General features: G+C 41.9%; 2 protein-coding genes across 5 annotated transcripts; both read right to left on the bottom strand.

Annotated features, from left to right (window-relative positions):
- Positions 1–1,641: 1,641 nt before the first annotated feature.
- Positions 1,642–18,340, bottom strand: LOC129703997 (L-seryl-tRNA(Sec) kinase). Of its 3 annotated transcripts, none has more exons than XM_055646782.1 (6): positions 18,053–18,340; positions 13,374–13,662; positions 11,709–11,910; positions 10,417–10,492; positions 7,644–7,737; positions 1,642–4,508 (listed from the first exon to the last, which is right to left on the bottom strand). In XM_055646782.1, exons 1-6 carry the CDS (start codon positions 18,260–18,262, stop codon positions 4,297–4,299), a joined length of 1,083 nt encoding a protein of 360 aa, XP_055502757.1. In that variant the 5' UTR covers positions 18,263–18,340; the 3' UTR covers positions 1,642–4,296. The 3 variants fall into 3 exon arrangements, with proteins under 3 accessions (XP_055502757.1, XP_055502759.1, XP_055502760.1); XM_055646784.1 differs by lacking the exon at positions 1,642–4,508 and adding an exon at positions 4,521–5,440; XM_055646785.1 differs by lacking the exon at positions 1,642–4,508 and adding an exon at positions 5,449–6,153.
- A 10,308-nt stretch (positions 18,341–28,648) lies between these two features.
- Positions 28,649–43,857, bottom strand: LOC129703996 (zinc finger protein Pegasus-like). Of its 2 annotated transcripts, none has more exons than XM_055646781.1 (4): positions 43,480–43,857; positions 38,119–38,282; positions 31,408–31,590; positions 28,649–29,652 (listed from the first exon to the last, which is right to left on the bottom strand). In XM_055646781.1, the coding sequence occupies exons 2-4, from the start codon at positions 38,249–38,251 to the stop codon at positions 28,724–28,726; spliced, it is 1,245 nt and encodes a 414-aa protein (XP_055502756.1). In that variant the 5' UTR covers positions 38,252–38,282; positions 43,480–43,857; the 3' UTR covers positions 28,649–28,723. The 2 variants fall into 2 exon arrangements, with proteins under 2 accessions (XP_055502756.1, XP_055502755.1); XM_055646780.1 differs by having other exon boundaries at positions 43,500–43,856.
- Positions 43,858–52,222: the final 8,365 nt, after the last annotated feature.

Below are 52,222 nucleotides of genomic sequence, written 5' to 3'. Positions count from 1 at the left end.
AAAGCCATATTCAGTGTACAGATTAAATGCAAAATTCCCTCCAAATAACTAGTGTACTTCAAAATTTGGATTACACAATCCCATGTCTGAGCTGCATATGAAGTTGCTCGGGCAACCTACAGTCATCCACAACACCTTTCTGACATAAGACGGGGATACCACTGCTGATGTAGGACTGCAAAATTCAGTTCTAAATGGCCAGAATATGTCACACTTACTCCACCTATCTAAAATAGAGTGTGGAGTGTCCTAACCAGTGAACTTTATAAAGGTCAAGAAAAGTACAGGAATTTTTTGCTGTACATTTGTGGGACTAGCTAAACCTAAAGTTCCACTGTGGGCTCCTCAGAAATTCTGTGCCATTGCTGCTTATCTCACTCCTTGTCATTGCCTTTCAGCTAGTTCACCATCACATCCTACTTGTTTTCTGTCCTCTCCAAATGGGCTCCTATTGTTATCCTAAGGTCACAGACTGAAGTGGACTTAAGTAGACCACTGCTCTGTCACGCTTTGGCTCAGGGCAGCTGAATTGCTTGAGAGGTATAACCAATTTGTGGTTTTGCCTTTACTTATTTTGTATTTATTTACTTACTGCACATTAGACATTTTCGCATTTATGGTAGCCATTGATTTATTTGTCTAGATTTATCTTCTAATTACTGCTGTTCTAGTGTTACACAGACCTACAGCATGTATATTTTTAATACAGAATAATTTTTAATCCAAAGTGAAAAATAGTTGCTTACACGTGGGCATAATCAGTGACACCAAGATCTAAATTAATAGAGGGCTACATTATTGGGAAAGATGTAGTCAATTTGTTACCAACTGGTTTTCACTTTCTGGAAGAATAAAATCAAATTGGCTGAAAGGCTGGTCAATTTATAGTTACTTTAACACTGATTTAGCCTGAAATATTTTAAAGATGCTGTTACAAACTGATCCACAGAATTCTTGAGCTTCAATAGATCCACAGCTAAATTGCCTTAAGCCTTTTGTTTGAATTTATGAGAACAAAAATGAAAAATGAAATGTTAATACACTTAATATATCAAAACATCATTCCAATGAATTAAAAAAATATTAATGTTTACATTATTACAATAATTTTATTTGAGCTATTGAGCAAAGAGTTAAAAATATATCATTTGAATCTTATGGTGTGTCCATTTTCTACTATTCCAAATTTAAGTCTGCCACTGAGGGCAGATTACACAAAAAAGCTGGAGAAACTCAGCGGGTGCAGCAGCATCTATGGAGCGAAGGAAATAGGCAACGTTTCGGGCCGAACCCCTTCTTCAGACCGAAACGTTGCCTATTTCCTTCGCTCCATAGATGCTGCTGCACCCGCTGAGTTTCTCCAGCTTTTTTGTGTAACCTTCGATTCTCCAGCATCTGCAGTTCCCTCTTAAACACTGAGGGCAGATTAACTGTTTGGATATTGCATGTGATAGAGTAAAGTTTCCTACAATGGTATGAGTTCTTGACGGTAGATGTCCCTTTCCTGGATTTCCACTTATGGTGAATCAAACATCATACATCAATAAACTCCTGACTAACCATGTTTGGCTTTCACTAGTGTGGTTATTATTAAATTTGAGCAGACATAATGTAATTAAGAAAGTTGATAAATTAAGAGAAAAATAAAACCCTGTTTAAACTTATTCCTCACTCTAGATTTACTTGTGACTACTTTATGACAAAAATATCCACAACACAAAGTGCTTCGCTAAATAACAATATTATATTCTTAAATATAACTTTTTGGTGTTTGGAAAGTAAATTCCCACAGAATGTTTCTTTGACATCAACAAGAATGAACCCTACATTAAATACAGTGGCATTGTCTGAGATTAATTAGTAGGATTTGTTTCCTTGCCAATTACACACTTATTCTTTGAAAAGTGCAATTGAAATCATCCAATGAGGTTTGCAATAATGATGCAACCAGTAGTTGTATAAGGTTCTGAACTTTGCTCCAGATAGCCAACATTTTAATTTTAAACAGATTTAATTGATTTTGATTATAATATTTTGTGCTGTGTTGTGGTAAATTACAATGGGTTCAAAAAATTACTCTTCTTTAATAGAAAGGTGCTTCAATGAGATTACTGTACACTATTAGTGTATAATACTGGTTTATTGAATAGTTCTATTGATTAGTTTTTCTAAGAATCACCTGTATTTAATCCTTTGTATCAATTAATAGTTACATATGCAGGAAACCTATTTTTCACAAGAATGTTTCAAAAAAATGTTATTATCTTGTATATATTTTGGGGATGTGATGTTTATTTGTTTTTTTCCTCATGATCACTAAATGAAGGAAATGATCAAGAAGAGATTTATAGTTGTACAATGGAAGCAATTCCAGAAATCCTAAAATATTTTTAATAAAATATCACAAACAAATTGTGTTTCTTCATCTCTAAATTAAACTAATAGTTTAAGAAGTGTTAGGTACATCAGACATTTACTTAAACCTTTTTTGTCACCAGATATTTATTCCTACTAAATAAAAACTGAAGTTGAGAAGCCAATAATTCAAGCAAAGGGATCCAAACTAAAAAAATGAATTACTGCATGTGGGGTCATATATACTCAAAACCACACAAATAATCATTCTAACAGAAGCTCCAGATACAGGTAAAGTATATGTTTTGGGAAGACCTTCACTTGTATGTGTATGGAAGTGTATGGAACTTTAGTTTTCTCTTTATTTAAGAAGGACTCGTACTTGCCTACAGTAAAGGCACACCGTGCGTTCATAGAAACATAGACATTAGGTGCAGGAGTAGGCCATTCGGCCCTTCGAGCCTGCACCGCCATTCAATATGATCATGGCTGATCATCCAACTCAGTATCCTGTACCTGCCTTCTCTCCATACCCCCTGATCCCTTTAGCCACAAGGGCCACATCTAACTCCCTCTTAAATATAGTCAATGAACTGGCCTCAACTACCTTCTGCGGGAGAGAATTCCAGAGATTCACCAGAGTTCAAAGTTAAAGCATCGTAAAACAGAGTGGTACTGCATTTCCAATGAATGCTCTAAAATAATTCAGCTAAACGTAGCAACCCAATGTATAATTACATTGACAACTAATCATCTAATCAACTCACCTCCTCAGTCATTGTTTTATGCAGCATCCCAGTCCTTTGCTAAAACTGCTGATTTCACAAAATATTACTCGTAGGCGCCTTTGTAATTGTTCATGATCTGTCATAGTATTGTGATCCAGTTTACCCCCTGCAGTGAATCGCCTTGCCTTTAAAACTTTTTGCTGAGATGACAAAATTGCTTCAGAGAAAAATTATTACCATGGATGGGTTTTTTCTCTGAGAATCAAGGAGGAACAAATTAAAATTAAATACTTTTCAAATAACTACTCACACCATTCTTTCCTGAGGCCTTACAATCTCCAGCATCAAAGAATAGATAAACCAAAATAAATGCGGATCCTATTTATCTTTTAAATCCAAGCGGGGTCTGGCAGTGAAGTCTGAGCAGCAAGTCCAGCGCTTTTACATTCGTGCAGGTCCCAATATTTACTTGCTAACACCAAAATCCCAGCAATCTCCAGGCAAAAATGATAGAAAGCCAACATATCCCAATTTTAAACTATGAGCTGTATAGACTCTCAAAGATTTTGTAAAAACAAACTTGGGTTATTCATCATCTCTTGTAACATATTTACTTATCACAATCTCTGAACATATTTTCATAAAAAATCCAATATTTATAGTTGTAGCAGAATTTTCCCCAAACATACTCTCTGTGTTCTTAAAAAGGGCAAATGTTAAGCCCCGTCCATCATACAGACATTAAACCGTCCATTGAATTTAGTATCAGTTAATGATCATGCTCCTGTTATTTAGATGTGCTCTCAATTACTTGTTCAATTACCACACCCTTTCCATCATGCTTTTGTTACTTACTTTCTCGCATCCCACCTGCAGCAGCCTTTCTCTGCATCTTAACATTTATTCAAATCTCTACACCCTGAGAGCATTTCTAACTTGTTTTTATTTCAGCTTTCGATCATCTTCAGTACTTTACTCATATACATTTTATGAAACAAGTAAAACGTGTTTCAATCTTTTAACAGATATAATTATACATTGCACAACAATGATATATACTCTATATCGGTACACTTGATCTTTTCAATAGCAATTCTGCACAGTTCTCCAGCAAATAACCTGACTTTTCTAAGTCAAACTCTCATAACTAAGATAGAGTACTGAGACAGGTTAAACTACGGGCTGTAGACAAACTGGACAGCACCATGCATTGTTAACTTGAGGATTTTAGAAAATTCCTCAGAATTATTTCCTTCCTCTGATCAAATTCATGTGTAGCTTCTTTGACGATCACATCAACATCACCATAAAGTTTTATAGGATTGCTCTGGAAATTGAGATGTCGAAGGTCTTCCAAAATCTCAGCCTTAAGCTTGTTCAGTTCTTGAGACAGCAACTTCAAATTACACTTTGAAAGGTTCTTAGCTAGAGAATAAATAATTTAACAATTTTGGAAACATAGTGACAACAAAATATTAAAAGTATCAACATTTCAAAGGCAAATTTAAAAGGCTCCCAGATTCTTACTGGAACAAACTGTACAGTCAAATCTGAACTAATGCCTCATTTTCTCATGGTTTTATTTTCTGTTTGCTGTAGTAATCCAAAAGACAAATCGTATCTGACATATTTCATTCAAATTTTTCTTTTTTCACTAATCAATGTGTTTCCAAATAACATGTTAGAACATAACTGTTACACAAAAGCACCAGGTCAAACCGGTCCAACACAAAGGATTACATAGAAAAAAATGACAAAGATTCAGGCACCTCCTCCCAACCAGCCCACACGTATGCTCGTCTGAAGTCTTCTCTTTATTTATTTCAGTTTGTTAGTATTACCTTCTAACCATTGACCCTTTGTCCAGAATTCTTTAAAATGTATGTGTAGAATGTACACATTCTACTTAGAATAACTTCTCTTCTTCTCAATTCCCTGTGACAGCAAGTTCCACATTCTTCCCACTTATTGGGTGAAGAGATTTTTTACTAAAATACTTATTTAATTTCTAGGTGACTATTGTCTAGAGATAGCCTATAATTGTCCTTCCTCACATTTGGACACTTTCTCAGAAAATATAAATTACTGGAGGTCAGCGGGTCAGGCTGCGTAACAGGTGAGGAAATGGAAAAGTGATGTCTTGGACTGCAACGCTTTTTCTGTCTGAGTGCACCTAAGGCGATGATCAAACTCAGGTTTTTATTGTTGCAAGACGGTAGTTCTAACTGCTGCAGCATTGTGCAGCGAGGTGGGCCGTCGCAATCTCCTGGAGAATACCGTGGAGCCGTCCAATAGAGGACCCGGTGGTAGGTGGCTGAGGATGGGCCTGCGTAAATGCTGGTGGTCGGTTGGAGGGGCTGCCGAGAACAAAGAGGGGCCCAGTGTGGGAGGCGCAGCCGAGAACAAAGAGGGATAATTGGGACAACATTGAACACTTTGTAACGTTGTCGGCGCCCTATAGGTGGCGATTCTTTGCATACTTTGTGCATGGTACGCAAAACAAATAATTTCACTGTAACACGTCACATGTGATAATAAAGTATCAATCAGTCACTTTAGCCTGTTTGTGAAAGTACTTCCACTGTTCTGTTACTAAGGGATTAACAGGACTTTTAGCCAGCAAAAATGAAGAAAAGACAATACAAATCCAATATTTCCATACCATTTGCAAGCTTTTTTTTCTTTCTTGTTGGAAAGATATGGAAAATATTGAAAATAGGCAGCTGGTCAAGTGGTTTCAATGAAGGACAAATAAGAGTTGATGCTTTAGGTTAATGACTTGATGCATCTTTGTCCACAGTTGCTGTCTATCTGGTGAGTGTTTCCAGCAATTTTGTTTTTTTATTTAAGATTTATGGTACAGGTGCACAACCTTTTATCCAAAAGCCTTGGGACCAGACACTTTTCGTAATTCGTAATTTTTTGGCTTTCGGATTGGAAGATTTTTAGCGTAGATTTTAACGGCTGGCTCAGTGGTAGAGTGCTCGGCTCATATCCGCAAGGTCGTGAATTTGCGCCTCGATCCCGGCAGTTACTCGATCGCGAGTTTGAGTCTTCAATGTAGTTTTTTCTTGCAGAATAGGAGAGAATAGGGAGGGTTAGGCTGGGATCATTCTCTGCGAGATAATCTTAGTGCGGGAGACAAGTATAGGAGACAAGCACAGTCAGTACACTGTACCGCCCTTGCCCCCTCCCTCTGCAACTGCAAACAACCCCACTCCTGCTCACCTGCAAGGGCGGTACAGTTCCCAGTCTCAGCTCCTGTCCAGGGGGGTGGCCAGAGACGTCAGGACCAACAGGAACCCGCTCCCCGATGGGCCGCTACAGCGACAAGTGGCTGTTCGCCCTCAGCCCGAGCTGCGCCCCCTCATCCGCAACCCGGGTTCCTCTGGAGTTGGAACGGGGCTGGGCTAGAGTTGCTGGTGGCTGTGAGTCTCCGGGATCTCCGTGCTTGCAGTCGGTGTCCCGTTGGTCCTGATGTCTCCGGCCACCCCCATGGACAGGAGCTGAGACTGCGAACTGTACCGCCCTTGCCCCCTCCCTCTGCAACTGCAAATAACCCCACTCCTGCTCACCTGCAAGGGCGGTACAGTTCCCAGTCTCAGCTCCTGTACAGGGGGGGTGGCCGGAGACGTCACAGCCCGAGCTGCGCCCCCTCATCTGCAACCCCAAGAACAAGACGTACCTTGCACACCATCAGCTTCTGTCCCTACGGGAAGCGTGTTCCTCTGGAGTTGGAACGGGGCTGGGCTGCTGCTGGCTGTGGGTCTCTGGGATCTCCGTGCTTGCAGTGGGCCTGGGGGTTGGTGTCCCGTTGGTCCTGACGTCTCCGGTGACTGGCATTGTATGCAGGCATCGCCGACGTGAAGACAGTGCAAAGCCCCCGCGCCGGTGCAATGGGCGGGGAACTGGAGAGGGGAGGGAAGGGGTCACACACATGGCCGGGAAGCAGAGGGGTGTAGGTGGGGTGAAACTGAAGGGAGCGACAATCTGCTGCTGCCTGCCAGCTGAGTTCAAACGTTCCCACGCAAGACTTACGATACACTGTGTATCGTGAGTCTACCGTGGGAACTTTTTAACTCAGCGGGCAGGCAGCAGCAGATTGTCAATTATTAACCCTCCCGCGCAATATACCCTCACCTCTTTTATGAATGGGGATTTAGTTCCCCTTTCTTCGAGGACCGACCGGAGGTTCCGCTGTCACCTCTGCGGGCCGCCCTCGGTGAGCGTCTTTTACGACCTTTCTTCAAGGACTGAAAAAATGTCCGCTATTCGGAGCTTTTCGTTATTTGGATCTTCGGATAAAAGGTTGTGCACCTGTACCTGCAATTATTTTGCTTTATTTTGCTTTTATGAAGCTACTTTGAACCTTTCCTGGTACATCTATATTTTCTGCAAAATACAGAGAATGAACTGGGCAGTTTCCAAATGTGATTGAAACAAAATATTAACAAAGGTTTAACACAACTTCTCAGCTTTACAATTCTCTCTTTTAAAATGAACAATTGTGCTTGGTTTTCTTTTCATGATGAATTTGTTTTAATAATATATTAGTTGTACCTTTTGCAGTTTTCATAGACTGAGACACCAAGCGGCGGAAGGCTTGATCAGCTTGATGAAGAGCACTAGCAGCACACGTGGCACGATCTCTCTCCTGTGTTATAACCAAAGGCAAATAATTCAAATATTTATATAATTAAGCCAAATTATTAAATGTATTTTTGCAATCTTCAATTTAACCTTTACTCTGGCTCTGCCAAAATTGTCAATGTACTTGGTCAGTGCAGCAGGTAAGAGCGGCATTTATCCAAGCACATCTCCACATGTACAGGCTGCCTCCAGCAGTTCCCTGGCAAAGTTCTCCGGAAAAATGACCTGACCCTCACCTGCATATGGTAGGACCTCTTGGATGCATGGTGGAGCCAAAATTACCTTTGCCCTGACAATTGTTGAAAATAAGTTTGAGAGCTAACAATGCGAGTCTTCCTAGCTTAAACAGCGGACAAACACATAAAAATGCAGTAAATTATTCTGAATGGAAACCTTCACAGCATTTATCCAACTTAAAAATGGCACCGGGTGGCGCTACCAGCCTCGCCAACAGACTCTGTCCTTTCTTCTGTTTTTGTTATTTTAAGTACGTGTTAAAAATATCTTTTAGTGTTCTTTTAGTGTTCCTTTCGTGTCTCCGTCCCCACTGCGGCCTAACATCGTGGAGTTGGCGGCCTTTCCTGGAGACCGACCCAGCGCTCCAAGCCACGCGAGTCTGCGGGATTTTAACATCGTGGAGTTGTGATCCCTTTGCCGAGGATCGAAGCTCCAACCGCGGGGCCTGTGGACTTTAACATCGTGAAGCCTGCGGTCTCTGGTAAGAAGAGGCCGATTCGAGAGCTTCAAGCTGCGGAGAGAGTTTCAACCGCCTCGACGCGGGAGTTTCGATCACCCCAATGGGGGGGGGCTTCGATTGTCGGCTGCAGGGGCTTTGATCTCCCCGACTGCGGATGGTTTGACTGCCCTGACCGCGGAAGAACAAGAGGAAGAAGATGGAACTTTATTGCCTTCCATCACAGTGAGGAATGTGGAATCCACTGTGATGGATGTTTATGCTAACCTTTATTTTATGTGGCTGTGTGGCTTGTGGCTTGTGGCTTTTCACTTAGTATGGCAACTCAAATTTCACTACCTTGACTGGTACACGTGACAATAAACTGACCTTGAAACCTTGAATTTACGATTAAAAAAACCTAAAGAGTATTTAAGTAAATTGAAATCATTTTTAAAAATTGTGAATGATCCAACATCCAACTCTTGCAGTTTTTCCTCTCCATTCATTAAAATCGCAGCAAGCATCTAATGTAAAGTCAAGGCTTGCGTGTTTGTTCAAACTTAGTTTAGGTAGAGCATGGCAACAGACCTTTCGGCCCATTAAGTCCACGGCAACCTAATTTTATTTGTACTCTAGGGACAATTTATAGAAGCTAATTAATCTACAAACATTCACATCTTTAGAATGTGGGAGAAAGGTGGAGCATCTGGAGGAAACCCATGCGGTCACAGGGAGAAGGTACAAATTCTGTACAGATAGCGCCCATAAGCCTTAAACCCATGCAGGGAAAACTTCTTGAATTTCTTGGAACAATGCAAACCCTGAAGATTACTGGGTTTTCTACAATTAATATCACAACCAAAGTTGCAACCTTTCGAGGGAAATGCTTCCAAATGAACTACAGACACTCCCTGACTTCCACGACAGACAACTTACGTAAACTCACACTTATGTAAACAATTCTGCACTCAGTTCCTCATGTAATCAAGGTAATTTGTAAATTCAAGTTTACATCGGAAATGAGCCACAATGGCATCAGTGCTTACCCAGAAAGCCCCACATCACATAAAGTGCCCTGGACATAGCCAGACGCTGCTGAGACAGTTAATATTCTCAGTTAGTTATTTTGGGCATTGGATAGGGATGGTGATGAGACGTGATGAGTAAAATCTGATTTACATATGGGTTCACGAAAAAGTTGGATGGGGAGGAGTGCCTGTACTATATATGATGGCAAGCTAATATAAATAATGGTGGTCATTCACCTAAACAAACTAGATCTGTGATTCTTTAAGCAATGTGTAGATGCTGGGAAGGTTTGGCTGGGACAGATTCTGCCCCTGGTTTGAGGGCACCCATGGATGTCCACAGCTAATTTTAATAAAGCCTGAAAGCAAAGTGGACATCAGATTATGGGAGTATCTACTTTATGATTTCACAAGTGATTAGTTATGGAATGGAAACAAGCCTTTCGGCCCACCAAGTCCACACCGACCATTGCTGACCCATCTATCTATTGGCACAAGGTATATTACTAAAACTCTCATCTTGACCACTTCCTGTCTGCGGTGTAATTAAATTTGCACACACACCCCCTCCCGCATACAACCCCCCCCCCCACACACCCCTCCCCACACCCCGCCTCCCGCACACAACCCCCTCCCCCACACACCCCTCCCCACACCCCGCCTCCCGCACACAACCCCCTCCCCCCCACACACACACCCCCCCACCCCCCAGCAGGTCTTCAACCAATATTACAGAAATAAATGCTGCTTATGGACGTTCTGACTGAAAAACACTGGAGAACTTTTCCATTGGCAAACAATAAGTTCCATCTAGGTTGCAAAGCAAAATACTTCAAAAGTTTACAGTTGAAAAACAATTATATAATACATTTTCTTCTACTAAAAAGCTGATCTATGTACATCTAACATAACATAACTAAGCTAACATTTAAAAGTACATTTATTAAACATGGTAAATGGTGAAAACCATTACAATTACCTTTTGTTCATTGTTTTCTTCTAATGGCTTCTCTGGATTTTCTATTGAACTGTCAAGAAGCGCAAATACCGCTTGCCTGTAAAACAAATTAGGCTAAATGGATATGAAATTGAATAGTAAAATTAATGCATAATACCGTACAAACTATATATGAGAAAGAGATCTAATGTCTTTTACACATCATTATGAAGAAAAATATATTTCTTAGCCAGTGATGGCAAATAATAAATAAACATTATGAAAGTATACCAGGAGAATAGTATTTTCAAAATTCCCAGTTTACTTAATCAAATGCTTTTGTACTGTTTCCAGAAACCATACTGAAAACAAATGGCATAAATGGCCAAATTATTGGCTCATTTATGAACACACTATTGCCTATGCCATTCCCAGCTAGCATTGGTAACAACTTTTGGTATTGAACTGTGAAATGGCTATCTGCAGACATGTTGGAATATATCTGGAGCTGGCACCCTATCCAGTTCCACATTCTTTAAATCCTGTGTACACCAAAACAAATTACTGTGACAATTACTATGAGATCACTTATTTTAGAGTGGAATGGAAATTACATTGTTTTACACTGGGAAATTTGCGAGAATGAAATTGTCTTGAATTCTTCACAAAAAAAACATAATCCATGTGTACATGATATCAGTGCATTACTTCCATTATTAATCCAAAGTAAAACAATATGTTTTAAATGGCTACTTTCTTACTTACTTATCATGAGAGGAGACTGCCATTTGGCTCATCAGATCAAGTAGCCTTCCAACTTATTCCCCAGCATGCTCATCAACTCAAAATTAGTTGGTTAAATATTTACTGTATAGTGTTCCCAAGAAAGAAAAGCATATTTCCATTTGTCAAAAGAGATATAAAGTGATGGAGTAACTCAGTGGGTTAGGTAACATCTCTGGAGAACACGGATAGGTGATGTTTCGGGTCGGGTCACTTCTTCAGAATGCTCTCCAGGGATGCTGCCTGACCCACTGAGTCACTCCAGCACCTGCAGCTCCTTGTTTCCTAATTTCTCTGTTTTTCCATTTGTCATCTTGGGTTTTGATTACATAACAAATTTTATTTGGAAAGAAGGATAGGTTTGTCAAGGGTTTACTGTAAATATAAATCTATCATCTTATTAACTTCAAAAAAGTTCATGAACCAATGGAAGAGTTAATTTTTAAAAAACTGATGTGCAGCTTTCAAAGTAGAATATTTAATCATTTGTCCTACCAAGCATGCATAAGTGTGAGAAACAAATCATACCAATTAGAAAATGAAAAACTTACATCTCATCCTCCATAAAATTTTCTGAATTGTTTAGTATAATACTATTCTTTTCCCATGCATTTTTCACAGGGTCTGGAGGCTGGATTTTTGCTGACATCAGAATTATTGTTTCATCATCAACCAGACAACCCCGCTCATGATTTCTCTTCAGGCATAATTCTAGTGGGCAATCCAGAAACAGCTGCAAGAAGCCTATGGAATCTTTTAGAAAATATGCAGTTGTTGACTATTTTCTCATAGGCATAATTTCTGTAATCATTATTATGAAGTATAATTTTGATTTTGCTATAATTAATGGGTAGAAAATAATCACTGGCTGGTCAGCACAGAAGCAAATTCCTACAACATATCTGACATTGACATATATTTTAGTTAAAGGACAATGCAAGTAATGAACATTTTGTTGCATTAACACAATCAATCCCAGGTCAGATGCAGTGCAAAACACTGATTACACAGCCCAAATATGTACATTCCTGTATTACACTTTTCTGAATGTTATCTTTTGCACATCTTCTTTAAACGAGGCATCAAACACAGATTAATAGTCTAATGGGACCAGAAGTCCTCCACTCCCCAACAATCCATCACAGGTTTCCTCTTCCTTCCTGAACCCAAGTGGCCATTTTTATCTAGGAAGTCAGAAGACACAGCAAGTCTCAGTACAACTTTCTCCAATCCATTGTTGTCTCAACTACACAAAATATTTATTTGTTAAATTATTCAATGTAGTAGTCATCAATCCTGTCCATCCTGTTCCCACTCTCACACAGATTATTAAATATATATCAAATAGAAAAACTGGCAGATTTTTCCCCACATCAGTACAGTCAATTAAATCAGCCATACTTAATTACTGTCCCAGCTAAACAGAGCTAAGCTTGGATCCTTCCTACTTTGTACACTTCAGTAACACACCACAAGGATTATCCTAGTTTATTTATCATCCGTCATTTTGGAGGTCTGTTGGAATTGGTTTAAAGTTAAATTAAATAATTTTATCTGGACATTTATAATTATCCTAAAGCTCTGGCCATTATCTATAAGCATTAATGAGATGAGCAAATTGAAGCCAAGCCACAGTTAGGGACGCAACAAGATTACAGGGTTCTCACAATCCAAATTATCTCAATAGTACCACAAATCTTATTGGGACATTACAGTTTCAACTTTTAGATGACCAGTTTACAACTTCCCCATTAGTATTCAAGTTCATCAACACAGCCTTCATTTACAATTTGTGGTTCAATAATTGCTAAAGCATCAGTGCCTTAAAAAATATTATAGGCACTGATGCAGACTGGTCACGTTGTCCCGTCCTGAAGCACACCAGAGGCCAGAAATTATTCCTAGCAACTATGTTATTGTTGATTCTATATCACTATTTTAAGGCAGCTGTGTTGGCACCAAAATATTATTTGAATGTACCAGAAAAAATTACTGATGCTGTACCAGAAAATCCTTAAACATTGAATTTAGAACAAAATGCTACATGAATGGTTGCAAAACCTGCTAGGTTAAGCATGAATAAAGATGTTAAATTGTTACATCATCATTGCATTAATAGAAAATACAATCTTTTGATGCTAACAGTCTAACAAATAATGTTAATTTTCATTTACGTTGGTAGACAAACTAAATATAGATTGTTGCTGGGAACTTACTTCGCCTCACCATCTGGTAAACCTCATGTCTCATACTTTGATAGTAGAAGTTGTCATCCAAAATTATAACTAAGGGCTTTGAAAGTGTGATGCAAATTGAGTACTTCTGCACTCCATGCTGGGTTTCTCCAGAGATAATTTGCTGTTGTTTCAGTGACTCAATGAAGCATTCCCACAATGAGTCATTTTCATTGCCCGAAAGAGAAAGCTGGCCATTTTCATTAATAGCCTGAATTAAGCACTCAATATATACCAGCAGTTTATGCCTGTACAATTTCCAAAATGAATCCTGCAAGTCAAAATAAAACAAATTTAAAAGCAATAACTGAACGATGCTTCACATTCAGTGCAAAATAAACATATGCTTCCTTAAAAAGTGCTGAAGTAATCAGCATGTGCAGTTCCCTGTATCTACACACATTCTTCAACCTGGGGTTGAGTTAATGGAGTTAAAACATGAAATATCAAAGGCATAGTTAGATTTATGTACTACACCTTGGTGAAATTTTAAGTCTGCAGGATAACAGCTAATCTCATTCAGAATGGGTAATCACTATTCTCTTAATTTTATTATGTAGATCCAACATATAAGATAGCTCCAAAACGTATCCATCACACCTTCTTGAAATGTGTTCCATTGAAATAAAAATAGATATAATACAGGTTCATGTTCAACAAATGGAATGAAAGGAATAAACAGAAAGAAGAATGGTTGCCTCAATCTCCTTAAAAAAACTCAATATTGTCAGATGTCAGCCATGCTCTTATAGCATCAGAAAAATACTGTGGCCTGGCTTTTTTGTTTTAACAAAGAGGACATGAACATCAGGGCTCACATGTTAAGTAGTAAATTAAGCAGCAACTTAGCACAGAACTACTTCAACTTGGGCAGCACAATAGCAAAGCTAGTAAAGCCACTCTCTCACAGCGCCAGAATCCCATGTTCAATCCCAACCGCAGTCACAGTCTATGTGGACCTTGCATGTTCTCCCTGTGACCATGTGGGTTTATTCTGGATGCTCTGTTTTTCTCTGCATTCTGAAGACATTTGGGTTAGTAGGTTATGTGTAGCAAAGAACTGCAGATACTGGTTTAAATTCTGAAGAAGGGTCTCGACCCAAAACGTCACCCATTCCATCTCTCCAGAAATGCTGCCTGTCCCACTGAGTTACTCCAGCATTTTATGTCTACCTTGGGTTAGTAGGTTAAGCAGCCACTATTAATTGCCCCTAGTATTTCCCCTAGAATGCATGAGAATATGGGAGAATAATAATATGGGATTCATGTTGGATTAGTGTGAATGGGCATTGATAGACTCAATGGGCTGAAGTATCTATCTCCATGATGTATGTGTTAATGAGCATAAAGCACCTGAATCTGACTATGCGCCTCGTTAGCATTCTTCGGTTTGGATTTTCTTAGATGATTTTCTCTTAGATGATGCCTGGCCTGCTGAGTGCGAGCATGGGGACGCTGTCAGCTCCTTTATAACCCAACGAGCCACCACTCTGTACGTGTTTTTCTTTTTTTCCCTGAATTTGTTTCTATTAACCTGTTTCTTTCCAGATTCGAAAACAAAATCCATGGCCTGAGCTCCAATTCGTAATCTCTCCTAGATAGATGCGTCCTTATGGTTACGCTTAATCAAACAATTGATTCTCCTTCAGGTGTGCAGACAATAGATTTCCGTACATTTCTCAGCACCTTTTCCTGTCCTTGCACCTTTAATACTATCCTAAAACACATGTCTGTAAACAAGTCGTCTGTCGACTGATCCACTGCCCTCTTCCTACACAGCCGAGCCGAGGTAAATTTTGGAAGAAAAAGCAGAATGCTGATGGTGAAATCTAGAAAAAAACATAGGAAGGTTGCACGCAGTCGAGGTCACGACCCGTGACTCGTACTGTTGCCACGCAACGCCAACTGGAGTACACGCGATGAACTGCAGGTAAGCACTTACCATTGTTTCTAGCGTCGCGGACCTGTTAATAATCTCCGAAAGTCTATTTTTGAGCTGTAAATATTATGGAAATCATGGTAAGCGTGAAAAACATTTATTCTACTTCAGAATTCCAAAAGTGAGGAGAAATTATGGTAGAGAGACACGACAGCTGAAGGGACAACAATAGCTAAAGTGGTTGGCGAACATTGGCCGTGCGTATATCAAGATTGAAAATATTAGGAATTATCGCGTTTGCTCACTGCATTTCATCAACAGTAGGCAATATTTGTGTTTTTTGTTAACTCCTTTGGTATCTAAAAAGTTTCAGAAGTGATAAATCTGGCTGTAAAATTTTAAAATCGCCCATGGTTCTCAAGTGGGTTTTTACATGCAAAAGGAAAACGCTTCTGAAGCAACATTTATCATTACTCAGATGCAAGCCAAGGAATGGCATAATTGTTAGCTGTTAAGTGGACATAAACAACCTTAGCAAATTGACAATATCCTAGTGAAAGGGAGTGGGTGTTTAAGCGCGTTTGAATGTAGACATTTTTTTTTTAACTGGGTATTATTTGCTTTAATGGCCGCGTCGGGTCTCCGTTGTCGTTGGGGCCTACACTTACCATCACCCGCCGGGGGCTTTGACTCTGACATCGGGAGGAGAATGAGGAGTGTGGTGGCAGGGGCGAGAGGAGATTCGGAAGACTTTGCCTTCCATCACAGTGAGGAGGAGATTCACTGTGAAAATTACCTGGATGTTTGTGTAAATTTGTTAGTGTTGTGTCTTGGTTGGCTTTTGGCTTGTGTGTATGACTGCAGAAGACTTTGCCTTCCATCACAGTGAATTGATGGATGTTTTGTGTAAATTGTGTTGTGTCGTTTTTTTCTTGAACCAGAAAACAAATCAATGAGGTTCAAATGACACAAATAAATTGTATTGTATTGTAATCAAGAAAAGACACAAATAATGCCTTACTGTTGATGAAATGCAGTGAGCAAATGCGATAATTGCCAATATTTTCAATCTTGATATCTGCACGGTCAATGTTTGCCAACCACTTTAGCTGTTGTTGTCCCTTCAGCTGTCGCTTCTATCTACAGTAATTTCTCCTCACCTTTAGAATTCTGAAGTACGATAAATGTCTCTCACGGTTACCCCGATTTCCACAATTATTTACAACGAAAAATTGACCATTTCTGTAGTTTTAAAGGGTAAGAAAGTAAGCGTTTCGTGCATTCACAGTGTTGCCTGAAGCTGCCATGTACTCCACATGGATGGAGCTGCTCTGTGCGCCACGCCCTTTGACCCGATGACCTTACGTGAACCCCCTATATAACACATAACGCTGAAGCTCCCAGCATTCTCGTTTTGTTAAGGTCAACTAATGTTTGATATAGGAAGGTTTCACGAAAGGTCACTGGGTCATAGGGCTCGACGCACGGAGCTGCTAAATCCAACTGGAAGACATCCGTCACTTCCGGTATATGTTATTAATGCTAGAAACGCATACTTTCCTACCTGCTAAAAAACGCCAAAATGTTGAATTCTTGCACTGAAAAAAATCGTGGGAGTCGGGGTAAGTGTGAGAGACATGCGCCCAACTTTAGAATTCCAAACGTGAAGCGAAATGAAGGTATAGAGAAGCGAGAACTGAAGGGACTACAGCAGCTAAAGTGCTCGGAAAACATTGAAAATATTGGGAATTATCGCATTTGCTCACTGCATTTCATCAAGTAAGGTATTATTTGTGTTTTTTCTTGATTCCGTTGGTATCTAAAAATTCTCAGGTGATAAATCTGGCTGTAAATTTTTCTTCAGATGCGTTTTCATTTTGTATGTAAAAACCCACGAGAAACCATGGGCGATTAAAAACAATTACAGCCAGATTTATCACTTCTGAAACTTTTTAGATGCCAAAGGAATCAAGTAAAAACACAAATAATGCCTTAGTTGATGAAATGCAGTGAGCAAACGGCCAATGCTCGCCAAGCACTCTGGCTGTCGTTGTCCCTTCAGCTTTCGCTTCTATCTACCGTCATTTCTCCTCACTTTTGGAATTCTGAAGTATGCTAAATGTCTCACACGCTTATCCCGATTTCCATAATTTACAGCGCAAAAAATGACAATTTCAGCGGGTTTTAACGGGCCCGCTACGCTGGAAACAATGGTAAGTGTCGACCTATAGTTCATCGCGTGTAATCCATTTGGAGTAGTCTAGCAACAGTACGGGTCATGGGTCGTGACCCGACTGCCGTGAAACCTCCCTATATATGTGGGAAGGAACATATATATATGTAGGAATATGTAGGATAGTGGTTTAAACCGAAGATAGACACAAAAAGCTGGAGCAACTCAGCGGGACAGGCAGCATCTCTGGAGAGAAGGAGTGGGTGACGTTTCGGGTCGATACCTTCCTTCGGACTGTTTTAAAAAAAATATACGTCAATCGATAATCTGTCAGTCTGAAGAAGGATCTCGACCCGAAACGCCACCCATTCCTTCTCTCCAGAGATGCTGCCTGTCCCGCTGAGTTACTCCAGCATTTTGAAGTCTATCTAATGTTTGATTCATGCGGGAGCATTTTGGTGTCTGAGGGGGGCCTGGTACGCGAAGCACCCAAACAGGCTGTAGTTCTGGTAAAACGGCATACATGACGTGCTGCTCTTGTGAATGCGGTTTATAATGTTTAAATAAATGCTGCTCTCAAAGGTTTAACCGCGCCTGCAACATGCTAACCGTTCCAGAGGGGTTGTCCGTTGAAAGGTCGCCATCGGCCTGCGTTACAGCCTGGAAAGCCTCCCCTGGAATGACATCATCGTAGCGCAGCACCAGCGACTGCGCCCTCGGCTGCAGCAGCTCCGGCAGGCGGCGGGTAAGCGTGGTCTTCCCTGCTCCCGGGAGGCCGGCGACCAGGCACAGACACACGCAGCTGCCACCGGCACTCATCTGGCTGGAGAAAGGCCGCCGACTGAAGCCGGGCCTCCGAGGCCTCCGCCCCTCCAGAGACGCGCAACAGTCGCGACCGTAAACTGTAGCAGGGAGGAACTGCAGATGCTGGTTTAAACCGAAGACAGACACACAATGCTGGAGTAACTCAGCGGGACAGGCAGCATCTCTAGAGAGAAGGAATGGGTGACGTTTCGGGTTGAGACCCTTCTTCAGACACATATAATGAAGGTTTGACGGAACTGGGCCTGTACTCCCTGGAGTTTAAAAGGATGAGGGGGTGAGAAACCCCATTGAAACCAAAGATCCTCTAGTATCTTTGATTGAAACGTACCGGATAGTGAAAGGCTTGGATAGAGTGGATGTGGAGAGGATGTTTCCACTAGTGGAAGAGTCTTGCATTAGAGGTAATAGCCTCAGAATTAAAGGACGTTCCTTTAGGAAGATGAGGAGTTTCTTTAGTCAGAGGCTGGCGAATCTCTGGAATGCTTTGCCATAGGAGGCTGTGGAGGCCAATGAATATTTTTACGGCAGCGATAGATTCTTGATTAGTACAGGTGTCGGGGGTTATGGGAAGAAGGCAGGAGAATTGTGCTAAGAGGGATAGATCAGCCATGATTGAATGGCGGAGCAGACTTGATGGGCCAAATGGCCTAATTCTGTTCCTATCACTTATGACCAGCACATAAACCGAGCATGTGGGCCCAGGGGCAGGTGTGAACACCAAGGTACACAATTGATTTCAATCATGTATGTGTATATTCTTTCCGCTGTCTGAATAGCATGCAACACCAAAACCTTTCACTCACGATGGACTGAGGAAGGGTCTCGACATGAAATGTTACCCATTCCTTCTCTCCAGAGATGCTGCCTGTCCCGTTGAGTTACTCCAACATTTTGTGTGTCTTTGGTGTAAACCAGCATCTACAGACGGCATACCATCGGCAGCCTCGCCAACAGTCTGTCTATTTTGTCGTCTTTTTTTTGTTATTTTTAGCGTGTTTTAAAAGTTTGTGTAAATTTTCGCTGGTATGTTTTATGTGGGGGAGGGGGTCGGGGGAAACTTTTTTTTCAGTCTCTTACCTCGCTGGAGATGCCATTGTTTTTTAGTCGTATCTCCGGTCGTTCTGCGGCCTAACATCAAGGAGCTGGAGGCCTCGCTCGGGACTGACTATGAGCCTCACTGCAGGGCATGGACTTACCACCGGGGCCGATTCCTTGCCTGGGATCACTCCAACCGGAGCCTGCGGATTTTACCATCAAGGGCTCGCAGTCTCTGGAGAGATCGAGTGTACCAAGCTCCGGAAGCCGCACGACATTCGAGCAGCCCTGACCCGGGGTCAGATCGCCCGCTGTGGGATCGCTAAGATTTCCCCCCCCCCCCCCAAATTCAGGAGCTTGATCGCCTCGACAAGGAGGCTCGCCACCGGCTACGGGTGTAAGATCGTCCCGTCAACGGAAGGCTCGAGACCCCCGGCCACGGGAGAACAAAGAAGGGAAGAGATTGAACTTTTTTTTTCGCCTTCCATGACTGTGAGGAATGTGGCGGAGTCACTATTTATGTTGCAATGTATTTTGTGTGTGCTGCTGCTTTTTATTTGTATGACTGACTTGGCAAATGAAATTCCTCGTATGTTGCACATAAAGTATTATTGTATTGTATTCCTACACTATATATCTTACACCACACCACGGTACACTGGGCAATAAATTAAACTAAGTGCTGAAGTATTTTCAGCGGGCCAGGCAGCATGGATAAGTGGTGTTTCGGGTTGGGATCTTGGGGTGGGGGGGGGGGGGGGGGGGAAATAGGGTAAAGGTGGAAAAGGGGAGAGGTAGGACAAAGCATAGCAAGTACATGTCGACACAGGCAGGTGGTTGGAACAAAGGTTGGAACAGGAACAGTAGGTATGTCAAGTTTGAAGAGCTGCAGATTGTGAATCCAAGGGGAGGGAATGGGGAAGACAGGGAGAAATGGGGTGGGGAGGGGCATGGATGGTTAGAGGTTACCAACAATTGTACATTTTTGCATTCATGCCATTAGGTTGTTAATTACTCAAGTAAAAACTAGATACCACAGGTCTGGTACACTGCCCTCCATAATGTTTGGGACAAAGACCCATCGTTTATTTATTTGCCTCTGTACTCCACAATTTGAGGTTTGAACTTGAGCAGATAGGATGCGTCTATACACTTCAGAATTCATTATGCTACTACCACCAGCAGTGGTTTCATCAATGAAGATAAGTGAGCCAGTACCTTCAGCAGCCATACATGCCCAGGCCATTACACCCCCACCACCATGTTTCACAGATGAGGTGGTAGGCTTTGGATCTTGGGCAGTTAGAAACATAGAAAATAGGTGCAGGAGTAGGCCATTCGGCCCTTCGAGCCTGCACCGCCATTCAATATGATCATGGCTGATCATCCAACTCAGTATTCTGTACCTGCCTTCTCTCCATACCCCCTGATCCCTTTATCCACAAGGGCCACATCTAACTCCCTCTTAAATATAGTCAATGAACTGGCCTCACCTACCTTCTGTGGCAGAGAATTCCACAGATTCACCACTCTCTGTGTGAAAAATGTTTTTCTTATCTCGGTCCTAAAAGACTTCCCCCTTATCCTTAAACTGTGACCCCGTGTTTAGGACTTCCCCAACATCGGGAACAATCTTCCTGCATCTAGCCTGTCCAACCCCTTAAGAATTTTGTAAGTTTCTATAAGATTCCCCCTCAATCTTCTAAATTCTAGCGAGTACAAGCCGAGTCTATCCAGTCTTTCTTCATATGAAAGTCCTGCCATCCCAGGAATCAGTCTGGTGAAGCTTCTCTGCACTCCCTCTATGGCAAGAATGTCTTTCCTCAGATTAGGAGACCAAAACTGTACGCAATACTCCAGGTGTGGTCTCACCAAGGCCCTGTACAACTGCAGCAGAACCTCCCTGCTCCTATACTCAAATCCTTTCGCTATGAATGCTAACATACCATTCGCTTTCTTCACTGCCTGCTGCACCTGCATGCCTACTTTCAATGACTGGTGCACCATGACACCCAGGTCTCGTTGCATCTCCCCTTTTCCTAATCGGCCACCATTCAGATAATAGTCTACTTTCCTGTTCTTGCCACCAAAGTGGATAACCTCACATTTATCCACATTATTCTGCATCTGCCATGCATTTTCCCACTCACCCAACCTATCCAAGTCACCTTGCAGCCTCCGAGCATTCTCCTCACAGCTAACACTGTTCCTTCTCTCCTCCATACTTTGCTCTTGCCATCACTCTGATACAAGTTAATCTTTATCTCATCTGTCCACAAGATCTTTTTTTCCAGAACTATATTGCTCTTTTAAGTACTTCTTAGCAAACTGTAACCTGGCCATGTTATGTTAGCAGCTAACCAGTGGTTTGCATCTTGCAGTGCAGCCTCTGTATTTCTGTTCATGAAGTCTTCTGTGGACAGTGGTCATTGACAATTATACACCTGACTCCTGAAGAGCGATTCAGATCTGTCGGACAGGTGTTTGGGGATTTTTCGTTATTATAGGGAGAATTCTTCTGTCATCAGCTGTGGAGGGCTTCCTTTGCCTGCCAGTCTCTTTGTGATTAGTAAGCTCACCAGTGGTCTCCTTCTTCTTAATGATGTTCCAAACAGTTGATTTTGGTAAGCCTAGGTTTTGGCTGATGTCTCTAACAGATGTATTCTTCTTTCTCAGTCTCATAATGGCTTCTTTGACTTTCATTGGCACAACTTTGGTCCTCATGTTGATGAACAGCAATAAGTTTCCAAAGGTGATGGAAAGACTGGAGGAAAGATGAGGTGCTGAGAGCTCTCTTATACCTGCATGAAGGAGGCAATTAAACACACCGGAGCAATTACAAACACCTGTGAAGCCATGTGTCCCAAACATTATGGTGCCCTGAAATGAGGGGGGGGGGACTATGTATAAACACAGCTGTCATTTCTACATGGTGAAACCAAAATGTATAAAGGTGACCTTTAATAAAAATCTGAAAATGTGCACTTTAAACACATGTGATTTTTTTTCGATTACAAATCTCAAATTGTGGAGTACAGAGGCAAATGAATAAATGATGGTTCTTTGTCCCAAACATTATGGAGGGCACTGTATGTCCTGCAGGGTCTGCAAACCACAGTTGTGACCAAATTGTTCAACAGAAGCACATCATCACAGTAAAATCATACACAGATAAGCATATTGACCATCCGCTGACTATTTACACTGGTCCCACATTAATCCTTTTTTTTTTAAATTCTCCCCACATTCTCATCAAATTCTATCATACACCTACTAGGGGCATTAATTGCACTAGGGGCAATTTACAGTATCTAATTAATTTACCGATCCACATGTTTCTGGATTGCGGTAGATTATCAGAGCACCCACTAGAACCCCTAGTAACTGTTTTTTCTTTGACAAAGACGTATAATTTGCCTCTAATGCCACATTGATTCATCTTGTTAATGGGAAAAACTATGATTCTACTATCATCTTAAAAAAAACATGTGTCTTGGGCAATTAAATGGAATTACATCAAATACCTGGAATGCCAGATTATTATAATTTTACAGTATTCTCCTTGTAACAATTAAATTTATTACAGGATTTTAAGTGTTTAGTTTGTTGAGTCAACTTGTTTTAGTGAAGCACAGTTTTCTTGGGAGTGACATATTCATTTGACAGGTTCCTACAATCAGAAAGAATCCTGACATAACTCAGAAGCTAACATAAAATAAAACCATCTCGGGACAAAAGCAGCAATAAGGAAATAACCAGATATGATTCCATAGAAATATATTCCCTATAGATTCACAGAATCACAGTTTTGCTAAGTGGTTTCATTAAAATATGATCTGAGGAAATACTTCAATTTGATCTTTCATAAACACATACTACGTCCACCTTGATTAAAGTTTAAATAAATGTACACCTTTTTAAAAATGTAAACTTTTATCTTTATTGCACATAGAACATTACCTCAAATTACACTTAGAAACATAGAAATTAGGTGCAGGAGTAGGCCATTCGGCCCTTCGATATGATCATGGCTGATTGTGAATATGATCATGACTTAATACTAATTGAAGCAACAAAATGTCTTATACAAAACGAAACTCAAAGACAACTGAATTTGGTTAGTTTTTTATTTTACACGATTTCAAAAACAGGAATAATATTTGAACTGCTGATGCCACCGAACAGTGTATTCTGTTGTAACAATGTGCATTGGCATTGAGTTAGATAATTTCACATGAAATGATAAAAAGGAATGAGTTCTATATGATACATTTAAATTAAAATATAAACCTTTAAGCTAATTTTAAACACTTACCAGTTTTTCAATCAAGCACACGTACCAATGTTAGCAAGTTTCTTAAATAGCAATTTAATCACAACAGTTTATTCACATTTTTACACTTAAATTGTAAATTAAATTTATATGCACTTGTTAATGCATGTTTCAATATATAAACAGCAATGCTGAAAAGACGAACACAATTCAAACAAACGACTCACATTTTACATTAATTACCAAATGTAACAAAACTTCCATTATATGGTATACAAATGAACCAAATAATATCTGGAATATAAAACAATGTGACAAAACATCATCATTCAAAAAGACTTGGAATAATCAAGCCAAAATTATAACCGCTCTTTTTTCAAATTCCTCAAGTTCTATTTAAAGTGCTCAGTGATGTCTATCAGCACATTAATAGACATTTATATAATTACAAATAATAAATTAATGATGGAATACTGGACTTGACGAGAAACACAGCGAATGACGTTGAAGAATCTGGCGATAATTACTAACGTGATTCTGCTTCTAATTGAACTCCTGATGATTTTCTCATAACTGAGGACTAAAATACAGTCATTATACCAAATGTAACAATACAGTCCACTATACCATGTTAGACTGATAGACTGGAGTGTTCTTACTGATCTACCATTTTCTCATCAAATTCCATTCGATAAGTAAAATTCATTTCACTGCAAGATACCAGAAAGTTTGCTGACATTTTGGAGATTGTATTACGCAATTATAATATGTAATTTAGCCTAATTTCCATTAGGGTTAACTTAAATTTCACTTGATAATTAGATTTGTTAATGCATCTTCCTTGTTTTTCCAAAGACTGAAAATGAGTAGTCTTAATTATAATGTAGCTAGCTGCTTCATTTTGCTAAGCTAATCAGTTAATTGTGGCAGAAAATCTTGGAGGATTTTAGCTTTGATCCCAGGGTCTTTGTTGATTTATGCCTTCAATAAAATTCCATTCAGCTGATCCAAATGACCCGATCCCCATATCCTGACTTGCACAAAATCCTGTTCACCCAGCATTTCTCTACTCACTAATCTGTTTGGAATCTTAAAAGTGGTAAGGCATTAAGTAAAAATTCATATCCATTTTGTTCTTCTCAATCTTTATAAACTCCCATTGTCCCCCAAAGCACTTAAGGAATTATGTTTCTCCCCTTCCAACCCTATGTGTATCCTAAATGTTCTTCAAAGCTTCATTGGTGGCCTTGCCTTCAACTATCAAACTACCTTAACTATTACATTTCTTAGCTTCACTATCTCCCCTGTCAAACAGTTTTTATAACCCATCTCTTTCATAAATCCTATTCTTTGACTCTTGAATGATATCTTACAATATATTACAATGTTTTTTTGAAATTTCACAGAACACTTAGCTTAATTTAAAAGTGTTTTAGAATGCAATCTGTTGTTTATGTGATTTCAACCAGCATGAAAATGGCATTAAAATTAGTCTAACTACTCTCATGCTTTGGGGAGAAAATAGTCAAGTCACCATAACTGTCAAGCTATCATTGTGGAACAAATTTACGCTTGAATCTATTTGGCCACTTAAAACCAGCCCATTTCTATTCAGGAATTATGCATCTACTCCTATTCCTTTGCCCTCCCCCCAAAATCCTGCAAATTATATTTATTTTAAGTATTTATTTAGTCCCCTTTTCGATGCCATAATTGTTTCTGCATCCACTATTACTACCAGTGCATTACAGATTCTAACCATACACTAAAAATAAACTTTTTTCATGTCAGTTTTGATTTTTCTTTTGTCAATTTCATTCTTAATGCTCTGATTTTTGAATCTACCAACAATAGTAACACTATGTACTCAGCCCAATATTAGCAGCAAACACAATTAACTATTGGAACACAGTTAAAGGATTAGTATTAAGACAGCAAATTTAATGTCTGCCTTTCAAACTGTCCTCATGCAATCCAGTAACATGACTTGGCAGCAAGATATATTCCACATGAGAAATGGCTCAGAAATACCAATGAAAGACCAGTTACAAGTACTTTTCAATGTCATTGGTATTACAGTTAACACTACTAGAGAACTTCCTATTGTTCTTCGATAGTATTATTGAATTTAATTCCTACAGGACATATATCATGTCCACGGGAATTCAGCTCCAGCACTAAAACACACTTAGAACACAAATACTAAGACAAGATTTGCTCTAAACATCATGTGTGATTTAGTTCTCTGTGTTGTGATGCAGGTGAATGATTGTAAATGGGTCTAAGTGATATTTTTAATTACTCTCTGATGCCAATTACAGTTTTAATAAATCCAATATTCCATCAAAATCACAAATGTTAAACAACTAAACTCAGCAATTGTGTATTTATATTGAAACCAATTATGTATATTACAGTAAAATATATATTTCTTAAACAATAGTTCCAAAAATGAGATTATCTGATTAACAGTGTGTATATTGTAAGCCAGAAAACAACTATAACATTCTTTTATTTACAATGTATTCAATAGGCACCTCTGGTTCTCAATTCTTTAAAACGTAAGACTAAAGTTTATGCTTGTTAACATTTCATACTAATAACCAATATACACATCAGAAATAATGAATTTAATGACGGTGAAACCCATTATTTACCAATGACCATTATTACCAATCATTCATTTGTCAATAACAGTGTGGAACAAATACAAAAAGACAACAGGCATATAGACATACCCATATCAAGTTTATACATGGTTTATACATTGCAAAGGCGGAAGAAAACCCTAATGTTTTATGGCGGTTACCATTTTGTGCTAAATACTAACCAAATGTATTTAGTCATGCTATTTTTAAATAAGAAACTTATTATGTGAGATCACTTTCAGCCTGAAGGCACAAAAGGTGTGTAACTATTTAGATTGCTTTGGTAGCATGTCTCCTCGATGGAGAAAGTTAAAAGGTCAGCCTATAACTTAATATTAACAGTACAGTTACCATATAAATAATGTGTGGCTTGCAAAGGAGATCATTTCCCTTTTTAAGTGATGTTCACTAGTTGAATTATGATAAAACACAGTTCCTAGGGTGTTACAATTGATACTAGTGCTTTTAAACAAATTGTTTTTGTAGAAGTTGCTAATTAACTGCAGAAGCATTTTTGCTAGACGTGAAAATAGATCCCCTGTACAACCAGAGCACAAGCAGCCACAGACCTCAGAAGTGCAAATAGGAAGGACAAAGTTCTATGTTTATTTTGCTCCAGGAGCTGACCTTACCCAGCTGTTGATTAGCAGAGTCCATTTTTGTGGATTTGACAATATTCTTAGTTACTAGAACACGAATCAACTGACAGTAAGTGATATATGAATGCATCTACTGTCAGCTGTGGTCAAATATTAAAAAGTGCTTTGAACGTTCCAAATAACAATTCATAGGATTATAAATCTAATGTTAAAGTATACTGTATGTTATATTTCCCATCATATTCATTTGAGAAAGCTATTATCCTTCAAATAGAGCAACCAGCAATCTAATTGCTTCTTTAAATTGGATATTTTAAACCACGTTTATGCAATATAGCTCACTAACCAAATCTAATAACCAAATTGTGCAATGGGGAGAGAAATTATTTAAGTGCATTCCAGAGAAAATAAATCTACTCAAACCCTAAAAGACATTTCAAAATTCAGTACAACTTAATGACAGGGTCTCCCTCGTCCATTCTAATTTTGGTACAAGAACTGTAAAGTTGTGCAAGAACAATTTATGCTGTTTTCTCAGAGTATCTGCAACTTTCTGTTGCAATAATGAGAGATGGTGTGGAAGAACATATAGGAAATTGCTGTTCCCAAAGTTGTAAAGAATATATGGAAGGGATGGGCAAATAGCAATAGTTAATAATAGGACCAGTACAGAGTAAAAAATACATTAAGAATGCTGAGAGAGGGAAATAAATATCACCATGACTGCAAAGGATGCAATGTTTTAGGGAGGAGCCAATGTTGGCCGGGATAGGGAATTTATCTGTATGACCAGCAGATTTATTATAAAAATAGAAACAATGAAAACTATAAAAACTAATTGAAAAGTTCTACCTCATGAAAATTCAATGAACTTATTATTTGTAACTATCAACATACCCATTCCATAAGTATTGCATATATTGGGTTTGTATTGATTTAATCATGGTTATTGATCAATGCATTGCATTAAAACATGTGTAAGCATTAAATGAATATAACGATAGTCCTAAGACAAGCAACAGCATGAACAGTTTTGCTGCAAGCCAGTCATCCACTGACACGCTTCAAAATGCAAACAATTGGGCAAAACTTAATATTGGTAGACGTAGCAATTTTGGAATAAAAACATTTTTACTAATTTGTACCTGTGCAGAATTATTAGAAGCTTGATTTTATAGATTGGTGTAGAAATGAGTATATAGACCTTAATTGGCATGCACACATGCCAGAATTAAGAAGTACATTTTGGAATAAGATGCTACAATTATTGAATAATAATATTTCAATACAAGCTAGATTTTTAGGAAGCTATTTTATGGTGTATTTGAAAGAATTCATTTGTTTCAGCTATGGCTGTTGCTATCCACTTCAAACCAAAAACTTGAAAAGCATCTTATTTTAATCTCAGCATTTTTAATGCAAATAGAAAATTAAGATATGAAAGATCATTAAAACTATATAGTTAACTCAGTCATTTTAACCTACAATGGGACTGAGAAACTAGAGGGGAATCAGTTACTTGCACACTCAAATTTTCTCTCCCCTCTCAGTTGGATACAACACATAACCAGTTGCATGTACATTATGCACTTGCACAATATAGGCAACGTATTATCCACAGTAAGATCACTGTGATAAGGTTTAGAGGCGATAATGATTATATTGCCAAAATTTACAATTTCTTAGTACTGTGAAGTAATATCAAATGTTGCTTTACCAATAGACTTTGAAGTAGTCTGAACGTTTATGCCCAATACTAAAGACTCTGAAGAAAATAAATAAAAGGGTGGACAAAGGGGAAAAAATGAGACAAATGAAACCCTCGTTATACATTTAATATTTTCAATATGAACCAACATTCGTTAATATGTTCTTAAATTGAATACCAGCATTTAAAGTATTAATTTTGTTTGTGTTGACCCCGAGCAAAATGACAAGCAAAATCATATTTGTTTTTACATTTGCATCCACATATATTACACTGAAATGGATTCTTATAGCCATGGCACCCCATGTGAATAGTATAAAGGATATTGTCTGCAAAATACATGTCACAGTGTTGACAATGATGAAGAAGCTGAGGATCCTGAACTTGAATTGGAGGAGCAGGGGTGCTAGGCTGGCTGTTCGTCATGCTGGGAGTACTTGTGTGAACACTGTGATCACTACTGGGGCCTGCCACAGGACTGAAGGTCTGCTGATTGTGAGCGGGACATGCATCTGGACTGATAGGGGATGAGCTTTGGACCACACTGGAAACTACCGTGGAAACGACTTGCGCTGTAGACTGTGAGATCACATATGGTTTTTCATCTCTGCAGGTTACATCCTCAGGAGATGTTGGAGCTTGATTTTCAGGTGGAAGGCTGGATAATTGGCCTGCTAAGGTAGAAAGCTGATTTAATGGATTATCCATCATAATATCTTGAGAGCCCCTCGAGATCCCACCAGAGTGTAGTTTTTGAAAACTCTCACAGGAGTTAACTGATATATGAGAAAAGTCACCGAGGTAATCTGGCTTCTGTACCACCATGGAAGGAGGACTTAGATTAATCAGAAGTCTTGTTCCATAATTCGGGGAGTTGCCAATTTTTCTCTGTAAATCTCCAAACATTTCGTTATTGGTCAGACAAGTCCTCGCATTTCTCATGGGAAGAAGTTTGTGCCTACGTCTACGGTGATGGGACAAATTACTTCGATCACTGCAGCAGAAAGAGCATAGGTCACACTTATATGGTTTTTCACCTGTGTGTGAGCGCATGTGTGCTTCGAGGTGACGCTCATACGCTGAAGCAAACGGGCAAAGGTGACATCTGTGGGGCTTCTCACCTGTATCAGAAAGAATAGATCAGCAACCTTGCCATTTTATCTCTCTTTGCATTTTTCCCTCCAGAATGCATCTTGTCCTCCATCTGGAAGCTTTGAAGGAATCCTGCAACTCTTACAATGCTGTCTAAACAGCTGTTCAGTTGTCAACTAATAAGCAGCATGATTGTAATTTTACATGACAGCATAATTGCACCTTTCTTCCCTCAGTGTGAAACAATTTAGATTTTTTGTGTATACATGAATGAGCGATGAAACTCATTCCATGTGCCTGATGAATGCATTTCCATTGGGTTTATGTCTCTCAACCCTGCCAATTAAGGGTTGGAATTTCAGTTAACTGATAAAAATACGCTATAATGAAGAATCAATATTATTTCTAGTAATTTCTGGAGATAGTCAGCAGGTCAGGCAGCAACTGTAGAAAGAGAAACAGAGTTGAGTACTGATGAAGGAATTTGAACTTAAAACATTAACACGGTTTCACTTCCACAGATGCTGCCTGACACACTGAGCATCTCCAGTATTTTCTGCTTTAGTTTCAGATTTCCAGCATCTGCAGTTTTTTGACCTACATCTATTTCAGACGAGTTTATTGAACATGAAAGTGTTAAGGAAGAAATGTCAAAAATCAAATGGAAATAGTAATTTTGAGAAGGAGAGACAATTTCTGAGTTGATGCATCACATACAATTTGGTGTTAAGATGCTCATAAAAACCAAGTCTTCACATCTAATTACAAATGAGAGCTGTAGCTTTATGTACTGTTTTCACAGCATCTATTACCCTACACAGAGGAGCAGTACTGTACTGTGCTATAGTTATCTCAATCAGATGACACCAATAATACTTTACACTTCAATCCTTACCTGTTTTTTCGTTACTCCTGGCCCTTTTCACTTTAAACAGGGAGACTCACCATCGGTACCCCTTTTAAAAAAGATCAAACTGTTACAAAATATTGTGATCAGATGTAATATTTTTTTTCTTTTAGTGTGAAAATTTTGATTGAAGGAGGCCAATGAACTTACAGTGACATAAGTCACTTAGCCAACAGTGTGAAAGTGAATAAACAAACATCAATACTTAAAATTACAGAAGATCACTCATTGTGGTTGTAAATAATGTATCTGTTGACGTCTATCTCCTTAATTTTGCTAATCAACAAGTGGTAATAAAATGGTTACTGTCATGAGTGTGAACAATTTTAACCAAAGAATTCCAATGTCAATATAGGGTATTTAAACAAGTTAGTCATAGTTCTTTATAAATTTGGAAGGGGTGGTCAGATGGTGAGACTCCATTTAAAATTATTTATGTTAAATAAATAGTTTAATATGTCACCCTCGTAATAAATACCACAAGTGAAACTGGATGGTGAATGAAAATCCAGAGATCTATTTAAATCCCCCATTTTAATCTTATTTAGGATTTAACTGTTGCAATAAACTTCTCTTTATGGAAGAATGCAAGACTTTGGATACATCGGAACCCAAACTCTCCTTGAATTGTGAAACCAACAATTTGTAACAATCACTCCTTACTAAAAGGTTCGCCATATTATTTTAGATTAATAATCCAGAATTATACAAGGGAGGCACTGGGAATTAAAACTGTATTTTAACCTGGAAGGCGTGTTATTTGCTTAATTTTCACTTTATTGTACAGTACTGCTCCTCGAGGTAGATCAAATAGAAATAAATCTAATCCTATCTTCTATTTCAGATTGTTTATATACCAAAGGCATACAGCCATTACCTGTGTGCATTCTGATGTGTTCAGTCAGTCGTGCAGTCCCTTTGCTAGCATAGTTGCAGTAACGGCACCTAAATTTTCCATCATATGTCCTTTGCACCCCATCATTGACGAGTCCTGAGCCATCATCCAGTGAAACTTCAACTGAAGCATGACGTATTCCATTCTGATCACTTTCAGACCCCACTGACAATAATATATCCAGAAAAGAGGACGATTAAAAAAATACAATTCTTTGTAATTTGGCATAAAACAGATGGTGTTTGACCACAAACATTTACAAACAAATATCACTCAACTTGGACGTGAATTTCTACAGTGTATTTATCTATGTACATGAACAAATAAGAACACAAATTGCTGCGAAAATGGAAATTTCTCAAAATACAAGTTTTATCTTTGTATCATTAATACTAGTAAATTTCTTATGCATTCTTATTCATGGAGAGACAAGGAATCTGCTAGGTTTTAAAGATCACACTTGTGGCAAACAAGTGATGATACAGATGATTCAAGCATTGAATAATTAAGATTTTATTATATGGTATTTTAATATTTTTTCCTGTGGTTTGTGGATTACATTTCTTATTCAGACTTTCTTTATATATTTAGCTATAATTTTTAAGACCCTGAATAAATGTAAGATCATCAGCATGTTTCCACCCCATTCAGGGATGTGCACATCATTGGCAAAGTCAACATGCACTGCCTACCCATAATTGTCCTTTGGAAGCTGTTGGTGAGCTGTCTTTATGAAACCCTGCTGTTTTTGCTAAGGTACTCGCAAGTGTAAGGAATCCCAAAGTTTTGAATGCATGAATATGAAGGAATAGTGATAGTTATAAATGAAGTGTGCTTTAGATTGAAGCTAATGGCATTTTCATGTGTCTTTGGAGGATAAAGATTGGGGGTTTGAGAAGAGTGTTTGAAGAAGCTTTGTTGAATTGCTGCAGTACACTATGCTGATGGTAAGCACTGCAGAAGTAATGTACCAATGGCAGAGTATGTTTAAGATGGTGAAAAGAGTACCAATCAAATGAAGATAGACCCAAAAAGCTGGAGTAACTCAGCGCGTCAGACAACATTGCTGGAGAAAAGGAATTATTTATTCTGCAAAAGGTCTCGACCCAAAACATCACCTTTTCCTTTTCTCCAGAGATGCTGTCTGACCCACTGAGTTACTCCAGCTTTTTGTGTCTATCTTCAGTTTAAACCAGCATCTGCAGTTCATTCCTACACCAATCAAATGAGCTGCCTTATCCTTTGTAATGTTGACATATTGTTGAGCCGTACTGATCCAAGGAAATGCAGATTACACCATTACACTCCAGGCTTATACATTGTTGATATTATAAAGGCTTTGGCAAGTTATGAAAATAATCATTCACCTCAAAATACTCTTTTACATTTATATTCCTGCACTAGTAAAACTAAGCATTCAGGTCCAGTTCCAGATCAGTTTCCTTATAAATTCCATCATTTCAATCTGTATCCAGGTTATATTCCAAATGCACTGTGGGTTTCGGTCACTGATAACACTTTTATGAAATTAGTTTCAGTCCCATACTACCCTCAGGGTGCAAGAAGTTCTAATTATCACATGTTGAATCTGCACCCCACTAATGATGTATCTTAGACACAGAAGATATTTCCTATCAAATACGTCTAGGAACCCCCCGCACCCCCCCCCACCTTGGAAATTATACATTAATTAAATCCCCCCCTGCCAGCTTCCTTCCTTACAGAAAAAAGATCCAATCTAGGCAATCGTTCTTGAGAACTACAATTCAAAAGGCTACATAATATGCTCCTCTGTTTCCCCTAATACAATCACAATTGGTCATAACATAATGACAAGAAGTGTTATAAAGTATTTTAGATTTGACATAACCAGCATTTTACAAACGTTATAGCATTAACAACAATCTCTTCAGTCAATAAAGGCAAGTATGACTTACGCCTTACTGATCACCTTGTGAAATCTATGGACATCATTGTGTTTTACTTCATTAACAAAGACAGTTCAGGACTGGAACTTGCACTTTAGCCCACAATGTCTGTGCTGAGTATGATGCCAACTTAAACTAATCTCCCTTGTCTGCATGTCCAAATACTTCTACATCCATGTGCCTACCCAAAACCCCCCTAAGCACCACTTACCTATCTGCTTCCACCAATCTCTGCAACAAAACCTACCAACAATATCTCCTACAAACTTTCCTCCTCTGATCTTAAAGTTCGATTTAACTTTTTCACCCAGGATAAAGCTTCTGACTGTGTAACCTATGTATGTCTCATAATTTATATACGTCTATCAGAACTGCCATTATCCTCCAATGCTCTAGAAAAAACTGTAATCATCAATTTACTGCATATTCATGACCTAAATTTCCTGACTGAATTCCACCTAACCAATTAGTTCTACTGCAGCTTTCTCTGTAACTATCTTCCCTCGTGAATTACCAGTTGGCCTGTTTCTGTATTATCTGCAAATGTTTTAATGACACCCCATACACTTAAGTCTAATGCATAATGAATACAAAAGGCAAGTAATGAGCCTTGCAGGACCCAACTGGAAATAAACTCCCAACCACAGAAGCACTTGTTGTTTATTACCCTCTATTATCTGGCTCTTCAGACAATTAACGGTCCACCTTCCCTGTTTTATTTGGAACCAACGTGCTTCAACATTACTCTCCAGTTTTCCAGTGAAGATTTTACAAAAACCTTGCTAAAATCCAAATTGATCCTTCTCATTAACGAGAGAGAAAATGCTACTAGGTTAACCAAAATCTTCCTTCTCATTAACGAGAGAGAAAATGCTACTAGGTTAACCAGACATATATATATCCTCTTAACAAATCCATGCTGACTGTTCCTGATTAATCCATACCATTCTAAATCAAGATGAATATTATCCCTCAATTTTTTCCCCCAAAGATTTTCCATTATTTGCGGTCTATTGTCTTTGAGATAAATAGGTGGTTTATCTACAGTGGAGGAAAAACGATGCTGGTTGGATTTGGGGCAAACTGGTGAACTTTGATGTCAAAAATATTGAAAAGTGAGAATGATATTAGGCTGGATTGCACTACTTAGGAGGTGGAAAAATCTCAAGTTTATCAACGCTTTAAGCTTTAAAGGATCTTTATAATAATTGAAAGGTCTCGACCCGAAACATCACTCATTCCTTCTTTCCAGAGATGCTGCCTGTCCTGCTGAGTTACTCCAGCTTTTTGTGTCTATCTTCTTACATAATCATTGAATTTAAAACTTTATGAAGTACCTAATGGTTCATATCTCAGGATCTACAAAAGTATTTCATGGCCAATTAAATAGTTTTTGTTTAATTACTAAAGTACCTCAGGCTAATTGTATTGGTAATTTGAAAGTTTAAATTTTAGTAGCAAAAGATAGCTGACAATCAAGTATTTCAAAATTATATTTTGTGGTCAGTTATCATTTATGTATACGATAACATCCTCAATGGTAAAATGCAGTTGGATAGTCCAATTACAAATGTACTTAATTGACAATGTACAATGTTGCCGCATCTATAGTCAAAACACTGAAATCTGGATAAGGAAGTGCAGACACAGATGCTTGGCAAAACAGTTGCCTTGTCAAAGCCAAGCATCTTTGGTTTATTCGCCATGATCATCTGGACTCCTGGTTGAAAGTAATTTTAATTCCTCTTCCTATTCCCACATTGATCAAATTGTCTTTGGCCAAGTCCCTTGCCAGGCCATCTCATGAGTAGACACAAAATGCCGGAGTAACAGCGGGACAAGCAGCATCTCTGGAGAGAAGGAATGGGTGACATTTTGGGTCGAGACCCTTCTTCAGTCTGAAACGTCACCCACACAGTCAGTCTGAAGAAGGTTCTCGACCCGAAACGTCACCCATTCCTTCTCCCCAGAGATGCTGCTTGTCCTGCTGAGTTACTCCAGCATTTTGTGTCTACCTTCGATTTAAACCAGCATCTGCAGTTCTTTCCTATGCATAGCATCTCATATTCTGCCTGGCTGGTCTACAACCCAACGGTATGAACACTGAAGTGTCCAATTTTAGGTAAACCATTCCCTCCCTGTCCCTTTCTCCTCCTATCTGATCTACCCAGGTCCTTCTTTTTCACTTTCACCCCAGACCCCAATCACGCATTTTTTCCCCCACCCTCTCACCACTTGATCTGCCCATCACACACATCCCTTCCAACATTGAGACCACCCGCCCACCATTCTCCCTTAATTGGTTTCATACTTCACCTTTCTCTCCCATCAGATTTTTTTATCTGCAGTTTTTTGCTGTCTCCACCTACCACTTCCCAACTGCAGTTGCTATTTCTCCCCATCTGATAATTTGCCAATCAACTCCCCCTCACTTAATACTGGCCAGCTCTTGCCTCACTCCTAAAGGCCCCCTTTATACCAGCCATCTCCACTCTTTCAGTCCAAATGAAGGGTTCGAACCAAAAACATCAACTGCCATTTCCCTTCACAGACACAGCTCCACCGAATGAGACCCTCGTGTAGATTGTTTGTTGTTCTAGAATCCAGCATCAACAGTCTCCTGAAACCAACTATATACAATGACAACAACTTGATTACCATGTAAATTTTTGGTTATGATATTCATAGAATAATCTGACTACACTGGAGAGAATGTTGAGGAGATTTAAGTATGTTGCCAGGACTGGAAAATGGTAGCAAAGAAGAAAGATTGCATAAGCTGGGGTTACTTACTTTCAAACAGAAATGGCAAAGCAGAGATTTAAATGATTAGTGAAGATTATGAAGGAGCTAGGTAGCATAAATATAAAGGACTTTCTTCGCTTAGCAGAGGGGCAATAATCGGGGGACTTTGACTAGTAATTGACGGAAAGACTAGAGGAGTAATGAGGGCATTCTTTTCCTACCCAGAGCCTGGCAAAGATCTGGAATGTACTACCTGAAACATTTACAGGCTGAAACTTTTGTTGTACAGGTGCACAACCTTTTATCCGAAAGCCTTGGGACCAGACACCTTTCGTAATTCAGAATTTGTCGGTCTTCGGAATGGAAATTTTTTTGCGTAGATTTTAATGGCTGGCTCAGTGGTAGAGTGCTCGGCTCATATCCGCAAGGTCGCGAGTTTGCGCCTTGATCCCGGCAGAAGAAGTTGGAGCGGGGCTGGGCTGGGCTGGGCTGCTGCTGGCTGTGGGTCTCTCGGTTCTCCGTGCTTGCGGTGGGCCTGGTGGTCGACGTCCAATTGGTCCTGACGTCTCCGGTGACTGCACAGACCTGCAGCCATCGCCGTCGTGAAGACAGTACAAAGCCCCCACGCCGGTGCAATGAGCGGGGAGCTGGAGAGGGGAGGGAAGGGGTCACACACATGGCCGGGAAGCAGAGGGGTGTAGGTGGGGTGAAATTGAAGGGAGCGACAATCTGCTGCTGCCTGCACGCTAAGTTTAAAAGTTCCCACGCAAGACTCACGATACACTGTGTATCGTGTCTACCGTGGGAACTTTTTAACTAAGCGGGCAGGTAACAGCAGATTGTCAATTATTAACCCTCCCGCGCAATATACTCTCACCTTCTCTTTTATGAATGGGGATTTAGTTCCCCTTTCTTCGAGGACCGACCGGAGGTTCCGCTGTCACCTCTGCGGGCCGCCCTCGGTGAACGTCCTGTCTCCCTGTCCCTGGGATAGTAGGGGGTGATCAAACAGCACAATACCCCCCTCCCCCTCCAACGCGACCCCAAGAACAAGAAGTACCTTCCACACTATCAGCTTCTGCCCATACACTGCGTGTTCCTCTGAAGTTGGAACGGGGCTGGGCTGGAGTTGCTGATCTGGGATCTCCGTGCTTGCAGTGGGCCTGGGGGTCGGTGTCCCGATGAGGGGGCGCAGCTCAGGCTGTGGGCGAACTGCCACTTGTCGCCGTAGCGGCCCATCGGGGAGCGGCTTCTGGTGGTCCTGACGTCTCCGGCCAGTTTACAGTTTTCCTCTTGAGTTGGAACGGGGCTGGGCTGCTGCTGGCTGTGGGTCTCTGGGTTCTCCGTGCTTGCAGTGGGCCTGGGGGTCGGTGTCCCGTTGGTCCTGACGTCTCCGGTGACTGCACTGCGCTGCTAGAATCGCCGACGTGAAGACAGTGCAAAGCCCCCGCGCCGGTGCAATGAGCGGGGAGCTGGGGAGGGAAGGGGTCACACACATGGCCGGGAAGCAGAGGGGTGTAGGTGGGGTGAAACTGAAGGGAGCGACAATTTGCTGCTGCCTGCACGCTAAGTTTAGAAGTTCCCACGCAAGACTCACGATACACTGTGTATCGTGTCTACCGTGGGAACTTTTTAACCCAGCGGGCAGGCAGCAGCATATTGTCAATTATTAACCCTCCCGCGCAATATACCCTCACCTTCTCTTTTATGAATGGGGATTTAGTTCCCCTTTCTTCGAGGACCGACCGGAGGTTCCGCTGTCACCTCTGCGGGCCGCCCTCGGTGAACGTTTTCAAGGACCTTTCTTCAAGGACCGAAAAAAATGTCGCTATTCGGAGGTTTTCGTTATTTGGATCGTCGGATAAAAGGTTGTGCACCTGTATTAACAAAGTACTCTGGTGTGTTCTTGAAGAACAGGGCAATGGAATTGGACAGCTTTGACATTGACAAGTAATATGAGGCTGTAAAGCCTTCTGTGACATTCATACTACATGTATCTAAGAGTTCCAAAAGCCCCTACCAGCCTGAAAGGAATCCGAATCCTTCTCTGCAGCCACGGAGCCAGATATCATGTTCACATGATGGGTTTGTTGAGTGAGATATTCCTGGAAATCCTTGACGAAGTCCACTGAAACTGCTCTTTTTTCATCCATGTTATCAGCTTTTCAATAACTGTCCTATTGCCTGAAAGACAAATGATAAAAGGAATTTTGCATTTCACACGTCACGACAATGAGTTAAAGAAAATTTGGGTTTTGCAGGAATAAAAAGTTATCAAAATCTTCTTGGTTGATAGTCTAAATTAAATCCCAATCAGGGCAGTTTAACAAGTTTTTTTATTGCGAAAGATGATCATTTTGAAAGCAGTAAAACCGCAATGCTGTGTAACATACTTTAGCAAATGCAGAATAATTGGGAGGGGAGCCACATTATTCTCTCATCACTGCTTCACCATTTAACAAGATCAGGGATGGTCTATTGCATTACGTTTACCTCATCACCCATTTTAAATATTCTCGGCTTCCCTGTGTGATCCAAAATAATAGATTTTAACAAATATATTCCAGTTAGCACGTAGAGTTGGTGCCTTACAGCACCAGAGATCTCGGTTTGATACTGACTACGGGTGCTGTCTGTACAGAGTTTGTACATTCTCCCCGGGACCTGCGTGGGTTTCTGCGGGTGCTCCGGTTTCCTCCAAAGGCTTATAGGTTTGCAGGCTAATTTGCTTGGTAACATTGTAAATTGTCACTAGTTTGCGTAGAATAATGTTAGTGTGTGGGGATCGCTGCTCTGGGCGGATTCGGTGGGCTGATTGGCCCATTTCCACGCTGTATCTTTAAACTGAACTAAACTAATTGAGCATCCATGACCCTCAAGATACAGAATTCCAAAGACTTAGACAGCTGGGTCCTAACATGGATTATCTCTACATCCCATTCTTATACAAAGGACAACATTCCCAGTCGTTTTGAAGAAAATATTTTTTTATAACATGGTACAGGTACAACTAAATAAAATGTAGTGGACCTGACAGTGCTTTTAGTTACTAGCTCCTTTGAACCAAAATAAATATCTGCTACAGAGAGCTTTGGTGCCTCAGAGAACAACGACTAGCTGTTTATAATGGAGATTTTCCTCCCATAAAAAGTAGAAACAACTCAAAATTCATCATGAAGTGCAGAGATGATAGATGTTTGAAAATAAAGTCAAGTCAAGCAAGAAAGGCATGAGATACAGGATCACAATGATCAAAGGCAGAACAGGACACCTGATCCTAAAACAGACTTCAACTTAAAACTAACTTCAAGTAGCCCTTGCTTTCCCTCTCTCTCCATCCCTGCCCCCTTCCCAGTTCTCCCACCAGTCTTACTGTCTCCGACTACATTTTATCTCTGTACCCCTGACATCAGTCTGAAGAAGGGCCTCGACCTGAAATGTCACCCATTCCTTCTCTCCAGAGATGCTGCCTTGTCCAGAGTGGAAAAATCAAATACTAGAGGGCAGAGCTTTAAGGCGAGAGGGGCAAACTTTAAAGATGTGCAGGGCAAGTTTTTTTTTTTGCAGATGGAGGTGAGTGCCTGGAACAAGCTGCAAGGGTTGGTGGTTGAAGCAGATACACAGTTGCATTTAAAAGGTTTTTTTTGGATAGACATATAGATATGCAGCGAATGGAGGGGTATGGGTTATGTGAAGGTAGATAAGTGATGGTCTTAGCTTCATGCTCAGCAGACATTATGGGCTGAAAGGCCTGTTCTTGTGCTGTACTCTATGTTCTGTATTGAAATGTTAAGTGAAAAACAAACGGCTGGTGGAACTCAGTAGATAGGCAGCATCTGTAGTGGGAAATGGACAGACAATGTTTCAGGTTGGGAGCCTTCTTCAAGATTTAAATAGAGGGGAGAAAATTCCAAAAGTATTGAAAATCCTTCTTTTGTCATTAATGAATATACACAACATCATTGTCATTTAAAGTACAGAATTCCAAGATTTGCAATCTCTTGAGTAAATCCCCTTCTGGAAATGTGTCTTACCTCTTACTCTCTACAATGCAATCCCTTTCAGAATCTCCATTAGTTCACCTCATTTTTATATTCTAAAGAGAAAATTGTTTAATTTTCCTCAAATTCTCATCAACAGATCAACTCGATCATCCAAGGTAAAGAACTTGTGAAGAAACAATGCAGCATTTCCAAAATAAACATATTCCATCCTGGGTGCAGAGATCAAAACTGCTAGGAGCTTTCAGATATGCTCTCACCAAAAGTCCTACCCAAATGCAGCAAAAGTTATTTTCTCTTATGCTCCAATCATAAAGGCTAATATGCCATCACCTTCAAGAGTACCAATCAGCTGCTTGTTAAAGTTATGTTTCACAGAACATCGAACAGTCCAGCACAGGAATGTGCTCTTCGGCCCACAATGTTTGTGCTGAACACGATGCCTAGCTAAACTGATCTCATCTGCCTATATATAATCCATATCTCTTTTCGTTGAACTTCCACATGCCTAACTAAAAGCCTCTTAAACAGAGGCTTTAACAAACAACTATTGTATCTGCCACCACCACCCCTGGCAATGCGTTCCAGGCCTCCATCATTCTCTTTGTAAACTAACTTCCTCTGCACATTGCCATTAAAATTCCCCCATCTCTTCTTATAGTAATGCCCTTTAGTGTTGGACATTTCCACCCTGTCTATTGTGACTTTTCCACACTCAGTCTACTGTGACTGTTCCAGAGATCACACAACAAATGTACCCATCACATCTTCAGCCATCTCATTTGTGAACCTAGGATGCAGACTGTCACTAATAACCTTCAGGAGTTAATAAATATGCCGTCTACACTAAGTTTGGCCATACGTGTGAATGACTTTTAAAATAGTGCTCAAAAAGTATGTAGTAAGCCACTCAGTTCTCATCAGTTCTCATTGACCTTGCCAATGATCCCAAATAAAAATAAATATTTATTCTCAGTTCACTTTCCTTCGTCAAAATCTTCTTTAAAATAAAAATACCCTTGTCAATCATATATTCTACCTTTTCCTGCTTGTTGATGATTCCTAACTTTCCTTATCCTTATACTTGTTATTTCTCTCTTGGTCTAATATTTAGTGTATCTAATCAATTTGAAGTGTGTAATCTATTTCCAATAACCTGCTGGCAACAAAAATACAGTTGTCTGCACATAATTAAGCTAAATGCTGATCAATATTTATATTTGAATATTGACATGTTGTCAACAAAATCTCAGTCATTTTAATGGACAAATTAAATGAGTCAAGTGTTAGTAATTCCTTCTCAAGTTTCAAAAGCGCTAGACCTCAGTATTTCTATGGGAGAATTTTACAGAATACAAGATTCCCCAGCCATGAACAATCGTAACAGTGCAAGGGGGTTAGAAAAGGGACTTCAGGTGAAACTGCATTTAGAGGAAACTGAAGCAGGAGTATAATATGAACGGAGAATGGAGGGGCTTTGTTTGTTGGGGATAGGTGAAGAATGACACAACTGAATGCACATATACTTTCTAAGTTGTTGTACTTCTAGACCTGTATGTTTGAAGACAAATAGCAGTAATACATAGACAATAGGTGCAGGAGTAGGCCATTCAGCCCCTCGAATCAACACCACTATTCAATGTGATCATGGCTGATCATCCACAATCAGTAACACGTTCCTGGCTTCTCCGCTAGCTCTAAGAGCTCTATCTAACTCTCTTTTGAATGGATCCAATATTGGCCTCCACTGCCTTCTGAGGCAGAGAATTCCACAAATTCACAACTCAGTGTGAAAAAGTTTTTCCTCACCTCAGTTCTAAATGGCCTTTGAATGACAAGCTGAACATTTCCAATATTTAGCATTTTTATTTCAATTTTACAACATCAGAAGTTTTCTTTTTGCTTTTCATTTGCTTGAAGGTTGCTTTTGCACTCAGTGTAAACTTACTTTAAGCGCTTAAAATTATTTTCAGCATCACTGAAGACAAACTCTGATTTACCGAATACATTGTAAATTCAGTGTTAGAACATTACCAGGTCACTGGTACTTATTTTTAGAAACAGAAAGGAACATGAAAAGTATCAAATGCAGGAAAATGAAAATTGACTATTTCAATGGCTTGCAAATTTATGACAAATGCTTTTAGCGACATTGAAGTCTTAAATACATATGGGTAGAAATTATCAGTATCATCAACCTTGGGCCTGTTTGTGTTCCTCTGTCTCTTTTGTTCTCTGGGAGGTTATGTACTAATCCTAGGAAAAACTGTGCAAATTTATGATTAAAGCTCTAGGTTAGGATTCCTTGCTATTAAGAGACACGACATGTTTCTAAGGCCAGCATAACATACAAACTTAAACTATTCAGTGGAACAGGCCATAAAAGTTTCCCAAGTAATTCTGAAGTATAGTTAAAAATGCAAGAAATTGAAATTTAGGACATATCAATGAATGGTTTTCGACTTTTCTCTCTCCAGACGTTTCTCCTGAGAGCCTTCCAGCATTTTTGTTACTTCACACTTCCAGCACCTGCAATTGTTTAAAAAAAATTCTCTTCTCACTTGATTAGTTTTCTGTGGCTGAAGCTTTGGTTTACAAGATATCAACCCCAATGTATATTAGAGGGTTATAGTGTAACAGTATACTGTACTCATATAATATAGCCTACTATTTAGATTCCAACTTGTACATTTCGGGAAACGAAAACCACTTTCGTGATGTGTAGGATGGAACTGCAGTGGCTGGTTTATACCGAAGGTAGACACAAAATGCTGGATTCACTCAGCGGGACAGGCAGCATCTCTGGAGAGAAGGAATGGGTTTCGTTTTCCCGCTTCCTACTGGGAGGCCTTTGCTTGGATCATAGCTTGCCAAGATGACGAACTTCACACCATCAGGACGGTGAAGGGGCCCCGAGGCCGCCTCACGTCCACCAAACTTGGAGAAGCAGCAGACACCCCCCGCCCGACCCGAACGTGACCTTCTCTTGCATAAAACCTGCTGTATTGCTGGATCCCACGGGTGGAGCCGCCGCCGCGTCCCATTGACCCAGCCGCGCGTCCATCGCGGCTGTCCACCCGGTCAGGCTTCGCTCGGGCGTTTTTTTAAGGAATTAAAAAGTGTAAATCAAAAGATCCACCATCGGGCCAAACTGGGGACCTGCTGCTGCTGCTTAGAAATAAGCCTCGGCCGCAAAATTGTTGAGGAAGGGACTACCCGGGCGGCGCCGTTACCGGACGCGCTCGCCCCTGCACTGCAACCGACGGAGAGTTTAAAGAACTGGATCAAGCTGTTCAACCGCCACGAAATCCACACAGCAGCCCGTCCACTCGGGAAACTCCTTGGCCGAAAGGCCGCGTACTTCGCAGCGTTTCACTCACATCTCAGTTAGTTTCCCTACCTTGCGATTCAACGCCTACACGGGACACACAGCGGCCGGAGTAATGTGCTGCCCGTGGCGGCCGAGGAAGCCCGCGGCGCTGTTTGCGCGATGGGCCGCATCGTCGGTGCGGGCCGGGCCGGGCCGGGCCGGGGGATGGGATGGGATGGGATGGGATGTTAACGACGCTTGTGGAGTTTGAACGTCTCCTGTCCAGGGCATCGAATGCTCGGCTCGGCCTCCAACAAGCGGCGGAACAAAAGCCGGGGTCAGAGGGCGCCCGCGGAAGGAATCAGTGCGACGGCTTAACGGGTCCCCACGGAAACCGTCGCCCTGGAAACGGCCGGGCCCGCGGACTGACGCACTCGCGTCGGAACAATGAGCGGTGGCTTTGGGAGCGACCGGGGAAAAACTGGGCCGAAATGTGACAGAAACTTGCAGACAGGTACATGGAGACACGAAGGGATGCAGATGCTGGAATCATGAGGCAAAAAACAAAACAAAACTCAACCGGTTTCACTGAACACCAAAGATCTTCTGCTCTAAGATCTTTGCTGAACACCTCCGCTCAGACCGCCTCAACCCACCTGATCTCCCGGTTGCTAAACATTTTAGCTCCCATTCCCACACTGACTGACCTTTCTGTCCTGGACCTCCTCCATTGTCAGGCCCAGCGCAAATTGGAGGAACAGCACCTCTTATTTCGCTTGTGCAGCTTACAGCCCAACGTTATGAAAATTGACTTCTCTTAACAAAGTAACCCTTGCTTTCACTCTCCATCTCTCCCCACCCCCCCACATCCCAGTTCTCCGACCAGTTATACTGTCTCGGACCACATTTTATCTCTATTTGCTTGATTGTTACCATCTCCCAGCTAACAATGATCTATTCCACTTTTCTCTTGATCTTGAAGCGAGTTCGGTATTTCAAGCGCGCTTGCCCAGGTCATAGGTCACTCGAGAAAAACATTTGCACCAGCTGAGCTGCTGTGTGTGTAGGGACCTGCGTATTCATTTCAATGAGATTTATAAATAAATGTATCCGTTAAATATGTCAGTAGTACGCCACAGCAGGCGGCCGGACATGTCCAGGGTGACGGGACACCGGCCCGGAGCAGTGGCGGCTCCAGATTTACAGCCAGCACGGAGAAGAAACGCTAACTCCAGCTCAACTCTACTCCAAATCCCGAGGAACCCGTTCCCTAACGGGCCAGGAACCGTCAGCTGCACCTCTTGCCTTATCTAGTGGCTGTCGGTTATTATACAGGGATAACCACGCACCCCTCTCCTGCATAACCCCAAGCGGCAGATTTGTAAGCAGAGTCTCACTACCGTCCCTGTTCCCTCCCGAGTGTCCCATCTCTGTCCGGGGGCGGCCAGAGATGTCCGGGGTGCCGGGACACTGGCCCGGAGCAGTGGTGGCCCCAGGCTTACAGCTAGCGCGGAAAGAAGCGCTAACTCCAGCTCAACTCTGCTCCAACTCCCGAGGAACCTGTTCCCCGATGGGCCAGGGACCGTCAGCTGCACCCTTCGCCTTATCCAGTGGCTGTCGGTTAACCCCCTTGGAGAGAGAGAGAGAGAATGTCCTCCAACGCTGCCGGGAGAGGTTCTGTGGAATTCCAGAGGGTGGGTTTGTGAAGTAAGATAGAAATAAGATTGAATTAATGTCCATAAATGAGCGACGCCTGACCGCTGTTCAGATGACAGAATTTTAGATTCATTCATTGGTAGAATACTTAACAATTTATAGTTTATACACCCAGCACTTCGTTTGCTTTTTCTTTATCACGAATGACCTTTGACAAATCCCATGATTCCTTGCGTTTTTTAGAATACCGATCTCCCTCTGCCCTGTTTCCACACCTTCACACTTTGTTATCTACGTATCTCCCTCCCCCCCCCTCCCCCCGACGTCAGTCGGAAGAAGGGTCTCAACCCAAAACGTCACCCATTCCTTCTCTACAGAGATGCTGCCTGTCCCACCGCGTTACTCCAGCATTTTGTGTTCTATACTCAACCGGTCAGGCAGCTTCTGTGGAGATAAATAAACAGATCGTTTCAGACGGTGGAGAGATCGTTTCAGAAGATGGACACACAAAGCTGGAGTAACTCAGCGGGTCAGGCAGCATCTCTGGAGAGCAGGAATAGGCAACCATTTGGGTCAGGACCTTGTGAGCAGAAGAGAGAAAGTTGAAAAAGAGGATTGTGGTGGAGCAAAACCTGGCAAGTGATAAGTGGATGCAGGTAGTGGTGAGGGAGGTGGGGAGGGGGGCATGAATGCAAATGGTTGGAGATGACATGAGTGTCAGATAAGGTGGGAAGGAAGAAGAGGAATGATATGGTTGGAAAGGGATAGGCAATGGAAGAGATGGGATGGAAGAAACGGAAGGGAGGTATGAAAGGGTAATGTGGATGGGGGGATGGAAAAGGAAAGGGGGATGGGGAAGACTGGGAGATGGAAAGGGATTGGAAAAGCGAGGGTGATGAAAGGGTGATTTGGATTCTGGGATGGAAGATGTGTACAAAGGAGGGGGAAGGGACAGGGAAAGGTGGGAGAAATGCATGTGCATGAGGGAGGGGGAGAGAAGGAGGGGAAGCACGGGTGGGGGGGAGGGGAGAAAGCAGATAGGATGTAGGGTAGTATTACTTAAAATTGACTAATACTGTTTATATCGTTGGGTTGTAGGCTACTTAAGTGGAATATGAAATGCCATTCTTGCAGTTTGTATGTGACTTCGCTGACAGAAAGAGCACTATGAACATGGGAGTGGGAGTTTAAATGACTAACAACTGGGAACTTCAGCAGACAGAGCACATATTCAATGAAACAGTCACCTTATCTCGCTGGTCTCGCTGATGTAGAATAGGCCACCTCAGGAGTACTAAGTGCAATAGACGAGGTTGGAAGAGATGCAAGTGAATCTTTGTCTCACCGGGAAGGGCTGTTGTGATTCCTGGATGGAAGTAAGAGATAAGGTGTACGGACAGATGTTACATCTCCTGTAGTCGCAAAGTTTCCTGCAGTTCTGCTATTGGTCCCTCCGCTGTAAGTTCCTTTAATCCTAGCATCTCACTCCCAGCCATCGCATCCAACACATTAGTCTCCAAATTTCCGCCACCTTCAACATGATTCCAACATCAGTCTTACCTTGCCATCTCCACCCTTTCTATAGAAAGCGCTCTTTGCAACTCCTTGGTTTGTTCATCTCAACTTGCCCCCTCCTGAGGCACTTTTACCTACAACCTCAAGAGATGTAACACCTATCCCCATACCTCCTCTTTCACTTTCATTCGGGCATCCCAACAGATTTGTGCCAGTTGATGTTTAAATTGTGACCGAGTCAACTGGTTTATTTCTGTAATATCAGTAAAAGGTAATATCAGAAAAATATACACTGTCTGTAGAAAGAGAAACAAGTTTAACATTTCAGGTTGAAGATCCTTCATCAGAATTAGAAAATTGAGAATACATGTCAGTTTTCAGCATTAGCATGAGGGACGGATCTGTACAACAAATGGAATCTGATAGAGTGAGGCTCGGGTTGCAGCGTGATTGCAATGTTTATATGGCCATCTGGTTAAACCGTAATGAGGGATTTTAGTGAGGGAGAAAACAAAGGGACTTGTAAAGCTAAGAAATGCAGATTAGATCTGAATCCAAAGGGAGTACGGTGAAAATGCCCAACACCTCAGACAGTGTCTATAAAACGATAAAATCCTATGGACACCTTACAGTAGAACAGTTCCGACACACTCTGTTAACCTAGAACACTCAGGGTTTTATTGACTGGATTTGAACATTTGATTTATTGGATGTACTTCTACTAATATCTCAACACTCTTTCAACTTATTTTTTCACATGTTAGAGAATATGATACATTTTCCAGTGAATCGGTAAATTGAAAAGATTAGTGAGTGGGGAGAGGGAGCACAGCAGACATTACATTGCGAGCCAAGTGCCAAACCATCAGGATTTCATAACAGTTGCACAATTGATTAGTGGAATTTTTTGTACCTGAAATTGTTGAAATTCATCTAGACCTAAAGGCAACAGCTGCCAAATGTCTTGGTAACAGATTAAATTATAATCCTCAAACTGATTTAAACCTTGTTAGAACAGTTAGTGGAAACTAAAAAGCAGATCAGAGACTTGCAAATGGAATGTACCCTTCGGAATGGATTTCTTCAGAATGCTGAAAGGGACAGGAAGGGGAAACATGTGGTGGTGGAAATTCATGGAAGGTGGTTGACTTGAAAAGGATGATCTGATGATTGTAGCAGTTATCAGTGTGGCTCAGGGGCACCATATCCTTGCTCTGCCAGGAGAGGGTTAATAGTGAGGCCTGAGAAATAGACCAGAAGTAGTCAAGGACTCGGTCAACTCTGCAAACGGGAAAGCCAAGGTTCAAGGCAGGACAGACAAAAACTGTAGTTATGAAAGGTGTGGCACAATGACTAGGTTTGGATACTGAGCTGTATGTGGAATTTGCACTAATCTTTGTGACGAGATGCTCTGGTTTCCTCTCAAAGATGTGATGGTTGTTAGGTGAAAAGGATACTGAAAATTGTCAGTGGCAGTTGGATAATAGGAAAATCAATGAGATATTGATGGGCTTGTGTGAGAGAGAATGGGTACAAAGAAGCAAATGAAGAATATGAAGGGTCTCATTCATTCCTTCTCTCCAGAGATGCTGCCTGTCCCGCTGAGTTACTACAGCTTTTTGTGTCTATCTTTGAAGAATATGATTGATCTTGAAGCTGGCATTAACTTGATGGACTGAATTACCTTTTTCCACGTCATAAACACATACCAAATTAGGTCCTTGCAGTAAGCACAGTTGGAGAAAATTTAGTTGAGATCTGTAGGCTGGTAGTAGATCAATGTGCCAATCTATGCTCTGGGATGGGGAAAAATATCCAGAAAGGGAAGAGCCAAAGTCAGTTAAAACTGTGAGGGTGGTGCAAATTGAAAAATAATGCTGGGTGTATCAACCAATTTCAAAAGAAACATAAAGATCATGTTTTCCCCTTCCCTTGGCTGATATAGAAATATAAAAAATAGGTGGAAGAATAGGCCATTCACCCCTTCGAGCCAGCACCGCCATTCAATATGATCATGGCCGATCATATAAAATCAGTATCCCGTTCCTGCTTTTCCCGCATATCTCTCGATTCCTTTAGCCCTATGCTTTAATCTTCTTCAATTGGGGGTTTTTTTTTTTAAAGGGTGACTTTTTTTCTCCACTTCCAATGCTGTCTGGCTGCTTTTTGCCACCTACATTAATATACACAGATATAAAATGGTTGGAAAACAGGTACCTTTTCTGGATTTTGAAATCCCTAAACAAAAAATTAATTTGAAGTCAGATAATTATTACAAAGCAATGTATTCAAATGTCAAGAAACAATTAGTAACTTAAATTGTTTGACTGAATCTAGTTACTCCACACAGCGTAAACATTCTGAAATTTAGTTAAACATCACAATGGCAACACGATCCTGAAGACTTGAATAATTTTAAGAACATAGCTTTTGGTGTGAATCCTCAATAATGTTAGGCAAAAATGTAAAAATTCTTGGAGAGGTACTAACTAAAAATCCAATTGCAATGTTTTCAATTTAATTTTTATGCAATTCATTCATATGGTGAGAATGTTGTTAACAACATTCATTTATTGCCCATTCTTAATTACACTTGATTTGGGAAAACAGTTAAGAATTAATTAATTGCTGCATCATAAGGTGCCCATCACATAACATGAGTATGGCTATGTCCATATTAGTGAACCAGACGAGTTATGTTTTTATATCTATCCTGCTACCATTATCAAGACTAACTTTAAAATTTGCAAAGATGCAACAGGCCAGTAAAATATGCTTGAGGTAAATACGTACAAAATAAAGAGTATTAATGCATTTCTTTTTTCTTTAACAAAAAATGTATATATATACTAGACCAAGTGCAGACCCGTTGGGTCTATTTCCCCAACGCGCGGTTGCGAGGGGGGGGGGGCTGCGGCATCACACTCACACTAACCACCCCCCAAACACACAGGTGGGCGGAGCGGGGTAGGGGCAGGCGGGGTGGTGAGAGGGGAGGGTGAGAAGAGGGGAGGGAGGGAGGAGGGAAACGGGAGAGATTTTGGGAGGGAGAGGAGAGCGGGGGGGGGAGGAGGAGAGAGAGGGGAGAGAGAGGGGGGTGGGGAGGGGGAGGAAGGGGGGGGGGAGGGGGGGAGGGGAGTGAGGGAGGGGTAGCGGGGAGTGGTGGAAGAGAGAGGGGGTAGGGGAGGGGGTGGGGGGGGAGGAGGGGGGTGAAGTGGGGTGGGAGAGGGAGGAGAGAGGGGGAGGGGGAGAGAGAGGGGGGTGCGGAGAGGGGATAGAGGGGGGGGGGAGGGGGAGGGAGGAAAGGGGTGGAGGAGAGGGAGAGAAGGAGGGAGGGGGGGAGAGAAGTGGAAGGGGAGAGAGGGGGCTGGGGGGGAAGAGAGTGTGAGAGGGAGGGGGGGGAGGGGAGGAAGGGGGGGGGGGGGGGGGGAGGGGGGGGGGGGGGGGGGTGGGGGGAGGGGGGTGGGGGGGGGGGGGGGGGGAGAGGGAGGGAGATGGGGGGGAGGGAGGGGGGGGGGAGAGGGTGGGTGGGAGGGGGAAAGGGATGGGGGGGGAAGGAGGGGGGGGGGGTGGGAGGAGAGGGAGATGAGGAGAGGAAGGAGAGGGGGGGGAATGGGGAGAGGCAGGAGGAAGGGGAAGGAAAGATATAATTTATTTGGAGAGGGGACCCTTGAGGTCCAAAGGGGTTTCTGGGGGGGGGGGAGGGAGGGGAAGGGGAGGGGGGTAGAGCCAAGAGGGGAGGGGGGGGGAAACATCCATCAGGGTGAGGAAAGCCAAAGGGGATCCAGGGGCAGGGAGGTGGGGGAAGAGGAGGGGGGGGGGGAGGGGGGAAGAGGGGGTGGGGGGGGGGAGGGAGAGGGGGGGAGGGAGTGGGAGAGGAGAGGGAAAGAGGGTGAGGGGGAGGTGGGGAGGAGGAGGGAGAGGGGAAGGAGGTGAAGGGGAGAGGGAGGGGGGGGGGAGGGGGGGAGGGGAGGGGGAGCGGTAGGGGGGAGGGAAGAGGGGGAGGGGCCAGAGGGGGGCAGGGAGAGGGGGAAAGAGAGGGAGAAGGGGAGTGGGTGTAGGGGAGAGAGAGAGGGGGGGAGGGAGAAGTGGAGATAAGAGGGAGAATGGGGGAGGGAGAGGGGAGGAGTCTGGAGAGGGGGAGGAGAGGTGGAGAGAGGGGGGGGAGAGGTGGCAGGAGAGGGACTCCGAAGAGGGGAGGGGAGAGGAGAGGTGGAGGGAGGAGAGGGGGAGAGATAGGAGGGAATGGAGAGGAGGATAGGGGAGGGGGGGAGTGGGGGGAGAGGAGGGGAGAAGAGGAGAGGGGGGTGGGGGGGGAGGGGGGAGCAGGGTGGGGGAAGAGGGGGGAGGGGAGAGAGGGGGAGAGAGAGTGGGGGGGGAGAGGGGGAGAGGGGAAAAGGGGGGGGGGGGAGGAGAGGGAGGAGAGGGAGAGGGAGGGGGAACGAGGGGGAGAAGAGGGGGAGAGGGAGAGGAGAGGAGAAGGGAGGGAGAGATAATAGAGGAGGGGAGAGGGGAGGAGAGGAAGAGGGGAGAGAGTAGGGGAGAGGGGGATAAGAGGGGGGGGAGGGAGAGAGGGGAGGGAAAGGGGTGAGGTAGAGAGGGGAATGGTGTAGGGAGAGAGGGATGGGGGTGGGAGGAGAGGAGAGGGGCGAGGAGAGGGAGATGGAGAGGGGTAGGGAGGGGGAGGCGAGGAAAGGGTGAGGGGAGAGGGAGAGGAGAGGGGGGGGGATGGTAGGGGGAGATGGTGGGGGGGGTAGAGGAGGGGGGGAGGGGGTGGGTCAGGGGTAGAGGGGGGAAGAGTGTGGATGGAGGGGTGGAGGAGAGGGAAGGGGGTGGGGGAGAGGGGAAGGGGGTGGGGAGGAGAGGGATGGGGGTGGGAGGATGGAGAGGGGGAGGAGGAGAGGAGATGGAGAGGGATGGGGAGAGGCATGGGGAGGAAGGGGAAGATACAAGATACAATTTATTTGTCATTTGGACCCCTTGAGGTCCAAACGAAATGACGTTTCTGCAGCCATACATTACAAACAAATAAACCCAAGACACAACATAATTTACATAAACATCCATCACATCGTGTGATGGAAAGCCAAAAAAACTTATCTCTCCACTGCACTCTCCCCCCCTCCGATGTCAGAGTCAAAGTCAAAGCCCCCGGCTGGTGATGGCGATTGTCCCGCAGCCATTAAAGCCACGCCGGGTGATGCAAGGTCACACACCGGGTTCTTGATGTTAGAGCCCCCAGCATGCGCTCGCAGAGTCCCGCAGCCATTCCAAGCCGCGCGGGGCGGTGCTGTAAGGCGGGAGAAGTCGCCGTTGCGGGAGCCCTGAAAAGCGGTCTCCCTCCAGGGACCCGCGGGCTCCCGGTGCCGCCGTCCGCCAGACCCGCAGTTGCAGCCTCCGAATCTCCGGAGGTCGGGCCGCAGCAGTGCTCCAGCAGTGCTCCACCACCGCTCCACCCGCTCTGGACTCGGCCAGCTCCGCGACGGTGAGGTGAGTAGTCGGCACCAGAGTCCCCCGGTCTTCCTGTTGGAGGCCGCTCCTCATTGCAGCCCCAACGACAACGGAGACCCAACAAAGAAAAGGTCGGGTCTCCCGTGCAGGGAGAGATTTAAAAGTTACTCCCTCCCTCTCACCCCACCCCC

The sequence above is a fragment of the Leucoraja erinacea genome, chromosome 15, assembly GCF_028641065.1.
Source record: "Leucoraja erinacea ecotype New England chromosome 15, Leri_hhj_1, whole genome shotgun sequence".
Lineage (NCBI taxonomy): Eukaryota > Metazoa > Chordata > Chondrichthyes > Rajiformes > Rajidae > Leucoraja > Leucoraja erinaceus.
This window is presented reverse-complemented; position numbering and strand designations above follow the sequence as displayed.

Bases quoted from the DNA above. Each gene is read 5' to 3' on its own strand.
- LOC129703996 (XM_055646781.1), bottom strand. From the start codon at position 38,251: ATGGATGAAAAAAGAGCAGTTTCAGTGGACTTCGTCAAGGATTTCCAG. The intron at 31,591-38,118 runs GTAGGGGCTTTT...TATTATTGTCAG, and splicing joins TTCGGATTCCTTTCAGGCTG to TGGGGTCTGAAAGTGATCAG. The intron at 29,653-31,407 runs GTAATGGCTGTA...TTTCTGATACAG, and splicing joins ACACATCAGAATGCACACAG to GTGAGAAGCCCCACAGATGT.
- LOC129703997 (XM_055646782.1), bottom strand. From the start codon at position 18,262: ATGAGTGCCGGTGGCAGCTGCGTGTGTCTGTGCCTGGTCGCCGGCCTC. The intron at 11,911-13,373 runs GTAAGTTCCCAG...ATTTTCTAAAAG, and splicing joins TTACCAGATGGTGAGGCGAA to ATTCCATAGGCTTCTTGCAG. The intron at 7,738-10,416 runs GTAATTGTAATG...GTTATAACACAG, and splicing joins AAGAAAACAATGAACAAAAG to GAGAGAGATCGTGCCACGTG.